General features: G+C 38.6%; 1 protein-coding gene across 2 annotated transcripts; it reads right to left on the bottom strand.

Annotated features, from left to right (window-relative positions):
• Positions 1 to 29,330: 29,330 nt before the first annotated feature.
• LOC119079749 lies at positions 29,331 to 56,247 on the bottom strand. Of its 2 annotated transcripts, none has more exons than XM_037187826.1 (6): positions 55,892 to 56,247; positions 55,164 to 55,596; positions 38,617 to 38,827; positions 38,361 to 38,560; positions 29,458 to 29,890; positions 29,331 to 29,424 (listed from the first exon to the last, which is right to left on the bottom strand). In XM_037187826.1, exons 1-5 carry the CDS (start codon positions 56,141 to 56,143, stop codon positions 29,463 to 29,465), a joined length of 1,524 nt encoding a protein of 507 aa, XP_037043721.1. In that variant the 5' UTR covers positions 56,144 to 56,247; the 3' UTR covers positions 29,331 to 29,424; positions 29,458 to 29,462. The 2 variants fall into 2 exon arrangements, with proteins under 2 accessions (XP_037043721.1, XP_037043719.1); XM_037187824.1 differs by having other exon boundaries at positions 38,617 to 38,842.
• Positions 56,248 to 60,948: the final 4,701 nt, after the last annotated feature.

The raw sequence follows: 60,948 nt of genomic DNA on the forward strand, positions 1-60,948 counted from the left end.
ACCGATTAAAAATACAGAAATACAGATCAAATATAATAAATTACCGATAAATAATAATGAACTACCGATAGAAAATAATGAACTACCGATAAATAATAATAAATAATCGATAGAAAATAATAAATTACAGTTTGTTCATTTCATTTTTACACAGTTTCTAAAGATTGTCGATATGTCAGAGTTTTTAATGTACCCAGTCAATTAAGTTCTTCCCAAATTGCGCAATATTTGAAGTCGCGATAGAAATTTTAAATTTTGCGCCAAAAATAAGAACTTAATTGACCGGATACATTTAAAACTCTGACATATCTAAAACTGTGTAAAAATGACATGAACAAACTGTACCGATAAAAAATTAAAAATGATCGATAAAATTTCGCTATCGGTACTTTATTATTTTTTATCGGTACCGTGTTTATCGGTCATTTATTATTTTTTATCGGTAGTTTTGAATTAATTTATCGGTCGAATATAATATCCCCTTTAGCAACAGTGGGTTTGTCAGAAATGATTCACTCGTGGAGAGTCACAGATGAAGAAACTTACTCCGATCATAAGCTGATAAAATTCAAGCTTAGAGGTAGCTTCCCACAAAGACAACCGTACAGAAACCCGAGAAAAACCGATTGGGAATTTTATAGACGGTTTCTCAGGGAACGACTCAGTGGTCTGACTTATCAGGAAAGGTGTGAGACTGTAGAGAATCTAGAAGATTTAAATGATAAGGTGACCGCTGCCATGGTTGAAGCCTACCGACAGTCCTGTCCATTAGTCCGACCTAAACCTCTGTACAAGAATTCGCTGTGGAGTGATGACCTTGAAGAGAGGAAAAGTAAACTTAGGAAAGCTTGGAACTTGGCGGGTAAAAAAGGGGAAAACCAAGTGAAGAACAAAGAAACGTACAGGAACCTGCTGAAGGAATATAAGCAAGGCAGACTGAACTCAAAAAGAAGTGTAAAGTTAAGTTTTTTGAGGACGCCAAGTCCATCCCAGCTTTCGCCAGAGTCCACAAAATTCTTGCAAAAAACCCGACGATTCAAGTTGGATCTCTGCTGAAACCCGATGGTACCTATACAGAAAATAGTGAGGAGACGGCGGAACACCTTTTGAGAGTACACTTTCCTGGCAGTGTTCAACCCGGAATGGTACCGTCAGTCGAACCCTTTAGAGCTCCCACTCGTAAAGAATGGAGATTTTCGGATAGAATGACGAAAAAAAGGAAAGGTCAGCCCCGTACGAAGTCAGCTTTCATAAATTCCTATTTAAACAGCTATATACCGCTATATTTACCTATATTTTCCTATAAATAAATATTTCACAGATGAATATGCTATTATATAGCTCTATATGCCTGTATATAGCTCAATAAAGGTGAATATAGATATATATAGATGTCCGTCCATATATGGAATGCCTGAAACACCCCACACACATAACAAATTATTTCCATGTTAACAGAAACTCTCTGAGTACCATTTTTCCCAAGATATATCACTTTTATTAAAATCCAATATGACTAGACGTGTGCGCCGATATACGCTCCATCGGCGGCGGCGGCGTGAGTTTTTAGAGGTCAGCGGCGGCGCGCCGATTGAGTAAAATGTCGGTAAAATGATTATGAAGCCGCTGCAGTAGGGGTGGATTAGATTAGGTTGGAAGACTGGGAGGCTTCAAAAATAAAAACAGGAACTCAGATCTTTGATCCTTATTTCCCCTCCCCCGGCTTTGCTTCTTTCATCAGGAAAATTTCCCGATTTTCAATAGAAAGTCAATAAGGCCCTAAGTCACTAAGTCACTAAGAAATGCCAGATCCTCATCTTATTGCAGATCTCGTGAGCTTCAGAAATACATTGCAGTATGGGTAACACATTAACTATTTAAAGTTTCGATCTAGTTTATTTACCACTCTAGTTGATACTAGCAATTCGTGCCTAATTCGTATCTTTACCCTCGGGCATCAACACAACTTTTGGTTTATTTTACACTAATGCGATACGCCGACAGATGACCGGCGGCGGCGGTGGCGTGACCAATTTTTCGTCGGCGGCGGCGAGGCATCGGCGGCGCGCTGACGGCGGCGCACACGTGTAGAGGGGTCACGTACAGACGGACATTTTTTAGCCCCGTACGAAGTACTGGGGGCTTATAAGATTAATATGTCGTTTATAACATGTTGAATTGGAAGCAGACGGTAAGGGCAAAGCATTTGTCTATGTTCATAGATAACGAATCCGCAATAAAAAAAACGTCCGTCTGTCCGTCTGTCCGTGAACCCTCTAGCTTGAGTAAATCACAACCTTTTTTCAAAATTCTTTTTTTCCCCGATTGGTATCGACAAAAGTAAGGTCAAGTTCGAAAATGGGCGTGGTAGGGTCGGCCCTTCCAGAGCTAGGGCCCTATAGGTGTTTTTCAGTCTTTCGACGATATCTACCGAAATACGCACGCAATAGCTGCTTCTGATATATCAAATGAAAGGTATTGACGAGTAGAACAAAGTTGCTGAACATTGTTTTTGGGTAAGATGTAACGCAGGCTTGTTGGGAGGGCTCAAAGGTCGTTACTCGGCCCTAAGTGTTTTTTGCACATAAATCGAGTAAATCTCATCCTATTTTGCTAGATTTAGTTTTTTATGGAAGGTAATTGAATACCGAAAAGAACGTGTCGAAAAAAGTTTCAAATTTGGACCCTTGGACTAAGGCAGGTACTCGGCCCTAAGTATTTTTTGCACATAAATCGAATAAATCTCATCCGATTTTGCTAGTTTTTGTTTCATTTCAGAGATAATTGAATGTTGAATAGAATTATGGCAAAAAAAGTTTCAAATTTGGGCCTTTGGACTAAGGCCACTACTCGGCCCTAAGTGTTTTTTGCACATAAATCGAGTAAATCTCATCCGATTTTGCTAGTTTTGGCTAAATTGCAGTTTAGTGGAACAACTCCGATTTGGTCGAAAGTGGTGGGGATCGACGCGGGGAGGTTCACTGATGACGAAAAACCACTTTTTGGGGCGCGGAAGCCCCTCCCTGAGTCACCAGGGCCCTCCGAAGTTTCCTTTTTTTATTGAATTTTCGGTATTTTTTTTTGAGAATCGACAACCTGATAACGGAATAAGAAAATTTGGGGCGCGAAAGCCCCTTACTTAGCCACCAGGGCCCTCCTTAGTCGGTACAACTAAAAATAAAACTTCATTTTCATTGTACAAAATGACGACTTCTAAAAATTAAACTTCATTGTACGAAATAAAGACGACAACACTGTCCGTAGTAAAAAACTTCATTTTCCTTGTACGAAATGACGACGACTACAAACACATAAGGAACTAAACAAAAACTTCTTTTTACTGGTTAGGAACTCGCTTTCCAAACTTTCGAATGTTGCCGTTCAGGAACATTATTAACTTACGGGCCGTGGTGGCTTAGTAAGGGGCTTCCGCGCTTCAAAAAGTGGTTTTTCGTCATCAGGTGACCTACCGTTGTCGATTCCATAAAAAAAATACCGAAAATTCAATAAAAAAAAGGAAACTTTGGAGGGCCCTGGTGACTCAGGGAGGGGCTTCCGCGCCCTAAAAAGTGGTTTTTCGTCATCAGGGAACCTCCCCGCGTCGATCCCCACCACTTTCGACCAAATCGGAGTTGTTCCACTAAACTGCAATTTTGCCCTAGTTTTTGTTTCGTTTGAGAGATAATTGAATACCGAAAATAACGTGGCGAAAAAAGTTTCAAATTTGGTCCCTTGGACTAAGGCCGCTACTCGGCCCTAAGTGTTTTTTGCACATAAATCGAGTAAATCTCATCCGATTTTGCTAGTTTTTGTTTCGTTTGAGAGATAGAATACCGAAAATAACGTGGCGAAAAAAGTTTCAAATTTGGTCCCTTGGACTAAGGCCGCTACTCGGCCCTAAGTGTTTTTTGCACATAAATCGAGCAAATCTCATCCGATTTAGTTTTTGTTTCATTTGAGAGATAATTGAATGCCGAATAGAATGGTGGCAAAAAAAAGTTTCAAATTTGGTCCCTTGGACTAAGGCCGCTACTCGGCCCTAAGTGTTTTTTGCACATAAATCGAGGAAATCTCATCCGATTTTGCTAGTTTTTGTTTCGTTTGAGAGATAATTGAATACCGAAAATAACGTGGCGAAAAAAGTTTCAAATTTGGTCCCTTGGACTAAGGCCGCTACTCGGCCCTAAGTGTTTTTTGCACATAAATCGAGCAAATCTCATCCGATTTAGTTTTTGTTTCATTTGAGAGATAATTGAATGCCGAATAGAATTGTGGCAAAAAAAGTTTTAAAATTGGGCCCTTGGACTAAGGCCGCTACTCGGCCCTAAGTGTTTTTTGCACATAAATCGAGTAAATCTCATCCGATTTTACTAGTTTTGGTTTCATTTGAGAGATAATTCAATCCCCAATGGAGGTTGGCAAAAAATTTTGGGTTTCTAAAATAATGTCGTAAATTGTTGGTTTTATTAGAGAGGTACTTCGCACGGGCTTTGGTAATTGCACTATGCAGACGAAATATGTTCAAATTTGGCCGACCCACAAGCAAAAACTGCTTGACGCCCTGTGCCTGGTTCACACCAATGGGTCTAACTCACGAGTCGGTCATCCGATTTCCATAAACTTTTTTTTTTATTGTAAATACCTTTTATTTGACGTATCACTTACAAGTGTAACGTTTGAATGTCCGGAGATATCTTCTAAAAACCGTAAAGCACTTATTGGACCCCAGGTCGGGAGGGGTCGATTTAAAATCACTCATCTTCGAACTTAGCCTGTCTTTTGACATTACCAAACGGGAAAAAAAAAAAATTCAAAATCAGTTGCGTTTTACTCAAGTTATCGTGCAGACAGACGCACGGACGGACGTTTTTTCGCTGATTTGGCATCTCTGGACAACCACAATAGGTTTCGAAGTGACTATTCGCCCGCGCGGGCGAATAGCATGTTATATACTATTCGCCCGCGCGGGCGAATAGCATATTATAGACTATTGGCCCGCAAATGATTCTTTTTTTTTACAAAATTCTTCTAAACGTTTTTGTGCTACGTCGTTGGCGCAGTTTTAGCGTTCATTCTATTAACAAAATTTTTGAGTGAAAGAAAGCAAATGGACTTTATGGCAAGGTTCTCCTTTTTGAATGATTTTGTTCTTATGATTTTGTTCTTTCCATTCGTCTTGCATGTATTTCATCACATAAGGGAGCAGATCATCTTTAAATTTCATGAGATGTGACAAGAAAATAAAACTGTTAACTGCAGGACGTCAAACACATAAACAGTTTAGATGATGATTGTACAAAACTTATTTTTAATAACATAATTTGTATGCGAGCAGTCTTTTTTTTCGCTTTGAATAAATAAATAAACTTATTATTTACATAATTTGTATGTAATTCATAATTGCTTTTAGTCAGAAAAGAAATAAAATTCATAAATTTTCGGTGTTTTTTGGTTAAAAAAAATAAAGAAAAAAAATTCAACTAAAGCACACTACATAGTAACGTTTATGCGTTACGTGATGCTTTTTTCATTTCAAAACCTTCTGTTTTCTTCGTGAACTCAAAATGTTAACAGACGAAAATGCTCATTATTATACTGAAAAATAACGTCTACCAGATACGGAAACAATAAAACGTTATCTACACTTCTGATATTGGATCATTACTTGCACGAAGAACAGAAATAATTTACCGTTTCCGCTTTTGCTTTCGACATGTTGAGACATTCGATGTGGAACCAATCCAAGCATCCGTTACACATCAACTGATAGCCAGACAGATTCTTCTTACATTTCGAACAACCCCATCGCTCATCTTCTAATCTATCAACTTCGTTCAACAAGTATTTGTAGCAATTTGAGTCTACAAATTTCTTAACGCATTGCAAATCAACACCATCGTTACGAAGCCGGTTGAAAATATTCGCGTCCTGAATAATGTCACCGATCGTAATCTTCTTCTTCTTGATTTCGTCAATCGATTTGTTTGTCAACCAACCAATAATAGTGTATCCTTGCTCATGTAATTCCAAATCGGCGAACTTCTTCACTTTTCCGTTTACGTCATCAGACTTCACTATTCCGGTAACGTTTTCGGTTCGGTTTTGCTTCGATGGTGGGTTAGTATTTTTGGATTTATTTGTCCGCTTCAGACCGATTAGAGTATTTCCCGAACCTTTCGGGCGTCCGATTGAAGTGACTTTCGGTGGAAGAATGACTTTCTGCAATTCCAATTGTGACTGTTGTCCTGTATAGTTGGTTTCTGTTTCCTTGACCAATTTACTATTCGTTTCGTTTTCTTGACGACTGTGGGCGCTTCCTTCTGAAACTGCGACCGAACTTGTTGCTGCACAATTAGGACGACCAGCGTCACTACTGTAGGCGCTTGCTTTTGGAACTGCGACCAAACTTGTTGCTGTAGAATTGGGACGACCAGCACCTGTTGGAATAAATAGTTTTTCGAAACGATGAATTTAATGAACTTAACTCTGTAAATTATTGCTGAAGTCTAAACTATTAAGGAATTCTAAGCCAATTACCTTCGTAAATCGAGCCAACCTCTTCTGCAGTAGCAGCTGAACTATTTGGTGCTGACTCTCGGTTACCAATTCTCATCGATGAAGATGAAGAGGGTTCTTCCGCATTCGGATTCTGTGCTTCCGCTCTTAATTCTGTCAGTTTACCAAGGAACAAATTGTATTGGGAGTTCGACATGTTCGAAAGTAGATTGTTTATGTCTCTCGTAACAGTTGCGCTTTTTCTGAACTTTTCCATTTCTGATGGAATGTGAGCTTCAACAATGGATAATGGCATGGGTGGTTGCACCTGGTTAGTCGGATTAATTGCTGGGTGAGCGTTGTAGTAATAATCGAGTCTCCATCGTGCAGCACATACTTCAGGTAGAAAAGCTTCTTCTTGATTCGATAACAGAAAATGGAATAAGTGGCGACATGGGATTTGCATTGCTGTAAAGTACAAGCAGGAGCACGAGGTACTTGTAACGTCATGGCCTCTTTCACCGTTGCTGTATGTCACTGCAGCATCTGCTGATAGCGACATAAATGCGACTTCGCTGGACTTCTCATACTCGTACTGAACTTTCTTAAATATAAAAGGTGTCAGTAAAGTCCTATACCTGCAAAATAAATGTAATTTACCTTAGAATTGCTTTCAAAGAAACTAAATAGATCATTATGTCAATCGTAAAAGTTCAGCGAAAGTTACGGGTCCACAAAAAACGCCGGCTTCTATTTTGGTCAGAAGCTCTCACCCATTTAAAAAAAATCGATTTTAGGTGTTAGGGGAAATTCATAATTTTAGCGGCTCTATTGTAAAGGAAAAAAGAAGAAATTTAAACTTACTGCAAAAGACACGGTTCATCGATAGCCACTCTTTTCTTTTTCATTGTAATCCGGATAGTTATTGTTGTGAAGACATTTTCAAAAAATGTTGCCAAATTAGCATGACGATTGCTTATCATCTTAAATTTCTGATTCATGCTTTCGGATCTGTTTTTTGTTGAATTTAAGTAGTTAGAATGTTGGTTTCGACCAAACATCGTCCATTCATTTCTGATACCGTGCCAGTTCTCATTATAATATTTAGTCACTTCATCCAAGTTCAACGCCAGCAAATCAGTATACAATTCATCATAGGCTTCGGCTGATCTACTGTAAACCAATTTTTGTAGTATTACCAGAGCATCCTCGCGTTCCTTTTTCGTAATGCCGCTTTTAGTTGTAGTAATTTCCTTATTGAATGTTTTGAAAACATGCTACAGGCATATCTGCAATTCGGCTTCTGGGAACTTTTCTTTGTAAACTGATCGGTCAGCGAAGTCTTTGTCACCGATAATTACTTTCGTCTGTCGCCAAGCTCCGTTATACTCTTGAAATACGTCGATCATTGATCCAATTGAAACTAAACTTTCGCTGGCACACACGAAAAGGCTAACTATTTCGCTTTCACCATTTCCATCGACGCAAAGTTGTGTAAACAACGGCATATCGTGGTTATTTAACTTTTAGGTCCCATCGAAGAAAATTATTTCCGGAAAATGAGCAAAAAAATTTGCCATTCTGTCGTCCTGGAAAAAAATGCCTGAAATTTCACAATGAATTAGGATCACATATCGACAAATTAACTAAACAGTACCTATCAGTTGGTTGTCTTCGTCAGTAAACACACGTATTATAGCATTCGGCACTTTTTCCATCTGTTCTAGTAAGACTTGAAGCTCATTTTCCTTATTGGGGTGGAACTTCGCTGCATTGATTTTATTTTGAATGTTGTGTAGATGTTTCAATGACACCGTTGTGCCATTCTTCAAAAGGTCAGCCTTTATTTTGTGCTTATTTGCTCCCAGCGCCACGAGCTTCGTCACTTCTTTTTCGTCTTCTGGTTTCAATCGGAGGTTTTCAGGATAATGGTCAAATGTTGACTTGTCAGAATTGTGAAATTGATGGAACAGGTCAATTTTGACCACTTTGAGCTTATCCTTGACCAGTGAAAACTGAACCTACAATTTTCAGGTAACAGGAATAACAAGAACATGCATCAGATCAAAACTAAAAAATAACTTTGAAAGCTCAAATTTCGAATTGATGTCTCACCATCGCCGGGCAGCCCATTTTGTAAGTGCTTGACTCTCGCCATCCTTTACTTTGGTACGGGCGTTCTTTGCCAGCCTTGCAATTGAATTGAAAACGTTCGTAAACCATTTTATCTTTGAAATCTCCGTATCCCTTCAATTTGTGACAATCGCCCATGACCAAAAGATTGTTCGTCGCGGTTTCATATTCTTTTTTTGTTTTCTTTATGGCGTCAAAAGATTCAAATTCTTGATTTAAAATTAAAAAAATCCATTTTTCAGCTAGCAATTTCGTCGGTAAACAATCACATTTAAAAGTACCGTATTTTCATTTCGATTGTATGACAATTGTCAAACGGGTTTACAATACTAGAATTTTCGATAATGCGGTAATAGCTGAACGAAGAAATGTTAGCTACGAGGAAAGTAATTGAACATTAATTGAATGTGGCCAATAGTCACATTATAATACTGTGGCTATTGTCACTTTGTGCCAATAGTCTCTTTGGACAATGAAGTGACTATTTGCATCCAAGTGTAAATAGTCAATATAAACACTATTTGCACCCGAATTATTAAATTTCTCGAAAATCATTGAAAAATCATTGTTCGCAGGCCGTATGAATTATATCGAAAACGCTAGGAGTTTGGTTTGTTCCAACTGAATTCATCCTTGTACAAACTATCTAAGGAAGGAGTTTGGTTTGTTCCTACTGAATTCATCCTTCTACAGATTGTGTTAGGAAGGAGGTTGGTTTGTTTCAACTGCATTCATCCTTCTACAAACTATGTAAGGCAGTAGGTTGGTTTGTTTCAACTGAATCCATCCTTCTACAGATTGTGTTAGGAAGGAGTTTGATTTTTTCCAACAGAATTATTCATCTCAAAAATCTCAAAGCGTCGGAAGTAAAAAATATTGAGTATTTTTGTTCAGATTGTTGTCACGACTCAATTTCAATGTAATTCACTAAATTTACTTTGTGCCAATAGTCTCTTTCTTATACTGTGGCTATTGGCACAAAGTGCCAATAACCACACTATGCTGAAGAGACTATTGACACAAAGTGCCAATAGCCACACTATGATGAAGAGACTATTGGCACTGAGTGCTGAGTCTTAACCAGGAGCGAAAACACGTAGATACAATAAATTTGAAATGCCTCATACAAATGGGAACGAGTCAACTTACGTTTTGATAAAGATTATGATATTCCTTGTACGAATAGGAGCTGCAGAACTGTACCTGCAGAAAGGCTTCGATATTCCTTGTACAAATAGGGAGGATATGAATTCAGTTTAGTTCAGCGCATCAGAATTTAAATATTAAGGGAAGCAAATGAATAAAAAATGAACTGAATTCCTTATAATATGAGAAGCACACTTACGGCTTCAATTGTAAGTACTTACAACGAAAGGAAATAGGCTTAATAAGATGTTGATTCTAGTATCTAGTATTCAGTTGGAAATTCAGTTTATTTTTAAACTTTGGGTATGCGTTTACCAAACTTTCGCACATCGCCATTTAAGAACGTCACCAATTTTGTATGAACATTGTAAGAATAGTATTCTCGTTGGTACCGTAAGTCTTCAAAGCTGTTGTATAAATGTTTCACCTTGTCCTTTTCGGTTTCTTTCGTATCGTGCCAACGATTCAGCGACAACAATTGGACCACACTGATTCCATTTACATAGCCAAACACTGTTGTTATCAATCGATTTTTGTATGTGCACGAACCAAAAAAAGCATCCACTATGAAGTCCGGAACCTCGTCAAAGCGTATCACATCCTCACGGTTTAGTAACCTTTTTCGAGCTGCTACACGGTTCTTTTGGAATGGAAACATTCTGAAAACTTTGACAATTTTACGATATTCACGGCAAGCAAGTCAGATATGGCTCTCGAGTCTGACAATTGGATCACACTTTGACAGTATTACGTTAACGTCAAAAACAAGTGGGATTCGCATATTTCTTTTACATGCTTTTGTTTCCACTAGCGTTGAAAGTAGCTTATTGCACAACTAGGGAAACAAGAAAATTTATTTGGGAGTCAGAAGCATTTAAGATCCATAACTCTGGATATAAACGAAAAGTCGCGGTTTGGAGTGTTTACTAACCTAGGTTTTGTCTCAAACCTACAAAATTCACACGGAACGTCCAGTCATTCTTTTGTCAAGCTATCTAACTATTATCCCTACAAGCATATATATGTTTCTCGAGGGCGAATAGTCCATAATATGCTATTCGCTCGCGCGGGCGATTAGTCTATAAGATGCTATTCGCCCTCGCGGGCGGTTAGTCTATAAGATGCTATTCGCCCTCGCGGGGGTGGAATTCTATCACCTATCCTTTGGTGCATGGTGATAGATTCGTTGCTAGTGGAGCTGAATAACTCAGGGATCTTTACACAAGGTTACTCGGACGACGTCTCCAGCCTGGTCTGCGGCTTCTACCTGGACACAGTGGGTGATGTGATGAGACGAGGAATGAAGATAGTGGAAAGGTGGTGTGGGGAGAAAGGTTTGTAAGTAAACCCTGTGAAAACAAAGCTGGTTCTATTCAGCAAAAGGAGAACTAAAGAGGAGCATCTGCTAGATGATTTTGTTCTCTTTGACAAGACTCTAAGCTTGAGCCAGTCGGTAAAGTATCTGGGAGTCATTTTCGATAACAAGCTGCCGTGGATAGAGCACCTGGACAACAAGCTGAATAAAGCTATAAGCATTTTCTGGATGTGAAGAAATGCTTTTGGAAGAACGTTCCTCTGATGGAGGTCAGTATACCCACGGGATCATACGCTTCGGTTTACCAGACTGAACTCTATGCCATTGCCGAGTTCTGTAGATCCGCCATCGAGATGATCGCACCCGGAGGAAAGACAGTCAGGCAGCGATCGATGCTGTTAGCTCCTCAAGGGTTGACTCTAGAGCAGTCCTCGAATGCAAGACAACCCTGAACGAATTGGGTAAGGAAAATGAGGTGACAGTTGTCTGAGTACCGAGCCACGTAGGCATCCCAGGCAATGAAAGGGCAGACGACCAGTTGGGCAGGCAACTGGTAGAGACTTTATGGGACCTGAACCCTACTTCGGAATATCAAAAGAATCAAGAAAGAAAGAGGTAAAGAATTGGCTTCACAATCAACACTTGAAAAAGTGGAAAGATTGTCAAGTTGCCCAACATACCAAGCTCTTCTGTAAAACTCACTACAAATCCTTCAGCAGAGACCTGGTTAATCTGGATAGGCTAAAGATCAAGAGAGTGGTTGAGGCAATCACAGGACACTGTGGGCTCAACAATTACCTCTTCAATCTGGGCTGCAATGATAATCCTAACTGTCTCTACGGTCATGGTGTGTCCTAGTACAAGCTAGATTCCGTCAGGATGGAAGGCCTTGAACGTACTAGTATGCACCTCAATGTAAATACACAAATTCAATTAAATATGTTCTTAATCCACTTTATTATCAAATTAAAGAAAACTTATATTATTACAAATTTCACTTCAGAGTATCTATTTATGTTTTTCGGAAACTAAAATTCTTACGAAATTAAATTGAATTTACAAACACTGAATTGTTACTTCAAATAAAATTCTTCATCGAAAATGAAATTGTTCATATAAAATAAAATTGATTTTTTAATTCAAATAAAATTCTTCACTGTAAATGAACTTGTTCATATGAAAGAAAATTGATTCTATTTTTAATTCAAATAAAAATTTTCACTGTAAATGGATTTGTTCATATGAAATAAAATTAATTCTACCTTTAATTCAAATAAAAATTTTCACTGTAAATGAATTTGTTCATATGAAATAAAATTAATTCTATTTTTAATTCAAATAAAAATTTTCACTGTAAATGAATTTGTTCATATGAAATAAAATTGATTCTATTTTTAATTCAAATAAAAATTTTCACTGTAAATGAATTTGTTCATATGAAATAAAATTAATTCTATTTTTAATTCAAATAAAAATTTTCACTGTAAATGAATTTGTTCATATGAAATAAAATTGATTCTATTTTTAATTCAAATAAAATTCTCTTTGAAAACAAGAATTTCAATCTTGGTAGAATAACTTGGATTAATAGATTTAATTTATTTTTGTTTTAATTTCACTAAGTCACAAAACACCTTTTCAACGATCCTCGACGACTTATCACTTGCACCTTGATAATTTCTCTTAATTCAGAGGAAAAATAGCCTCCCAAACATTCAAGGAAAAGGGTTTAAATAGGCCTGACGTTGACTGGGGAAGTTCCATCAGAGAGTAGGGAATATTTCTAATCTTGATATATCCTCTGGTGATTGGTTGAATCCTGAATCGTTCTCCCAGAAACTGGGCTGGGACCACATCCTGCAATACCATTGGATTGATTCAGACACGCACCCTTTCATGTGCATTTGGATCTTCCATTCCCAATCGTGGGAATGGAATTTTCCTTATAATGCATCTGCAGGTGCAATATTCTGACCTGAATCTTCAATCCACATTCCCATTCACCTTATATCTTTACACATTCCGATCTTCTGGTGTGGGCTTATAATTTGTGTGAAAATGTAACATTCCTTTCTGGCAGGTGTTCACCCATCCCATGTATCCGAGAGATACACACTCATTTCTAGGTACTCAAAGAAAACATTCCAATCTTCATAACAACATCAAGCCATAGTTGAACGATATATACAGTTTTTGCTCAGTATTTCATAATCGCCTTAGATTAGGCTTCATGACCGTTCTGTATATATCGTTATAGTCCAGTAGTGTGTAGTCGACACGCTACAGGTGAGGAAACAGGAGAGCACGTCATTAGGACATGTCCGAGGTACAGGTGGCATAGGAAACGGCTACTAGGCAAGCCCCAGATAGACCTACGGATTTAGACCTAAAGAAAATTGACGTAGCTAAATTGGCGAGTTTCTTGGACAAGACAAATAGGTTCAACTATTTCAACAACTCGATTCGCAAGACTACCCACGCGACTCTACATGGATTTGATTTGATTTGATTTGGACCCGCGATTTGATTTGATTCGATTTCATTTAAATTTGTTTGGACTCGATTTGTTGACTTTTCTTCTAATAAACGAAGGAAAGAGGTGGTCACTGAAACTAGGGATTCCAATATCCAGGTTCCTGTTAAGCCCATAAAGCTTAACCTGCCTCAAAGTTTCTATCTATCTATCTATCTATATCAAAAATTGAAACAGTTGGCCTCTGCATTTAAAAAAATATGTTCTCAAAATGGGACCACTCAGTTGGTCTCTTTATTTCGAAAAAATATGTTCTTGAAATGGGACCACTCAGTCGGTCTCTGCATTTCGAAAAAATATGTTCTTGAAATGAGACCACTTGGTCAGTCTCATAAAGTCAAACGAAAAAAAATCCAAGTAAGACCAATCGGTCGTTCTCTTGCATTCTCATAAAAAATTCAAAAACGAGACTACTCGACCAGTCTCATAAAGTCCAATGAAAAATAATCCAAGAAAGATCACTCGGTTGGTCTCTTACATTCTCGTAAAATATTCAAAACAAGACTACTCGGCCAGTCTCATAAAATAGTAGTCGTAAAATATTCAAAACGAGACTACTTGGTCAGTCTCCTAAAGTCCAACGAAAAATAATCCAAGGAAGACCACTCGGTCGGTCTCAAAGTTTTTGTAACAACGGTTCGAAATAAGACCTATACGAAGATATATATAATTTAGCAACACGCGTAAGGTGGCTGGCAGTCCAATCCAAAAGTTAAGCAACATTCGGCGCGGTTAGTACTTGGAGTGGTGACCGTAAAATACTTCACGAATTATAAGAAAAAATTAAAAACTGTGCCATCTGTGAATGCGGAAAGAAACTACAGCCTAAAGACAATGAAATACCTCACAGATGGTCTCAGAAGATGTGGAAAAGAAAGTGAGAGTTCTCAGATGGCCTCAAAAGGATCTCGAAAAAAAATTAAAAAGAGACTTCTCAGATAGTCTCAAGAGACGTCGAAAAGAAAATGAGAGTTCTCAGATGGCCTCTAAAAGGATCTAGAAAAAAATGAAATGAGACTTCTCAAAGAGTCTCAAAAATATTTTGAGTTTCAAACATAGTCAAATCTAAAAAAGAGACCAGTCAGTCGGTCTCGTAAACTATTTTGAAAAGAGACCACTCAGTCGGTATCGCAAATTATTTAAAAAGATACCACTCGGTCGGTCTCGTAAAATACAGAAGAAGAGACTACTCGGTCAGTCTCGTAAAATACAGAAGAAAAGACTACTCCGTCGGTCTCGTAAAATACAGAAGAAGAGACCACTCGGTCGGTCTCGTAAAATACAAAGGAAGAGAGCACTCGGCCAGCCTCGTAAAATACAGAAGAAGAGGCCACTCAGTCAGTCTCGTAAAATACAGAAGAAGAGACCACTCGGTCAGTTTCATACAGTCTATTAAAACATTTAAAACGAGACAGTCTCAAAGGTTCGAAAAGAGACGTCTCAGCTCCATACAAAAAACATAGCTAACGCCGACCCGTACGAAACACCTATTCGTATCAAAAGCCTTTAATGTGAAACTCTTCATTTCTCTTACTTCATTTTCTTCTCTGCTGAAAAACTATTCTCCCTTTAAATCACTTACATTATCCACTCTTTGCCTTGTTATCATATACAACTAAATTGCCGGAGGCAATATAGACAGCCCCGTACGAAGACAAATTTCATAAATTCCTATTTAAACAGCTATTATACTGCTATATTTAACTATATTTCACTATAAATAAACATTTCACAGATAAATATATGCTATTATATAGCTCTATATGCCTGTATATAGCTCAATATAGCTGTATATAGGTATATATAGATGTCCGTATATGGAATCCCTGAAACCCCACACACATAACAAATTATTTCCATGTTAACAGAAACTCTCTAAGTATCATTTTTCCCAAGCAGCCATTTTGTTAGGAGACCGGAAATAGTACCGACGCTTTACATTCGTTAATACCTTTCAAACAAAAAACAAGGCATCAGAACAGTCGGAGCGTTTGCTGCGACTTAGCCCCGTACAACCCGTAATCCTATTTCGTCCGCAACCATAATACGTCCGTAGCCCTAATAAGCCCGGAACCCTAATACGTCTACAACCCTCTAATGCGTCTGTTACCAAAATGCAAGTCAAGTTGGGAATTGTCAAATTTACTGAAAGTGTTCATTTTTAAAATTGCGCATAGCGCAATTACGAAAGCCCGTACGAAGTACCTCTCAAATAAAACCAACAATTTACGACATTATTTTAGAAACCCAACTTTGCCAACTTTCCATTGGGTATTCAATTACCTCTCAAATGAAACAAAAACTAGCAAAATCGGTTGAGATTTACTCGATTTATGTGCAAAAAGCACTTAGGGCCGAGTAGCGGCCTTAGTGCAAGGGCCCAAATTTGAAACTTTTTTTGCCATCATTCTATTCGGCATTCAATTATCTCTCAAATGAAACAAAAACTAGCAAAATCGGATGAGATTTACTCGATTTATGTGCAAAAAACACTTAGGGCCGAGTAGCGGCCTTAGTCCAAGGGCCCAAATTTGAAACTTTTTTCGCCACGTTCTTTTCGGTATTCAATTACCTTCCATAAAAAACTAAATCTAGCAAAATCGGATGAGATTTACTCGATTTATGTGCAAAAAACACTTAGGGCCGAGTAGCGGCCTTAGTCCAAGGGCCCTAATTTAAAAAAATTTTCGTCACGTTCTTTTCGGTATTCAATTAACTTCCATAAAAAACTAAATCTAGAAAAATCGGATGAGATTTACTCGATTTATGTGCAAAAAACACTTAGGGCCGAGTAACGACCTTTGAGCCCTCCCAACAAGCCCACGTTACATCTTACCCAAAAACAATGTTCAGCAACTTTGTTCTACTCGTCAATACCTTTCATTTGATATATCACAAGCAGCTATTGGGTGCGTATTTCGGTAGATATCGTCGAAAGACTGAAAAACACCTATAGGGCCCTAGCTCTGGAGGGGCCGACCCTAACATGCCCATTTTCGAACTTGACCTTACTTTTGTCGATACCAATCGGGGAAAAAAAGAATTTTGAAAAAAGGTTGTGATTTACTCTAGCTAGAGGGGTCACGGACGGACGGACGGACGGACGGACATTTTTTTTATTGCGGATTCGTCATCTATGAACATAACCAAATGCTTTGCCCTTACTGTCTGCTTCCAATTCGACGTGTTACAAACGGCATATTAATCTTATAAGCCCCCAGTACTTCGTACGGGGCTAAAAATTCATGAAATTCGGTCAAAATTTACTCGAGATATTGTCAAAATACACCACGTTCACAGTACTTCCGAGTAGCCAGATAACATAATTTCATTAAAAAAAAATTCCCTGATTGGTACGGTCAATACCTATCTAATAAAGCTAAAACAGACGAAATATGTTCAAATTTGGCCGACCTACAAGCAAAAACTGCTTGCCGCCCTGTGCCTGTTTCACACCAAGGGGTCTAACTCACAAGTCGGTCATCCGATTTCTATAAACTCGATCGGTATTGTAAATATCTTTCATTCGATGTATCATTTACGAGTATAGCGTTTTAATGTCCGGAGATATCTTTGAAAAACCGTAAAGCACTTATTGGGCCCCAGCTCAGGAGGGGTCGATCCAAAATCACTCATCTTCGAACTTAGCCTGTCTGTTGACATTATCAAACGGAAAAAAAAAGAATTTTCAAAATCGGATGCGTTTTACTCAAGTTATCGTGCAGACAGACAGACGGACAGACAGACGGACATTTTTTTTTCGCGGATTTGGCATCTCTAGACAACCACAAAAGGTTTCCCCTTACTCAGGGAGTCCAATTCGACGTGTTACAAACGTATGCGTAAGCCTATAACCCCAGTACTTCGTACGGGTCTAAAAATACGGTCTCAAAAGGATTCTCACATTCACTTTTTTTTACCGGGTTGTACCTCGCCGCAGAGTTGGCGGGTTAGCTGTCGTTCTAAAATCTTGTTTGTCCAGTGGCTTATTTTTCCTACAAAATACAGGAAGCAGTCTTGTGTAAATATTTGGCTTAGCCGACATGAAATTCTAATCAAAGTACATTGAAATCAGGCTTCCTTCTGCCACCCCCTCTAGTATGCGCTGCATTGCTTCCTTTTTTTATCCAATACACGTACAATCTATACATCTATACATATAAAACCGAACGTCGGTGCACTACGACGCCGCTCGGTGGATCTCGGAGCATCTCGGAGCACCACGGATCATCTCGGAGCACTACGGAGCACCCAGCCTCCAACTGGTTATCTGCAAAGTCCTTCGAGGCCGTTTTTCAAAATCGACGTCCGGCGGACCAGTTGGTGAGCCCTACGAGACCGTTTTTCAAAATCGACATCCCGCGGATCAGCTGGTCAGCCCTTGTAGACTTTTTTTTTCAAAATCAGCTTCCGAGAAGTCAACTTCAGCCCTCCAAAGCTATTTTTTAAATCAACATGTGATGGGTCAGCATGTTAGGTCGGTTGACAGTATATAAAGCAACAGGTGTAACGAAGTGCGAGATATTTTAAATCGAAAATTCTTTGGGAAAATCGGTTTGTGGTACCGCGGAAAGTGCACAGAAGTGTGAATAAGTGTGCAGCGAACACGAATTTAGTAAAATTTAGCCGGAACACTCGTGCAAGGGGAAAAAATTTCAGTCATAAAGGGAAAATTTTTCGTTTTGTGAGGCTAAGTTTCTTTCGGTTAAAGACGGCCAGTTTGACAAGGCGCTGACAGCTGATCAGTGTTGCTGTAAAATTGAAGAGATCAGTGTTGTCAGTTAAACTGGAAACGTTGCGCGCGGAGTTTGAATCGGGATTGATTTAGAAACTTTTTCTGAGTAAAGTATTTTTCGGTTCGGGACTTCGAGCGTGTTCCTTCTACATCAGTGGAATGGACATCAGGTGGAAATGGCTATACACAAAATAAGATTTAGTCAGATCAACCTGCAACATTGCAGAGCGGCGACAGCAAACCTTTGTCGTAGCATCGCGATGGGGCACACTGACGCTGTGTTAATCCAAGAGCCATGGGTAAATAAGCAGAAGATAATGGGATTTGCTATTTACAGGTATCGGATTTTCAGTGCCGACTGTGTAGGCCAGAAAAGGTCGGCCATCTACGTTATACCTGGTATAAAGGCTACGCTACTACGCCAATTCTCTGATGAGGACACGACGGTGATAAGGATTTTTAGGCCGTTAGCTCTAGGAGGAGACTTGCTAGTGGCGTCATGCTATATGCTAGGAACAACAGTAGTACCATACTCAGATCTGCTAACTGAGGCGGTGAAATTCTCTAGGGAGAAAGGTGTCCCAATTATTCTAGGCTGTAATGCGAACTCTCATCATACGGTCTGGGGTAGCACAGACATCAACCCTAGAGGAACTTTACTGCTACAGTTTATAGTGGATGCTGAATTGGACGTCGTGAACAGGGGTAATGTATCGACGTTTGTGACCAAAAATAGAAAAGAGGTTTTAGACGTTACCTTAGCTTCAAAGAGTATATCGGATCAAATTGATTCATGGAAGGTATCTCTCGAGCCGATCACAGATGTATAAATTTCACTCTGAGAGGCTATGCGCCAAGGCTAGTCAGGTTTCGGAATCCTAGGAGGACTAACTGGGAACAATACAGAAATTTCCTCAGGCAGCACGTTGAAGACAAGCTGGAGTGGGTGTTACCAAGGTACTTCGCGTGAGCTAAATGAGGCAGTTGATGAAATCACCTCGTTGTTGACCAGAGCCTATGAAGGCTCATGTCCAGAGACGAAGTCACCCCGGAAAAAAGGAGGTAAGGTGTGGAACGCTGAAGTGGTAAAGCCAGGAAGCCGTGGAATAAAGCGATGAGGATGGCCCAGGACACTGACTCGGCTCTCTACAGAGCGTGCCAGAAGGCTTTTAAAAGGGCAGTCGTTTGGAGGGCCAAGGAAACGTGGAGGAAATTCTGTGCAGAATTGGAGCACGTTCCAGATTATGCCAGAATCCACAAAATCCTAGCTAATGATTCTAGGCTCCTCCCGGGCTCCCTTCGAAAGCCTGATGGAACTTTCACTGACTGTGGCGAAAACACAGCGAGACATCTCCTGGAAACACACGTTCCTGACTGCAGTGAAGTGAAACATGAGGTGAGACCACCGGATCCGACTCCACCACTGGAAGAGGACTGGGAGTTAGCCAAACGTATATTAACTGTAGACAGGTTAAGGTGGGCTATCGGGAAGTTTGAATCCTTCAAATCAGCTGGCGACGACGGAGTTTTTCCGGCTCTTCTAAAAGAGAGAGGAGAGATTCTTCTGGAGCCGTTGTGTGAAATACCGGCGAAGTGGGAGAAGGTAAAAGTAACTTTCATACCGAAGCCAGGAAAGCCTTCGCATGCCACAGCTAAGGATTTCAGACCGATTAGTCATTATGAAAGCATTAGAGAGATTAATAGAGGTCTATATCAGAGAGGGTGCTCTGATCGATTTTCCACTGCATGCTAACCAGCATGCCTACCAAGTGGGTAAATCTACAGATCTGCACTGCATTGCCAAGTGTCTAAGATTGAGAAGTCCCTCGAGTTTAAAGATGTTTCATGGACATCGAGGACGCTTTTGACAACACGGGCTTTGAAATTATGCTTGTAGAGAGAGGAGTAGAGCCAATGGTAGTAAGGTTGATTTGCAGTATGCTCAGGAGTAGAGCTGTGGAAGCTGATGTAAGCGACCACAAAACTAATCTATGGGTAGCGAAGGGCTGTCCTCAGGGCGGAATTCTTTCTCCGCTGCTTTGGAGCTTAGTAGTGGGCTCACTTATACGTGACTTGAACGGCAGGGGCTTCTTCGCTCAAGGTTACTCCGACGATCTGACCATTATGATCAGAGGTAAGTTTGAGAGTACGCTTGGCGACCGGATGAGGACCGCCGTGAAAGTTGTCGAGGACTGGTGCCAGGAAAACGGCCTCAGTGTAAATCCTAAGAAGACAGAGCTCGTATTATTCAGCAGAAGACATACGGTATCAAATCTTGTGGGAAAACTGAGGCTGTTCGATAAAGAAATTGAGCTTAGCTGCAAAGTCAAGTACCTAGGCGTTATACTTGATAGTAAGCTCAATTGGATAGCGCACGTCAGCAACAAAGCGCAGAAAGCGATAACGGCTTTCTGGATTTGCAGGAACTCCTTCGGGAGGAACTGGGGTTTACCATATAAAGCTATTCTGTGGATCTATGAGACAGTGATTAGGCCAATGATGAGCCATGGATGTGTGGTGTGGTGGCCTCGGCTGGACATAGAAAGTACTAGAAAAGTTATGATGGAAGTACAGAGGCTAGTGTGCATCTGTGTTACTGGCGCGATGAAGACGACGGCTACGGCAGCAATGGAAACACTGCTAAGTGTACCGCCTGTCGACCTGATTGTGAAGGCGAAAGCCTTTGTAACGGCAGATAGGCTGGTACAAAACGGGCTGTGGACTCCAAATTTTCGATCTGGACATGGTAGAATTTCTGATTTAATATCAGACCCCATCTTTGCCATGCCAAGAGATCGAATTAAGCCAGAACTTAATTTGATGCCTTGTTTTATTAAAAAAATTCATTCATACGCAGTGCAGTTTGGAAATTAAAGAACAAATTACAACAAGAAATACACTTCGTTAAGTTTCTCCGAATCTAGCAACGAGCCCATGATACAAGCTGCATTTGACCTCTGGATAGTAATGCTGATCTTTTGCATTAAAAACGTTTTAGACCTCGGTTCACCAGAAGTCTGTCTGATCAATGAACCCAGGCTATTCACCAGATCAATCGCCTCATCACACCAGGGACTAATCGTTTCGCACGCGAAAGGAACAAATAAATAATTCTGTTCGATGATGTCGGAATAAGTTGACCTTTTCCGCGTTGCAGCCATCTTTGCGACGGACCCAGCCGCCGCAGCGGAACTTTTAACGTACGAAGGAGCCAATGTGTCCCAACAAGTGGCATCCCACACCAAAATCTGTCCATGCGACCACGGGACTAGCGTCATTCCGTCCGGGCGCTTTCCGTCATTTCTACACAAACCTTCCGGTTCCAATTTAGCTGGAATTTCTGCCGAGTTACATCCCTCTTAAGAATGTGATTCAAATGCCGATGACGATACAGGCGGCCAACACTTTTAATACATGAAAGCCCATGAGTTCCGGTGGAATCTACAAAGTCACCACACAAACATCTGTGAGGAACACAAATATCACATCCAAGTCGCAAAGCAGTTGCGATTCTAAATGCATTGTTATCCAGCAACGTTGCAAGATTCTTGCTCGGTAACACAGTAAGCCAAGAACTAGCTTCTTTGCTCAACGATGCCTTGTACCTCGCCTTGTCTGGGTCTGAACGAAATGACAAATCATTGATGATTCGGTTGACGTTGATGCTATCCCACTGATGTTGGGATGATTGTTGCGATGGTGGCAAAGTATCGGGACACAAAGAAGTCCAGGCATCCAATGTCTCGTCACGACCTGAGGTATCGGAAAAATCTGTTTGTAAACAAGGTAGTATCGTACAGATTAATTCCGAGGAACCGATTAGAGATGATAAGAACGATGGAATAGCAATGTCCTGTACTCGGCGAACACCAACACCACCATTGCGAATTGGTAACGAAGCAAGGATCCATTTCTCCTGACCCAAATTAACATTCAAAATTCCTTGTAATGTCTGATAGATGAGGGTGTCGAACTTGTGAACCAAATCCGGAAACTTCCATATAGGAAAAGTACGTAACAAGAACGCCAATTTTGGAATAGCAAAACAATGTTTGAGCAAAAAATACGCAATGTGGTGATTCAGATCTGTCAGTCGTGAAAACATCAACTCTAGCTCAGCAAATTTCTTTTCAAAAATCAACTTACTTGCAGAATCCGTTAATGGCGCGCCAAGCAAATGCAAATCTGACTCAACCGTCTGTATACCAGGTGATAATTCAGCGAATTTGTCATAAGCCGTTTGATCGAATGACGAACAGAAAAACAATTCGCATTTTGCTGTGTTTATCTCTAAGCCGACTAGTTTACCAGATTCAATAATTCGTGCGAAGCACGGAATCGATCTCCCCAGCCAAAGTACCATCGTGGAGGTACCACACATTCAGTTCCGAAGAAAGCGAGTCAATCAACGGCTGTATTACCAAACAAAATAGTAAAGGACCGCACGGATCTCCTTGCTGGGCTCCTGTTTGGCTGGCAATAATGTCATCTGCATAAAATAAATGCGAGGGCGATGCATAACATTGCCATAAGAAAGGGAATAACCCTGGGACCATATCCTTGATTGCTTGAAGCATACTGTCACGATTGATCATGTTAAACGCATTCCTGAAGTCAATTTTGAGAATAATCTTAGACTTTCCACGATTTTTCCTCAAGAAAGACCTTGAAGCATGAATGGCTGCCTCACATCCTCCAGGCGTAGCAAAACCCATCTGATGTGGGCGTAAGTATTCGCCAGTAGGTTCACGAATGGAACAACAGGCAATTTTGGCTATCAATCTCCGAAAAGTTACTCCAATTGCTATGGGCCTCAGGCCGCCGTCATCCTTATTCAGCGCACACAACGATGCACCATTAGAGATGAGTGGGCCGCCCGCAAAAGCGGGCTGCCCGCAGCCCATGCCTCATGCCCATGGGCATGGGCGTTATGGGCTTCAAAATTCGCGGGCAGTGGGCAGGGCATGGGCACTTTCATAAAAATTTTTGTGCCCACATGCCCGCTATGCCCATCATTTGAGAAAAAAAACCCAATGCCCGGCCCAATGCCCGCAAGTCAAATGCCCATGGGCACTGGCCCAGCCCGCAAACTATGTGTACAGAAATTGGCCGAATTGTAAAGTTTTGAACGTTTACTTTATTTTTTTCACCGTAAAAATTAATTAGAAAGGCAAGTCTACACTTGTTTATATGTAGAAAAGATCTCCTAAAGATAGTCCTGTCAACTGTCATCTGGACTCAGAATGATTGCAGCGTCTGCAAAGTTTCGTTCATCAGTTGTTTCTGCTGCCGGAATCGCCAAATATTTTCTTGCAGTAATACTCATTACTGGTCTAATACTGGTGAATCATTGAAACCGAGAATGTTTTTCCTTACGATGGCAGTCAGCTTGTTCTTTTCAGAAGACACTTGTAAGGCTATATAAGAAAAGCATAGTCGACCCAAGACACAAGGTCATTTGATGAAACACATTCAGAAGCAGATGTAAGACCAATAGCGGTTGGTCTTATTTGGAGGCGTATGGCGGGAAAGATATCGAATTTTAAGGTTAGGGAATCTTTGGTTGAGAAGCTGAAACCAATTCAATTTGGTTACGGTATTCAGGGAGGAGCGGAGGCTTTAGTTCATTCAGTGCGTAAGTTTTGTAAAGCTGATCATGATAGGCCGATGGCTCTTGTTAAGCTTGATTTTGAGAATGCGTTCAATATGCTGTTTAGGAAGTTTATGTTAGGTGAAGTGCGGGATGTTTGCCCTGAGCTGTTACCTTTGCTGCAACAAGCGTATAGGCTGGTGTCGAATCTGTACTTTGTTGGTGCTCCTCTATTGTCTCAGAGAGGATTTCAGCAGGGAGATCTGTTAGGTCCGCCAGGTTTTTGTATAGGTATCATGAAGATGACGCATGCTCTTTTGTCTCGGTTTAATGGTTGGTATTTGGATGACGGTACTATAGGTGATGAGTTGTCTGTAGTGTTAGATGATATTCAGAGAGTTTTGTCTTTTTGTGAGGTGTCAGGTTTGCGGCTTAATGCTAAGAAGTGCGAGGTTTTCTTTATCAATGCGACTGATGATGAAGAAGCTCGTATGTATGCTGAGATATCAGCTTTGTTGCCGGGTATTAAGAAGGTGGATGAGTCTACCCTTGAGTTGTTAGGCTCGCCGGTGTTTGAGACAGGTTTAGAGAGGATGTTTTCGTCTAAGGTTGAATCAATCAAATTGATGTGTGATCGATTGAAGTTAATGGACGTACATCCTGCTTTGTGTGTTTTTAGGAAATCTTTGAGCGGTTGTAGGTTCAATTATTTGATGCGCGCTTCTAGAGCTTACTTGCTTCCGGATAAGCTGAGGTCTGTTGACGAAGTTTTTAGGTCAGATTTGGAGTCGATTACTAATAATAGGGTAGAAGGCCTTTCTTGGGATCAAGCGTCGCTTCCATTGTCTTTCGGAGGTATGGGTATTAGGAAAGTTGAGGATTTAGCAATACCGGCCTACTTGTCGTCAGTCTTTTCTTCATCAGATTTGTGTGGCGTGATTCTTCAAAGATTTGATTTACGAGTAATTGATGAACAGATTGTACAATTAATTAATGAAATTCCTCAAGAATTTGTTCCAGGAAACGATACTCTTAAAAAGGAACAAAAGAATTGGGACATCCCGAAGATCAAAAATCAATTTAATGAATTGTTTGAAAATGGTGACCTGAAAACTCGTGCCAGACTACTTGCATCATCGACTAAAGAATCTTCAAAGTGGTTGCAAGTGATCCCATCGAGTCAATTAGGATTACTACTGGATAACAATTCTGCTAGAATTGCTGTTGGTCTTCGATTAGGCACTCAAATATGTGAGGAACATAAATGTCTTTGCGGTAAAACAGTCGAAAAAGATGGATTGCATGGTTTATCTTGTGTGAAATGCGCAGAAGGAAAATACGTTAGACATGATATTATGAATAACATATTCGCTTATGCTTTCTCTAGTGCAGGTGTTCCAAATATAGTACAGCCTCCAGGTATTTCAAGAGATGATGGTAAAAGACCTGACGGTATGACTTTGATACCATGGAGTCATGGGAGATCACTCTTGTGGGATGTTACCGTCCGGGATACCATGGCTGCATCATATATTAATGATTCATCAAAGAAAGCACGGTCCATTGCTGAAAAAGCAGAGAGACATAAGCATAATCATTACGTTTCTTTGAAACAAAACTATTTGCTAACCATACTTGCTTTCGAGACTTTAGGTTGCATGGGTCCGGAAACGAAGAAATTTATTGATAAATTGGGCTCTTTAATGAAAAAGGCAACGGGTGAGGTAAAATCAAAAGAATACCTTCTGCAAAGAATTTCCATCGCAATTCAACGTGGTAACGCTGCTTGTATTTTGGGAACATTAGGGAAGAAGAAGATCGATGATATTTATTTACTGTAGTTTTTAATTTTTGAGAAAAGATCGATGTTTTACCGGCTGCGCCATAATTGTGAGCAGTCTTTTTTGTCGCATTTAAAATAAATAAACATTCAGAAACCAATTCTTTTAGCTTCTTAGCTCTGACTCTGACTCCTTTAGGAACACGTGTTAAGACCCTGATGGTCTGTCGGTACACAAGCAACTTATCAATCAATGAAGAAATTGAATTGACACTAGCATGAGGTGCAATTCTAGTCGTCTGTGACAGTTCAGCTAAATATTCTTTGTGTGCGATGCCATAGTGTATTCTCAAACCGCGTATACCTTTGTAGAATTTGTTGTTGTTCGTGCAGCGGTGACAAACCAAATCGTTTGGGTCCTGATATGAAACTGAGAGCGTAGCATTTTGGGAGCTCATCGATTGCAAATGATCTGGATCGTCAAAGTCTGACAGGAATTCTTTGTGTAAATACGAATAATGTTGCTTAAGGCCACGTAAACCTTTAAAGGACTTCGAAGATCCAACACAGCGGGAACACCTCAAATTCACACCGCATTGTGATGGATGGGTTGTAGGTGATGAGACCGGAACATCGGCTTGGATTTGAACAGCCTCTGGTATCTCGTTCATTATTCACAACATTTGTGAGGTTATGTGTCAGCAAAGAAAACTGAATTCGACGAAGCTTTCGAACAGAAGGTACTTTCAAACAAAACCTTCATATGCGTGATGAAACACGCTTAACAAACAGCAACTACTAGCGTTCAAACTCTAAATTAGGCAAGAACTTAATTTTATGATGAATTTTAAGGTGAACTTTCCGGAAAGGCAGGCCTGGCTACGTGGGTGGGATAGGTATCAGTGAATTCATGATATTCACGGACGGATCGAAAACTGCTGAGGGCTCTAGTGCTGGTGTGTACACATCATGGACCGAAACAGGCAGTTGGCGCAGTCTAGGAAAACTTGCCAGTGTGTTTCAGGCGGAGACTTTTGCAGTGCTCCTTGGAGCCAGTGAATCACTGCCGAGAGATACTGCAGGGCAAGAAGAAGGGACAGCGAATCTATGTCGCCGGTCACTACCTCCAAGTTAATAAAAGTGTGTAAGCAATACCTAAACGAGATTGGTCAGAGAAATCGCATCACACTTGTTTGGGTACCTGGTCACTCTGGAGTGGAAGGAAATGTACTAGCTGATGAGATGGCTAGAGCTGGCTCCTCCTCATTGGCGTGTGGACTTGATCCACAAATCCCTATACCTCAATCGCTTTGCGTGAGAGCTCTGAAGGATAAGGTGAAGGTCAAACATGCTGAACGGTGGCGAGAATATGAAGGAGGAAGACATACGAAATTCTTCCTTTCTGAACCGAACGGTCAATGGTTCAAGGAACTGGTCAGCATGGACCGAAATCGCATTGCGAGGGTGGTACGAGCGATTACCGGGCACTGTGGTCTGAACAGGCACCTTAGGAAGATGAGGCTCTCGGATACATCTGAGTGCACCTGCGGGTTGGAAGATGAGACGGGCATAAATGTCTTATGTGACTGTCTTATGTGACCCAAATTCTTCCAACTAAGACGCGAGGTCTTAAGGCTAGGACCTGTCACATTGGACAGGTTCCTGGTAAGACAGGAAGGTTTACGTGATTTATATGATGAAACGGGAAGGAAACAAAGGATCATTAGATCTGTGTTTCATGATCGAGCTCGCTCGATCGCCCAAACTGATAAATCTACAAAAAAAAATCTAGGTCGGCGAAGGCGACTTTGAAAAACGGTCTTCAATGCTATATTTCGAAAATCTGAGGCCGATTTTGAAAAACCGTATGAGATGTACATGCAGTTTTAGAAATATGGCATTGAATAACGTTTCGTATAAAGCTTCAATTAAAACAATTTCTACAGATCTAGGCAGGGCGCAAATATCGAATAAATAGGTATGCCTTTTAAACTGTTCGATATTTAATAACATTTTCATAAAAAGAAAGTAAGAATTGATCACAAAAAATAAAGAATTGATCTCTAAAATGCATCAAAAGTAATCGCTATGACACTCACCGATCACTTATGTTACAGCGATCAACTCTTGAATTTTTGCTAATAATTCTTATTTTAGAATTATCGGCTTTAATTTTTCGCTATTGAATACAATTAATACTCAAATATCGATTTTGTTTCATTTCACAATGAAAAATTGTCACACACGTTTTAAGAGGAGGGAAAGGGACCTTAATCAGGTGATTGACGACACAATAAAATGGCTCGACGAATTGAACATTTTTATTTGCGAACATAAAAATTCTTGAGATTCACTTGTCATAGTTTCTTTCTGGTGAACTTTGGACTAAGAATTTTTAGTATTGTATCTTTTAGTATTTAGTATCTTTTTACAAAAACCCTATTTCTAAAATGTAAATAGCGCTTAGAAGAGCCTGCAGGTTATGAAAATTTCGGATACGTGTTGTAATTTCAGGTTACTTTTGTTGATATTTTTCCACGAGAATCCTTTCTCAAAAATATACGAGGCAGAAGACAGGTACCAGTGCTGATCTATCTATCTTGTATCCTTACATATAAAATCCAAGCGCCCAGCAGTAACGTAGCTGACCTTTCGGACGAGAGGTTAGCCATGAGACCAACGGAAACTTTTTTCGTCCATAAAATAAGTGGATTTCTGGCTGGGTGGCGAGACATTTATGCACGTTCAATATCGTCTGAAAACGATACTATTGTCTAAAAAATTTAAATTATCGTTCAAAAATTTTTCATTCAGGACGATAATATCGTTTTTTGGACGATATTATCGTTTTGTGCATGATAATTCTGTCCTAAACGATGATATCGTTCAGTGCTTCATATTATCATCAAAGAAAACGAAATTATCGTCCGAGTTTTTTTCCTTTCAAGAATTGTTTGGAAATTTAAAATTTTTATTCAAATCAGAGTCATTTTCATTTTAAGAATCGTCCTTTTGAACGATATTATCGTTCCTGTCGATATTGACAGTGTAGAAAAGTCGCCTCACCTGTAAAAACCGCTAAAACTTTCTTTGTAATGCTAAACAAGGCGTGTTCATCATTTCGTTCGATTAATAAAATATCGATTATCGCCTTAGAATCGGTTATCGATATTTTCAAAAAGTCAAGCAATCGAACGTTTTTCGTAAATCGATAAAAATCGACTGACAATCGGTAAAGAATGACTGTTAATAAGTAAATGTCGACTATCTGTCGATACATATCGATTATCGATAAAACATTATATTGTACCGATTATTTGGAGATTTTATAGTCGCCTGATGCCTACGTCAAACACTCCTGGGGCCAGTACGACCCGGCCGAAGGCCGCGACACAGTGCTAGTGAATAAATATGTATCAGTTCCACCATAGAAACACTGTGAGGTATTGGAACTCTGCTGGTTCAGTGTCAACCGAGAGAGTGACTAAGCGAGCTTCGAGGACAACGTCAAACATAAAAAAGAAAAGAAAATTGGCTTCCTGCCGTCAAATATTTTCCAATCTTCTCTCCGCTAACACTATACAATACAACCAACCTCTCATTCACATGTGTCTTCTACCTCGAATCTGATTCTCGACGCAGCTTTGGTTTTGGTTTACTTACTTTGATAGGGCTTGCCTTATCCTCTCTCTGTTAAAAAAATGTGAATGTTTGGCGTTTTTTTCTTTAATTTAGTTAAAAGTCAATGGGACTGTATTTCATGGTCTTCAGATACGGTACAATCAATCCGGCATAGCTGTCATCGTTGGTGTAGTGCATCAATCCGATGCCCGACAGTGGCACCATCGGTTCGAAATGAATGTCTGATCCGTCAAAGAATGGCTTCATGAACGGATGCTGAGCTTTCGGACCATTTTCCTTTGACCACATCTTGTTAAAATTTTTTAGTGTCACATACATTCGTGTCTCCTCGCCGGAAACTTTGAAATTGTCGGTGTCTTCTTTGAGGTATGATATACGACGACTACCAGCCTCGAGTCGTTCACAGTTCGTTTCGATGGCGTGCAATAGTAGATCGTTGTGTTTTTGTCTGAGCTGGGTTTGTAGCTTTCGCCGGTAAAATTGTAGGCAAACAAATTCTCCGATCGCAGTAAATTTTACTCCTGAAAGTATGTAAAAACCATACTCTTTTAGTGTACCAGGTTACCAGAAATAATATACACATTCAATCTAGTACTCTACACAACATAAAGGCGTTCGAAGTAAATATCATTTTGTCTGAACCCGTGGCTTTAGCGCTAGAGCTCTCGACTCATAGTCGAGAGGTCCGGTGTTCAAATCCGCTGCTGGGCAAGATTTCCTTCTTTCGCTTTCTATGTAACACTTACTCGTAGATATTCTAATAGTCCGTTGCCAATTCGCAACGTTAAAAATATCGAATGTCCGATTTTTAACGTTGCGAATTGGCAACGGACTATTAGAATATCTACGAGTAAGTATTACATAGAAAGCGAAAGAAGGAAAAATTATCTTGCCCAGCCATAACTCGGAAAATACGGCAGATAGAAACCTCGTGTAAAAGACAAAGTTATAGAGTTTTAGATTCTAGTCGATACGTATTTTATGTTTTCCCTAAAAAGTCGCTTATTTGGTAGCTATGAGCATTTTAAGTGCGAGCTATGTCAGCCATAACTCGGAAAATACTGCATATAGAAACATCATTTGAAAGACAAATTTATAGAGTTTCTATAAGAATGTTTGTCAGAATAATTGTTCAGATTCAATCATGTCAATTTTCTAATTCATATTGCGATAAACATGTCATGTTTACAGCAACCATGTTATTTCGAATCGGAGAATTATTGTGTCAACAATTGTAGTATGTTTCCGGACTTATCTATCTACACGTTCGTCACAAATACCTAATGCTTGTGGTAACCATAGCTGACATCTATCACGAAAAAATAGCTTGAAGCTGCTAATATTCGAAGATTTGAGATACACGTTATTCACGTTCCAGGGGCTATGGATCAAATGAATTAGTCGGGTCGGGAAACTGACAATATTTTATAATTTACTTACATTCTTTATACAAAATAGAACAATTCTACGTTTACGATAATTAAAATATATTTAAAAAGCTTTTTAATAATTTTGTAATACAGTGAGGGACATTCAATTTTGTGCACTATTTTAATTCAGCTGTTCGACCAGCTGGTCCATGAAAACAAAGTAAGTTAATTTTATAATCAATAGTAGATAAAAATGGCAACAGTGGTTTGTTTATTATCGTCAACAATACAACTAAAGAGAGGCTCGAATGTATCACTAACATCGTGCGAACATTTGTTTCAATCCGAATTTGATACATTAATTATATAATGCAAATCTTTAGATTATTTAGAAACTAAATTATATGTTTTATAGAAAAACAAACTTTGCGCCGCATCGACGTTATTTTCTACTCTTTTGTATCCATGACATGAAATGTCAACCGACGCACACATTTGCATTAAACAAGGCATCAGAACAGTCGGAGCGTTTGCTTCGACTGAGGCCCATACTCTATCTCAATCTATTTCATCCGTTACCACAATACGTCCTCAGCCCTAATACGCCTTAACCCTAATATTTCTTTGACCCTTATGCGTCCCTTTCCAAAATGCTTCCGTAAGCCTATTGAGTACTTGACATTATTGCTCGCCTGGCCCAAGTGCGGCACGTGCAAATTTACTGAAAGTGTTCATCTTTAAAATTGCCCGTACGAAGTACCTCTCAAGTAAAACAAAAATTTACAACGCAATTTTAGGAACCCAAATTTGTTTGCCAATTTCTTATTTGGTATTCAATTACCTCTCAAATCATGCGCGCATGTTAGTGAGCGGGCGTGACGCAAGTCCACTACCAAAAATGTTTTACCAATTTTTTTTGAGGACGGTGGAGCATATTTTCAGCGACTTTTTGACTTCTCACTCTTAACTCTAACGACCCCCAAACCAGGGTATCTGGAATCTAGGAATCCATACGAGTTCAACGAGCTATCACACATTACTGCAGCTTCAAAATTGGCCGAGATATTGAACTTCGAAATATTGATGTTTGTATGAAAATAAGCAAAATTTCGTTTTTTCAGATAACTGAAATCGCCTACTTTAGTCAGTTAGTTACTTAGTTAGTTCCTATGGAAAAGTGGATCCAGCAACTTCTAAACGTTTCCATAGATTTTCCTGAAATTTTGGTTGTAGGCCAATATTGGCCCAAAAATAAGAATGGACTTTTCAAAAGTTGGAAAAAAATCATATGTTGGGAGCTGGAGCTCCCCAAAGCCTCCATACAAATGCCATATAAAAGCCAATTTGTATGTGTGTGTGTGCGTGTGAGTTGTATATTTTGTTGCATGATATGGATCCGTCCAAGGGAAAGAATCAAAACTCAGCAGAGAAACATTAGACCTGATCGCAAGCAGAGCAGAGTTGGTAAAAAACGGAGGGCGAGATTCGGTGGAATACCGGAACTTGGCTAAAAGTATCAACAAAGCAAGGAGATCAGATGAAAGAAAATATAATGTCCAATTGGCTCAAAACATAATTGAAGCTAACTGCAATATGAAAGTCCTACGGAGAAAAATGACAAACGCCAAAAAAGAAATCTTCAAATTACGAGACAAAACAGGAACGATCCAAACGGATCGAAATGCGATATTAAACATTGCAACAGAATTTTATGAGAATTTGTTTTCTTCAGCAAGACAGAGTCCAACGGAAGAAACCGAAGATAGACCAATAATAAGAAACGTGGGATCGGAGGATATGCCCGACATAACTGTTGATGAAGTCAAGGCCGCAGTAGCCGAGATGAAAAACAAAAAGTCTCCCGGAGAAGATGGTGTTCCAGTGGAAGCCATTAAACTGGGTGGAGACTCCTTATTAAAGGCAAGCCGTGCTTTGTTTAATCAATGTCTCCAATGGAAAGAAGTACCAGAAGCCTGGGAAAATGCGATAATCACATTGCTGCATAAAAAAGGAGACATAACAAAGCTGGAAAATTACCGGCCCATAAGCCTATTGTCAACACTCTACAAGTTGTTTATGAAAATCATTACGAAGAGGAACACTAACAAGTTCGACTTCTACCAACCTGTTGAACAAGCTGCTTTCAGATCTGGTTTCAGCACAAACGACCATTTGCAGGTGATGAGAACGCTTATTGAGAAGTGTCGTGAATACAACATCGACATAGTCTTGCTATTCATAGACTTCGAAAAAGCTTTCGATTCAGTGGAAACATGGTCGATATTGGACGCATTAGACGAATGTAGAGTAGACTCAAGGTACTCCAACACAATTCGATATGTGTACAAAAATGCTACTTCATGTATAAAACTTCATAAGAGCACGGAGAAATTCAGAATTGGCCGAGGTTTAAGGCAGGGTGACACTATTTCACCGAAATTATTCACGGCGATTCTGCAGAGTATTTTTAAGAAGTTAAACTGGAGTAAAATGGGAATAAAGATAAATGGAGAGTAGCGAATCTAGGTCAGGCTCAGCTTATGCTACAACAGTTAAGTGAAGAGGCAAGCAAAGTTGGCCTCAAGATGAACTTATCGAAAACAAAAGTCATGACCAACATCGGGGACAATAGAGAAATCAAAATTGGTGACACTGTCATTGAACGAGTCGACAGCTATGTATATCTAGGACATAAACTGAAGTTAGGTCTGGACAACCAAACTGCAGAAATAAGACGTAGGATTGGTCTTGCATGGGCAGCGTTCGGAAAACTCAGACTAATTTTCAAAAACAAAATGAATAATAGTCTGAAACGCAAAGTTTTCGACACTTGTGTCCTTCCAGTGCTCACTTATGGAGCGGAAACGTTAACTTTAACGAAAGCATCCGAAGATAAATTGAGAGTGACACAAAGAGCCATGGAACGAATGACGAATAATGGATTCGATAACAAACCAGGGCCGTTGATGTCATGGAAAGAATAGCATCTCTGAAATGGAGCTGGGCGGGACATATTGCAAGAAGGACAGACGAACATTGGACCAAAAAGATCATGAACTGGCGACCATATAAAAGACGAGCTATAGGTAGACCACCAGAGAGATGGACAAACGGAATTAAGAATATTGCAGGTACAAACTGGCAGCAAATGGCAATGGATCGTAGAAAGTTGGAAAGGCCTACATCCAGCAGTGGATAGAAACAGGCTGAAAAAGAAGAAGAAGAAGAAGATGATATGGATGGTAATGTGGTGAATGGTATGTGTTGTTTTGGGATGTATTTTTTGTTGGGAATTGTTGGGATCCACTAGGTCCGTTCCTAAATTTTGGGAACTTCCATCGGATTTTTCGATGGATTTGGGTTATTTTCGACACGAGTGAGCTGTTCCAAAGTTGGTTCCTAAATTTTGGGATGACATATGATTCCTCTGGAACTACCTAACTTCCATCGGATTTTTTGATGGATTTGGGCACTTCCTAACGTCCATCGGATTTTTTGATGGATTTGGGTTATTTTCGACATGAGTGAGATGTTCCAAGGTTGGTTCCTAATTTTGTGCTGACAGAAGATTCCTCTGGCACTTCCTAACTTCCATCGGATTTTTTGATGGAATTGTGTTTTTTTCGACATGAGGGAGGTTGCTTCCTAAATTCTATGATGACAGATGATTCCTGTGGCACTTCCTAACTTCCATCGGATTTTTTGATGGATTTGAGTTATATTCGACATTAGTGAAGTGTTTCAAGGTTGGATCTATAAATTTGGTAATGACAGATGATTCCTCTGGGTTATTTTCGACATGATTGAGGTGTTCCAAGGTTGGTTCCTAAATTTTGGGAAAAATGGCGGCCGACGGCGATTTTGTTAGGAGGTGGAAAGTAGTAGGGCTGCTTTACATTCGTTAGTACCTTTCAAACAAAAAAAAAATTATGAAATTCGGTCAAATTGATCAGTGGGCAGTGATTGGTTATGTGTGTGTGGTGTTTCAAGGATCCCAAATATGGATATCTATATATAAATATATATAGCTATATTGAGCTATATAACGGTATAGATAGTTATTTTGAGCTATATACTAGCATATTTATCAGTAAATTGTTTATTTATAGGTAAATATGGGTTAATATAGGACTGAGGAAATTGTAGGTAAATTTGAAATTTGTGTTACGTTTGAAAGGAACATCGTACGGGGCTTCGTAATTGCGCTATGCGCAATTTTTAAGACGTACAAATTTCATAAGAATTTTACTTTACCGACGGGAAGAGTAGGGCTACGGACGAACTAGGGTCACGTGCGCAATAGATGTACGGGTTCGTACGGGGTTTAGTCGCAGCAAAGGCTCCGACTGTTCTGACGGCTCGTTTTTATTTAAAGTATAGTCCAAAAAACACACAGAATATGAAAAGACCTGTCACAATGTAAAAACAAAGCCAAATCGGTAGATTTGAGTCTTCTTCTTCTTCTTCTTCTTAGGATAGATTTGAGTGATGATCAAAAATTAAATTAGATGTTATGATCTTAAGATCTTACTGAACCTTCATAAAATTTTAATCCTTTTTAGCCCCGTACGAAGTACAAAGGGGCTTATAGGATTACGATGCCGTGTGTAATTGATGGAATTCGAAGCAGACGGTAAGGGCAAAGTGTTTGCATATGTTCATAGATGACGAATCCGCAATAAAAATCTTGTCTGTCCGTCTGTCCATCACGTCGATATCTTGAGTAAATCAAATCCGATTTCAAAAATTTTTTTCCCTGAAAGATAGTCGAAATAGTGAGGCTAAGTTCGAAGATGGACATATTCGGGTCGGCCCTTCGTGAGTTAGGGCCACCTAAGTGATTTAAGGTCTTTTGGTGATATTTATGGCACAACAAACGATTAAAATGTAAATGAAATGGCAAATGATAGGTTTTGTCAATACCAGTCCAGGAAAAAAAAGTTTTTTAAAATCGGGTGAGTGGACCGTGAGTTAGGGCCTTAGAAGTGAAATGTATTTTACATAGAACTCGAGTAAATTTCATTCGTTTTTCATAATTTTTGTTTGATTTGGAAGATAATCGAAGGCCGAATAGAATGTTGTTGAAAAAAAATTAAATTTGGGTCCTCGGACTAAGGCCGATACTAGGGCCCTATGTGTATTTATACTCAATAAATTAAAATTTTAGGGCGATTTGAAATTTTTGTTTTATTTGAAAGGAACGTCGTACGGGGCTTCGTAATTGCGCTATGCACAATTTCTAAGATGTACACATTCCATAATAATTTTACTTTAACTACATTAACCGGCGCAATAGGCTTACGGTCAAAGTAGGGTGACAGACGCACTAGGGTCACGTACGCAATAGATATACGGGTTTGTACGGGGCTCAGTCGCAGCAAACGCTCCGAATGTTCTGATGGCTCGTTTTGAAATAGTTCATCACTTCTATTGATTTCAAATTTCTCGTAAAACTCTGGAAGGAAGCGAGATAATGCTTGCGTAAGTCGGAAGTATGAAAACACTTTTCACAAGATAGAAATTCGTGATTTCGTGCTACTTACACTACTTAATTTAATAAAAAAAGATTCACAACTGAACAATTGAAAGTTGTACGATAACACAACAAAATTTAAATAACTTTGAAATAATTTAAATGCACCAAAAGCATTACTTTGGAAGCATCACTAGAGAATAGAAAAATTTCTAAACTATGATACGAATGTCAAAATGTCAACAAAAAAAACAATGTATTGAATGCATTCCTCAATTTTCAGAGTGCTAATCATGGAGGGTATAGTACATTTCACGTTACAATTGTAACTCTTACAATTGAACGTATTTGAAATGAAACGAAACAAATCTTGGTGAAAGTTATTTAATTATTTTAACGAATGTAAAAAGAATTGATTTGCATTTTCTGCTTGCGATTTTATTTGAACTAGAAGATTTACAAAAATGTTACCATAAAAATTGATGGCACAGTTATAAAAAGGAATCCAAAATTCAAACACCGAAAATTTTCTTTCAAAGACTACACGATTGATTGACAATTGCACGATAAATAGATCAAATGAAAGAAATTATGAAGAAAAAAACAACATTCACGTCATGCATCAAGGTGTTGTACATTGATTTGTAAGGGTAGCGCAGGAATCACTTTCCATATTTTAATTGAAGTGTGTTAACAACACAACTTTTGATGATTTATAATTATTTCGACATTTTGTCTATCAAAATATTAACCAATTAGTTGTAGTCACAGTCATCAAAACAATTTACTTCATATCGAAGCCACATTCTGTTACTTTAGTTTAGTAGAAAAATACTATAAATACAAACATGCACGAGTATGTGCAATTTTTACATTGACACTGCCTTGTACATTTTGTAACTTTTCAGACATGTCAAATGATTAAATGGTCATTGTTACATTTTTAGCGTCCATGTGTTGATGTCGAAAAAATCGAAAATATTATTTTCAATTTTCCTCAATTAGAGATACGTCTGTGAGTAATAGAAACTTACAGTAAGGTTTGATTGCTCCGAAACAAATTTTCTTCTTTGATTTTATCGATTTCATGCTATTTATTGGTTTAAAAAAAATTGTCAAGAAATTTTGAATTTGGTGCGGAATCGTTGTGGACATGAAGTTCTGTTTCGGTGTATCAGCGTCGAACAGATGACGCTAGTATTAAGTTCAAAATGTGTGGAAAAGTTGGAACTCAAAAATATAAGGAATCACATAATTTCTTTCTAATCATTCTGGCTGTACGACAAAAAATTTTTTTTTAATTTTTTCTAGTAATAGAACTTGCGTCACGGTGCTAACGCGCCCATGGTAAATTTATAAAGGGTTGCTGTTTCCCGACTAATTGCAGTTTCGATCACGTCTTCCTTAATTTTAAACTCTTACTTCTGTTTGTAACTGCTATGCTTTTCTGGTTATATGTTAGTTACTATTTCGTCATGTTATTTACAAACATTTTATGTTTACAGAAAACATAAAAATCACATTGGCCCATTTTTTCGGCAAATATTTAATTGGTAAAAGCTTAAAGCGGGAATCACACTACACTCCGTTTATTAACGGCGACCAAAACGGAATGCATGCGAATCGGGGGCTTTAATTCGGCCTCACAGTCATCCGTTCTCATTCCGTGTACGTGACAGTTGTCTTGTCATTCCAAACAATATGCTTTATTGTTAGAAATACCAACTGTCATGTACACGGAGGCAAAACGGAATGAAAACGGATGTTTGTGAATTCAGGGATAAGCATGGATGTTACTACATTCCGTTCAGGAGTCGGTTCACCCGTTCACATGACAACTATGTTCAAAAGTGGACTGTGCGACTCCACGTGTGGAAATTCACGCTATCCGCAGTATCCTGGATACCGGGAAGTTTTCAGAAAAATTCTTTAGACACCGTGAAATCGAAAAAATCTGGAAAAATATGTGGTGAAAAATCAAATTTACGATTTTAGATTCCCTGGAAATTTGATTCGAATACCGGGAAGAAAACAAAATTTCCACACGCGTGCGACTCTTGCTTTAAAACGAATTCACAGTCGTCCATTTCCAGATGGACAGAGATGTTAATTACGGCGAATGGGACTGGTGATGTTAGATAAACTTACCCATTACAATCGCGTCATCAAAAGAGCAACCAGACAAAATGACCTTAATATTCGTTGTGTGTTCATTGCCGACGTTCTTTGGTAACTCTTGCCAGTACACTGAGTCTTGATCGATCATACCCATTGGCAGCATTTTGCCAACTTGAATTTGTAAGTAAATCATGTCGTACATTTCGCGAATTCGCACACCAGTCACAACACTGAAATGATTTATATGTGAAATTGAGCGTCTATTGTATGACATGATCACACTTACTATCCATCACGTTCCACTTGCACCGGTCCAGTGAAAAATCTTCGTTGTGAATCACCGTTTACCGCATAAATGGGTTTGTCGTTATACGTGGCGGTCAAGCTAAGGTATCCAGTTAAATATTTCGGCTCATCAAACGGTGCAAGAGCGTTCTTCATAGAATCTCGCAATTTAATCAGAACAGATGCTTTTCGATTCTTCAAGTACAGCATATCTTCATCACGAACAACTTAGAATATCAGTTTTGTTAAATTTCGCGTTCAACTAGACGTGTGCGTGTCGTTGACTCGTAATCGTGAGATTTAAAATTTATTTTGGGATATATCAAAGCACCTAGCAGGGTAATAGAGGTTTTTACACGTCAAATAGAGGAGTTTTTTGATACCAATAATACCATTAGCAGCCTTAATGGTAATTTTGCAATGACATTATGAAAAATTTATTATTTTTAGCCCCGTACGAAGTACTGGGGGCTTATAAGATTAATATGCCGTTTGTAACACGTCGAATTGGAAGCAGACAGTAAGGGCAAAGCATTTGGTTATGACGAATCCGCAATAAAAACAAGGCATCAGAACAGTCGGAGCGTTTGCTGCGACTTAGCCCCGTACGACCCGTAATCCTATTTCGTCCGTAACCATAATACGTCCGTAGCCGTAATACGCCCGGAACCCTAATACGTCTACAACCCTCTAATGCGTCTGTTACCAAAATGCAAGTCAAGTTGGGCATGGTCAAATTTACTGAAAGTGTTCATTTTTAAAATTGCGCATAGCGCAATTACGAAAGCCCGTACGAAGTACCTCTCAAATAAAACCAACAATTTACGACATCCTGTCTGGAGCGATAGCGGAGGACTTGACGCAGTCTAACTTCCAAAAAACGAACGAAGAAATTTTTTTGAGACGCGGCAACTATATATGGGTAATTCCAGCTAATTTGTGACTGTTCGAAATATTTTCACCAATTGAAATGCGATTTCGGCAACTTTTTTTTCCTTGAAAGCTGTTGACCAGACGCGTCGTTTAAGCCCCATATTAGTTTGGTGGCCAAAAATCTCGGGGAGATACCACCATAAAAATGTATGCTTGTTTTCAGCAAATTTTTGAAATATCTAGTTTATTTCACGAAACCTGAACCGATTTCACTAAACTTTTTTTTGCTGAAAGCAATTCACAAGACGCGTAGTTTGACACCAATATGAGGTCATTGTAAAATGTGGTCTCGGGGAGATATGACTAAAAAGTGTTTGTTTGTATTCGACATTCCGAGATATTCTCAATAAATCTCAAATGATTTTTGTAAATTTGCTTTCCTGTAGATGTGAACGCTATAATTCCACAATTGCTCCAAATGACACGAAATTAAATTTTTTTGAAGTTTTTTGGTTCATTCTGCTTTAAAGTAAGGTAAAATCACTTCAACCCAAGCGTTGCCGAAATTACATTTTTAGACCCGTACGAAGTACTGGGGTCTTATAGGTTTACGCATACGTTTGTAACACGTCGAATTGGACTCCCTGAGTAAGGGGAAACCTATTGTGGTTGTCTAGAGATGCCAAATCCGCGAAAAAAAATGTCCGTCTGTCCGTCTGTCCGTCTGTCAGTCTGTCTGTCTGCACGATAACTTGAGTAAAACGCATCCGATTTTGAAAATTCTTTTTTTTCCCGTTTGGTAATGTCAAAAGACAGGCTAAGTTCGAAGATGAGTGATTTTGGATCGACCCCTCCCGAGCTGTGGCCCAATAAGTGCTTTACGGTTTTTCGAAGATATCTCCGGACATTTAAACGTTAAACTTGTAAGTGATACGTCAAATAAAAGGTATTTACAATACCGATCGACAAAAAAAAAAGTTTATGGAAATCGGATGACCGACTCGTGAGTTAGACCCCTTGGTGTGGAACAGGCACAGGGCGGCAAGCAGCGGTCTGTTTTAGCTTTATTAGATAGGTATTGACCGTACCAATCAGGGAAAAAAAAATTATGAAATTATGTTCTCCGGAGCGTGAGCTAGGTCTCTTGGAGTGAGCTCTTATCTGGCTACTCGGCCGTACAGTGAACGTGGAGTATTTTGTCAATATCTCGAGTAAATTTTGACCGAATTTCATGATTTTTTTTTTGTTTGAAAGGTATTAACGAATGTAAAGCGTCGGTACTATTTCCGGTCTCCTAACAAATGGCTGCCGGCGGCCATATTGGATTTTAGTAAAAGTGAAACATCTTGGGAAAAATGATACTTAGAGAGTTTCTGTTAACATGGAAATAATTTGTTATGTGTGTGGGGTTTCAGGGATTCCATATACGGACATCTATATATACCTATATACAGCTATATTGAGCTATATACAGGCATATAGAGCTATATAATAGCATATATTTATCTGTGAAATGTTTATTTATAGTGAAATATAGTTAAATATAGCGGTATATAGCTGTTTAAATAGGAATTTATGAAATTTGTCTTCGTACGGGGCTGTCTATATTGCCTCCGGCAATTTAGTTGTATATGATAACAAGGCAAAGAGTGGATAATGTAAGTGATTTTAAAGGGAGAATAGTTTTTCAGCAGAGAAGAAAATGAAGTAAGAGAAATGAAGAGTTTCACATTAAAGGCTTTTGATACGAATAGGTGTTTCGTACGGGTCGGCGTTAGCTATGTTTTCAAATAAAAACTGAAAATCGGTGTCATTCGAAAGCTACAGCATATGACTTCACGAGAAAAATAACTTTGAGTCAATCAGGTTAGTTGGGTGACTAAAGTAGGTGAAAACAGCTTTCCAGCGGTGATAAAAGTCATCCTCGAATTAGTTACTTAAATTAGTTTTTATTTGGTGAAAATATTTCGAAAAGTCACAAACGTGTAACGCAACTAACCGCCGACTTTTGCGATCACACAAGTCACACTTCGCAGGCTAAAAATTCCAATTATTGTTGGTATGAAAGCCCTATGTCTCCTGAGTATTAGAAAATTTATAGACTGCTTTGTTACCGCAAAACATAGCCAACACAATTACCTTTATGACTCACAGATAACGAAATTTGTAACGCAACTAACCATGGAATTACCCATATAGGCGAGAATTTAAGTTTCTTTCCTTTGGCCTGTATCACCACAAATCCTATTCTATCTTATTCGCGCTTCAAATACGAACAAAACGAGCTATCACTCGACTATGTAACTTTAAAATTGCCGCAGATACATCGTTTTGAAGTTGGTCATTTTGATAGAAAATGCACCAAATTAACGTTTTCCAAACAATCAAAATCTTTCAACTTACTCTGTATGTTTCTATCTATCTATCTATCTATCTATCTATCTATCTATCTATCTATCTGTCTATCTATCGACGGTCGATCTCGGAAACTAGTCAGCCAATCTCCATGAAATTTTGCAGGAACCTCAGGGTGGGCATAAAAATGATAATGTGATACGCCATTACCACAGGAAAAACCAGAATTTTGTTTTATTGGCCTCGAAGTGGTTTCTGAGTGTGGTTTTCGAGGGTCGGGAACGCGTTTTCGGCTATAGCTTAGCTGTATTGAAACCTACAGAGGCGTGCGACCCATCAAATAAAAGGTATTCGTAACACGATTCGAACAAAAAAATAATTTAAAAAATCGGGGCAGATTCGTTTGAGCTAGAGTGATTAGCGTGACCAAATTTTGAGCTACTCGAGCGTAGGATGAAAGGACTAATATTTTTTTGGGTTATGAGAGATAGAGAATTACTTTCTTCGGCAAAGTCTCAGAGTTTTACAAGTAAAACAGAGGGGTATATGTGAAAAATGTCGAAAGTTGGAAATGGGTGTGTCAATTGGGGTTTTGGAGATATTTCTTGAATGGTGGCAGATAGAGAATTACTTTCGTCAAATTTTCGATTTTCGTCAAATTTTCTGAATTTCGTCAGATTTTGGAATTTCGTCAAATTTTCGATTTTCGTAAAATTTTCGAATTTCATCAAATTTTCCAATTTCGTCAAATTTTCGAATTTCATCAAATTTTCAAATTTCGTCAAATTTTCGAATTTCGTCTAATTTAGACAAATTTTCGAATTTCGTCAAATTTAGACAAATTTTCGAAATATTGAGGTTAAGTTCGAAGATGGGCATATTATGGTCGGCCCTTCGTGAGTTAAGGCCGCCTAAAAGGTTAAAGGTCTTCTGGGGATAGTAACGAAATAACCGATGGAAATGTAAATGACACGGCAAAAGACAGGTATTGTCGATACTGATTTAGGAAAAAAAAAGTTTAGTAAAATCGGGTGAGTGTACCATGAGTTAGGGCTCTAGAAGTGAAAGGCTTCTCGCTCGGCCCTAAGTGTATTTTGCATATAACTCGAATAAATTTCATCCTAATTTTTGTTTCATTTGACGTTAATCGAAGGCCGAATAGAATGTGGCGAAGAACGTTTCAAATTTAGGTCCTTGGACTGAGCCCGCTCCTCGACCCTAAGTGTATTTTGAATATAAATCGAGAAAATCTCATCCAATTTTGCTAGTTTGCTAGGTAATTGAAAACCGAATAGAATATGTTGAGAAAAACGTTTCAAAATTGCATATAACTTAGTATAATATAATTTTTGGTTTACAGTGAACGACATCTCAAAAGTCTCATATCTTATGATTTCCACGAATGAGCGAAAAACGATTTATTCATGAAAGCCGAGAAGATCAGTTAAGTTAAGTGTATTCGTTCTACTTTAAAAATTATACATTAAACCGACACGATTACGAACCACAGCACACTTCTACGTTCAACTATAATATACGCTCATAAAGGCGGGATCTTACACAATTACTTCAACTTATGAGTGATATCGCCAAAACTTGAACCAATTTGAAAACAATGAGTCAGCCATCCGGCAGCCGCACATCTCTAGAGTTAACAATGAAAGTATGGCCAATTTTCGCACAGTACTGCTGGCCTGCAACAGAACTTATCCGTGAAACCGACTATAGGGTGTTGTAGCTGGACACACTCACTATCATCCCATATAAACGAAACCTCAGATAAAATGCGTTGCAAGCCAGGAAGTTGCACGAAGCAAAAAGGTCACCAAATTAGAGATGTGCGGGCCGACCTATTTTCAAAAACCCAACCAAGCCCGGCCCAAACTAATTTTTAAAACCCGACCCGACCCGACCCGACACGAGAAATTTGTATTCAAACCCGGACCGGCCCGATATTTCTTAAAGACGAATAAAGTTGGGCCAGCCCGAATCTTTGTTTTTGAAACCCGAGCCCGCCCGAGCCCGACTAATTTTTGAAGCCCGGTCGGGTCGGGCTAGGCCGTGTCGGGTAGGTCAATTTCGGGCGGCCCGCACATCTCTACACCAAACAGATCAAATTTATTTCATAATTTCGAGTTCAATGGACGACGTAAACGTCTGAGTGTGATCAAAAATTATCCTAAAGCTATGCTACTCGCTTTTAGTGATCATATAATGAGTCCGGGAACGAACAATGCTATTATTTTTTGTGTACACATTACAAATGATGGGCTGAAAAAATCATTTAAGGCGAAATTGTTGAGTTTTTGAAGAAAATGCTCTATTTTCAGACTATTCATCGCTTTTCAAGTGTTTTTTAGCGTATTCGATTCCAGACCTCGCCTTCGGCTCTGTCTGTGAAAATCGAGAGCTACTCAACTGTTATTTATTCGCTTCTGAAAGCCCGAGCCTAAAAAGAATTTCAATGCGGACGCTTTCTAATATGTGTCTTGAAAATAAAACGAAAGAAAAACATGAAATCGACGATTTTATGGAAAAATAAGATTATTTGAAGAAGATCAATTTTTTAGAACCACCAAACTTTTAGGACTTCTAGGACTTTCCAAAACATTTTGATTTTTTCTTTCGCGTTCAGAATTTAAAGATATACATCTCCTAACTAATATATATTCTTCAAACATTTGAAAAGCGAAGAATTGTCTCAACAACTCAACAATTTAGCCTTTACAGACGAAGAAATTTAGTTTCCAAAGGTATTAATCTTATTTAACCCACACTTTATCCCACAACAATGAAATTCACAAATTTAAATTTAGTTAACACAGCGGTCACAATGACGGCGCTGCAGTCACCATTTCAAAATGTGATATAAACTAAATTTTGGTTTTGGCTATATTTTCGCTTGGTTTTTAATTATTACATTAGGCTTCTAAATTAAGAGTATCTTTATGCAATATAAACCGTTTGAGTTTGAAAAAAGATGTTTTGTATCAGTGAACGATATAGGAAAGCGTTCCGTACGTCTCAACAAACAAAAGAACGTAAAACATATGTGTACATTTTGCTACCCTACGTCCGTCATCGCTTCTATTGTCTTCAAAAAAATATTGTGTGCTTGATATGCATCAGAAGTTTGTTTATTTATGTGTCTCATCTAAAATTTCCAGCAAAATTTTGATCATATTTAACGGCAAAATTGATCTAAATGTTAAAATAATTGTGTATAACGGTGAAGTTAATGTGGTTTTGTTTTCTCCTCATAAAAGAATTTGCATCAGTTCGCTGTAAAGTGCGGAGCACCATTAGAAAAGAAAAAACAAGGCATCAGAACAAAATGCTAGTCAAGTTGGGTATGATCAAATTTACTGAAAGTGTTCATTTTTAAAATTGCGCATAGCGCAATTACGAAAGCCCGTACGAAGTTACTCTCAAATAAAACCAACAATTTACGGCATTATTTTAGAAACCCAAAATTTTTTGTTAACTTTCCATTCGGTATTCAATTATCTCTCAAATGAAACAAAAACTAGCAAAATCGGGTGAGATTTACTCGATTTACTCGACCTAATTCTAGAAATTTTTCCACAACACGCTATTTAGTGTGCAAGTATGTACATATCAGAAAACGGATGAATTTCACTTAATTTTTACCGATTTATATCGTTTTTAATAAAATCCAATATGGCCTCCGGTAGCCATTTTGTTAGGAGAGCCGAAGTAGTTCTGACGATCTACATTCGTTAATACCTTTCAAACAAAAAAAAAATCATGAAATTCACTCAAAATTTACTCGAGATATTGTCAAAACACACCACGTTCACTGTACTGCCGAGTAGCCGGATAAGAGCTCACTTTAAGGGACCTAGCTCACGCTCCGGTCTATTTGAAATCTTTACAATCATCATTTCAACTAAAGGGTTTTTTTTTAAACGAAACGGAAGTTCTTTCGCAGATTCGGAACATTCTTTTTCGCCAAATTACAATTTGGCATAGTAAATAAATTCAATTCTTTGTATAAGTGAAGCTCATGATTGAGCTAAATCACGAAAACAGAATCTGGTCAGGAATAAGATAAGAATATGAATATATGACGAACTTCAAACTTCCTGATTTATAAATGCCTGCTCATGCAGTTAATATCAAATTTTAGACAAAAAAAACAATTTCCAAATCTGTTTTCTATTCAATTTATTGTATTTCCGACCTCGTTCTAGGGTAATAAAATTTTCTGTGGATTATTTGTAACTTCATGAAAATATTAAGATGAAAAACCTCAGAAACATTCACATAAAAATTATGCTTTCCTAACTAATGTTGAAATAGCCTTTTTGCACTCATTAGGAACTTAGGAAAATAACTACTGGGCAGTCGAGACCAGATATGAGCCGGTTATTCGAAAAACCGGAATTTTCGGTTTGAAACAAACAAAACTGAATATTTCGGTTCGGTTCAAACCACACACACTTTGGCGATTTTTCTTGGCAATTCATCATATTTAGTTAAATCAACAAGAAAAGTCTCAGAAGTGTGAAAAACGCCATAAAGACAAATTTTCAATTCTCTATAATCGTTGGAGTTTCTTTACTCTTTGGCAATATTTCTTGGTTTTTCTTCACATTATGGCGATTTTTCTTGTTGATTTAACCAACCATAATGATGAATTGCCAAGAAAAATCGCCAGAGTGTGAGGAAACGCCAAAGTGTAAAAATACGTCAATCGTTGCAAATTATATGGAATGCTTATCTAAGTGGTCATGTATGAATGAGAGTAATCTCCCAGAAAACGAAGAAAATCAGAAAGCTTGGGATCTCATTATCATCAACAAAACAGTCAATTCTCTACAACTTTCAACCGAAGAACAAAAGGCACGCTACAATGCATCTCTTGCAAAAGAATCTAATGGATGGCTCACTGTCTTACCATCACGACATATCGGAACTTTACTTGATGATACCACTTTCCGAATCTCGGTTGCATTACGTTTGGGCTTAGACATATGTATCAATGCAAATGTGGACGCCAAGTGGAGAAAAATGGAATACACGGATTGTCTTGTATATATAGTGCCGGTCGTCATGCTTGTCATAGCGATTTCAACAACATCATACACAGAGGTCTTCAATCTGCTTATTTTCCATCGAAATTAGAGCCGCCACTGTTTCGAGACAACGGAAAGAGAGCAGACGGAGTCACTTTAATACCATGGAGTCATGGCAAAATGCTCGTATGGGACGCAACTATCCGTGATACACTTGCTCCTTCATATCTTCATTCTTCTTCGTTAAAGACAGGCAGTTTGGCAAATAGAGCAGCGACGGAAAAAAGAAATGATTATAAACGAGCCATCAGAACAGTCGGAACGTTTGCTGCGACTGAGCCCCGTACAAACCCGTATATCTATTGCGTACGTGACCCTAGTGCGTCTGTCACCCTACTTTGACCGTAAGCCTATTGCGCCGGTTAATGTAGTTAAAGTAAAATTATTATGAAATGTGTACAACTTACAAATTGCGCATAGCGCAATTACGAAGCCCCGTACGACGTTCCTTTCAAATGAAACAAAAATTTCAAATCGCCCTAAAAATTTATTTTTTTGAAGGGCCTAGTATCGGCCTCAGTTCGAGGACCCAAATTTAAAATTTTTTTCAACTAACTTCTCTTCGTCCTTTGATGACCTTCCAAATGAAACAAAAATTACGAAAAACGGATGAAATTTGCTCGAGTTATATGTAAAATACACATAGGGCCTTAGTATCGGCCTCAGTCCGAGGACCCAAATTTAAATTTTTTTTCAACTACATTCTATTCGGCCTTTGATTACCTCCCAAATGAAACAAAAATTACGAAAAACGGATGAAATGTGCTCGAGTTATATGTAAAATACACATAGGGCCCTAGTAGTGGCCTTAGTCCAAGGACCCAAATTTAATTTTTTTTCAACAACAATCTCTTTCGGCCTTTGATTACCTTCCAAATAAAACAAAAATTACGAAAAACGGATGAAATTTACTCGAGTTATATGTGAAATACACATAGGGCCCTAGTAGCGGCCTTAGGCCAAGGACCCAAATTTAATTTTTTTTCAACAACATTCTATTCGGCATTCGATTACCTTCCAAATCAAACAAAAATTACGAAAAACGAATGAAATTTACTCGAGTTCTATGTAAAATACACATAGGGCCCTAGTAGCATTTCACTTCTAAGGCCCTAAATCACGGTCCACTCACCCGATTTAAAAAATCTTTTTTTTCCTGGATTGGTATTGACAATACCTATCATTTGCCGTGTCATTTACATCGTTTATTTTGCCATAAATATCACCAAAAGACCTTAAATCACTTAGGTGGCCCTAACTCACGAAGGGCCGACCCGAATATGCCCATCTTCGAACTTAGCCTCACTATTTCGACTTTCAGGGGAAACAAAATTTTTGAAATCGGATTTGATTTACGCAAGATATCGACGTGACGGACAGACGGACAGAAGGACAGACGGACAGACAAAATTTTTATTGTAGATTCGTCATCTATGAATATAGGCAAACACTTTGCCCTTACCGTCTGCTTCGAATTCCATCAATTACACACGGCATCGTAATCCTATAAGCCCCTTTGTACGGGGCTAAAAACTATTTTTTTTTGAAAAAACTCGATTTTACATACATTTTTTATAGTTGGGAACGGTTGTGACCTCTTGGGAAGTACAAAGTACATCTTCAGTGATCATTTATTGACTGCAAATGAATGGCGAACGGCCATAAAGTCAATTTAATGAGGCATGAGTCCAAGGCTGACATCTGGTAGCTCTGGAACAAAGTCCTTTGTATGGAATAAAAATTCTAGAAGCTATATCTCGGGCCAGGAGGCTTGGACTCATACAATTTTTTGTCAGTATTTTCCTAGCACTAGTAGCTATCGATTGAGTATAGTGAGACATGAGTCCAAGGCTGACTTCTGGTGGCTCTGGAACAAAATCCTTTGTATGGGATGAAAAATTCTAGAAGCTATATCTCGGGCCAGGAGGCTTGGACTCATACAATTTTTTGTCAGTATTTACCTAGTACTAGTAGCTATCGATTGATTATAGTGAAACATGAGTCCAAGGCTGACATCTGGTAGCTCTGGAACAAAATCCTTTGTATGGGATGAAAAATTCTAGAAGCTATATCTCGGGCCAGGAGGCTTGGACTCATACAATTTTTTGTCAGTATTTACCTAGTACTAGTAGCTATCGATTGATTATAGTGAAACATGAGTCCAAGGCTGACATCTGGTAGCTCTGGAACAAAATCCTTTGTATGGGATGAAAAATTCTAGAAGCTATATCTCGGGCCAGGAGGCTTGGACTCATACAATTTTTTCTCAGTATTTACCTAGTACTAGTAGCTATCGATTGATTATAGTGAGACATGAGTCCAAGGCTGACATCTGGTGGCTCTGGAACAAAATCCTTTGTATGGGATGAAAAATTCTAGAAGCTATATCTCGGGCCAGGAGGCTTGGACTCATACAATTTTTTGTCAGTATTTACCTAGTACTAGTAGCTATCGATTGATTATAGTGAGACATGAGTCCAAGGCTGACATCTGGTATAGCTCTGGAACAAAATCCTTTGTATGGAATGAAAAATTCTAGAAGCTATATCTCGGGCCAGGAGGCTTGGACTCATACAATTTTTTGTCAGTATTTGCCTAGCACTAGTAGCTATCGATTGACTATAGTGAGACATGAGTCCAAGGCTGACTTCTGGTGGCTCTGGAACGAAATCCTTTGTATGGGATGAAAAATTCTAGAAGCTATATCTCGGGCCAGGAGGCTTGGACTCATACAATTTTTTGTCAGTATTTACCTAGTACTAGTAGCTATCGATTGATTATAGTGAGACATGAGTCCAAGGCTGACATCTGGTAGCTTTGGAACAACGTCCTTCGTATGGAATGAAAATAATGAAAATTCTAGAAGCTATATCTCGGGCCAGGAGTCTTGGACTCATACAATTTTTTGTCAGCATTTACCTAGCACTAGTAGCTATCGATTGAGTTTAGTGAGACATGAGTCCAAGGCTGACATCTGGTAGCTCTGGACCTAAGTCCTTTGTATGGTATGAAAAATTCTAGAAGCTATATCTCGGGCCAGGAGTGTTGGACTCATATAATTTTTTGTCGGCATTTACCAAGTACTAGTAGCTATTGATTGAGCATAGTGAGACATGGGTCCAAGGCTGACATCTGGTAGCTTTGAAACAAAGTCCTTCGTATGGAATGAAAATAATGAAAGTTCTAGAAGCTATATCTCGGGCCAGGAGTCTTGGACACATGAGGTATTTTGGATTTTGAAGTCTTAATTTAAAAGCTTTCAAAATATTATAAAAAGACGTCGATCCGAGGCTTCCTTCTCATCCAAAACCAATAAAAGAAAGTGGTACAATCAATGAGCCCAGATAAATACTATTCGACAATTACCGTACTTCATGTAAGAACGATTTAGCTCACATGAATTGTCATGAGCTGATGTGTGAGAGGGCCCGTGTTCCCAGAGATGTGCGGTTTTTTATTTCAGAAATTCAGCTCTCTCTCAAGAGAGAGCTTAGGATGCGTTCACTTTTCATGTGCTGGTTTCTCTCATGTGCTGGCGTACCAGTAATATTTCAAAGATCACAACAAGTTCAAAAAAGTGAAAGGATTGACGTACAACGGCTTTACACACAAAATGAAGAATTTGCTACGAAAATGACTGCCGAATTAGACAACGTCAACAATCAACGCGATGTTAAATATTGCAACAGAATTTTATGAGAATTTGTTTTCTTCAGCAAGACAGAGTCCAACGGAAGAAACCGAAGATAGACCAATAATAAGAAACGTGGGATCGGAGGATATGCCCGATAAAACTGTTGATGAAGTCAAGGCCGCAGTAGCCGAGATGAAAAACAAAAAGTCTTCCGGAGAAGATGGTGTTCCAGTGGAAGCCATTACACTAGATGGAGACTCCTTATTAAAGGCAGTCACAGCTTTGTTTAATCAATGTCTCCAATGGGAAGAAGTACCAGAAGCCTGGGAAAATGCGGTAATTACATTGCTGCATAAAAAAGGAGACATAACAAAGCTGGAAAATTACCAACTCATAAGCCTATTGTCAACACTCTACAAGTTGTTTATGAAAATCATTACGAAGAGGAACACTAACAAGTTCGACTTCTACCAACCTGTTGAACAAGTTGCTTTCAGATCTGGTTTCAGCACAAACGACCATTTGCAGGTGATGAGAACGCTTAATGAGAAGTGTCGTGAATACAACATCGACATAGCCTTGCTATTCATAGACTTCAAAAAAGCTTTCGATTCAGTGGAAACATGGTCGATATTGGACGCATTAGACTCAAGGTACTCCAACACAATTCGATATGTGTACAAAAATGCTACTTCATAAGAGCACGGAGAAATTCAGAATCGGTAAGGCAGGGTGACAACATTTCACCGAAATTATTCACGGCGATTCTGCAGAGTGTTTTTAGGAAGTTAAACTGGAGTAAAATGGGAATAAAGATAAATGGAGAGTACCTGAGCAATCTCCGCTTCGCTGATGACATTGTACCGATAGCAGCGAATCTTGGTCAGGCTCAGCTTATGCTACAACAGTTAAGTGAAGAGGCAAACAAAGTTATCGAAAACAAAAGTCATGACCAACATGGGGGATGATAGAGAAATCAAAATTGGTGACACTGTCATTGAACGAGTCGACAGCTACGTATATCTAGGACATAAACTGAAGTTAGGTCTGGACAACCAGACTGCAGAAATCAGACGTAGGATTGGTCTTGCATGGGCAGCGTTCGGAAAACTCAGACTCATTTTCAAAAGCAAAATGAATAATAGTCTGAAACGCAAAGTTTTCGATACTTGTGTCCTTCCAGTGCTCACTTATGGAGCGGAAACGTTAACTTTAACGAAAGCATCCGAAGATAAATTGAGAGTGACACAAAGAGCCATGGAACGGAGTATGCTTGGAATAACACTCAGAGACAGAATGACGAATCAATGGATTCGACAACAAACCAGGGTCGTTGATGTCTTGGAAAGAATAGCATCTCTGAAATGGAGCTGGGCGGGACATATTGTAAGAAGGACAGACGAACGTTGAACCAAAAAGATCATGAACTGGCGACCATATAAAAGACGAGCTATAGGTAGACCACCAGAGAGATGGACAAACGGAATTAAGAATATTGCAGGTACAAACTGGCAGCAAATGGCAATGGATCGTACGAAATGGAAAGAAGTTGGAGAGGCCTACATCCAGCAGTGGATAGAAACAGGCTGAAAAAGAAGAAGAAGAAGCTCTTATAACATTAGTGACAGTTCTCACAACTTCTCCCACATCGCTGCCATGGGTAGAAAAGTTCAATGTCGGAAAACCTTGGAAAAGTTAACTCTCAGTGATACTTGACAGCTCTCACCTGACGATTAACTGAACGAAATATAATTACTGTATTTTCCAGTCTAATTATTGACTCATTGTTCGATACTGAAAATTTCGTTAAAGAAATTCGGTCAATTTGAAAATCGACATCGGTAAACGGTGATTCTGACGAATCACAAGTTTTTCCATTTCTTCTTGGAATTTGCTGTCACAGAAACGCTGAAATTGAAAAGTCTCGTTTTTTTCTGCATTTCTGGTCGACTTTTGAACGATTTTTGAGCTTTCAAAAACCCGAAATTCGTGCGCCCTTTTAGTGTTTTTTTTTGAAAAACGTGCAAAGACGTGCAAGGGGGGACTCAAATATCGCAACTAAACAGCGTGCGCACTATTTGAATGGCCCCTAACGCCTTTTAGATAAATTTTGTAAAAAGATAAATTTCCAAGGATTTGTATAATCACCACGAAGAATCGCCTTAGTGTGAATAAACGCAACAAAGACAAATTTATCATTCTTTGTTTAGACCCGTACGAAGTACTGGGGTCTTATAGGTTTACGCATACGTTTGTAACACGTTGAAATATCTTGGGAAAAATGGTACTTAGAGAGTTTCTGTTAACAGGGAAGATATTGGTTATGTGTGGGGGGTTTTAGGAATCCCATATGTGGACTTCTATATATATCTATATACAGCTATATTGAGCAATATACAGGCATGTAGAGCTATATAATATCAAATTCATTTGTGGAATGTTTATTTATAGGAAAATATAGGTAAATATAGCGGTATACAGCCTCCGGCAATTTATTTGTTGATGATAGCAAGGCAAAGAGCGGATAATGCAAGTGATTTTAAAGCTTTTCAGCAGAGAAGAAAATGAAGTAAGAGAAATGAAGAGTTTCACAATAAAGGCTTTTGATACGAATAGGTGTTTCGTACGGGTCGGCGTTAGCTATGTTTTTGTCGGCGTTTCTTCACACCTTGCCGATTTTTTATTTTTGGCGATTTAACTTTGGCGAATCTTCACGGGAATCTTGATTCATGACGGCACGAGCTTTATGCTCAAAACAAACGAGGCATTGAAAACGTGTTTTGGTCCTATTTTTCATGACGAAATTTTCGAAACTGTCAAATGAAGTTAGAACTTTTTCTATTCAAAATCGCAACTGCTGCAATTGTCAATGAAAACTAGGACCAAAACACGTTTTCAATGCCTCGTTTGTTTTGTGCATTAGCGAAAACGAATGAGTTGTTCCGATCCGCATCTGCGAGCGAACTTCCGTTTCGTTTAAAAAACCCTTTATTTGAAATGATGATTGTGAAGTTTACAAATGGACGGCTCTTGGTGTTTCTCTAATTTTTATTCTATATCCTGGAAAGCAGCTGCGTCCAGCAACTTTTTGATCATTCTTAAGCACCAAGTTTTTTTTCTTTTCTAATGGTGCTCCGCACTTTACAGCGAACTGATTAGAGATGTGCGGGCCGACCTATTTTCAAAACCCGACCCAGCCCGGCCCAGACTAATTTTTAATGCGCGAGCCCGACCCGACCCGAGAATTTTGTAGTGAAACCCGGCCCGTCCCGACTCGGCCCGTATATTTTTTATTGAGCGAAAAAACCTAAAATTGGCGCGCCTAACAAGTGGAAATCGTTCGGTTAGCTATCGTTATAATAATGTAGTCTCACAAATCTATCGAACACTTGAAAGGAAGCTTACTCTCGGACTGTACTACAAATTTTCTTTAAATTTTTCTTCAAGTTTTCACATTTTTTTAAAAGACGAACAAAGTCGGGCCGGTCCGAATCTTTGTTTTTGAAATCCGAACCCGCCCGAGCCCGACTAATTTTTGAAACCCGGACCCAAGCCCGGTCGGGCCGGATCGGGTAAGTGAATTTCGGGCGGCCCGCACATCTCTAGAACTGATGCAAATTCCTTTTTGAAGAGAAAACAAAACCACATTAACTTCATTATTATACAGAATTATTTTAACATTTAGATCAATTTTGCCGTTGAATTTAATAATCAAAATTTTGCTGGCGAGAATTTTAGATGAGACACATAATAAATATTATGCACGTATGACAAAGCGGTCGAGGCTTGCCGAAAATGTAGCTAAAACCAAAATTTAGTTTATCCACCCTATATCACATTTTGAAATCGTGACTGCAGCGCTGTGTTAACTAAATTTAAATTTGTGGATTCCATTGTTGTGGGATAAAGTGTGGGTTAAATAAGTTTAATACCTTTGGAAAACCCGAAAACTAAATTTCTTCGACTGTAATGATTTTTTCATCCCATCATTTGTAATGTGTTATTTATTACCCCCATAATTGGTTCAAGTTTTGGCGATATCACTCTTAAACGAGTTGAAACTAAAGTATACACGCACTAAACCAAAGCCTTGTGCCAATGCACCTAGCAGGGTAATAGAAAAAAATAAAGTAGTACTTTAATCGAATGTGAATTATTTCCATACCTTTCTTAATGCCATTGAAAAATTACAATTAAGGCTGCTAATGGTATTATTGGTATCAAAATACTACTCTATTTGTCGTGTAAAAACCTCTATTACCCTGCTAGCTGCTTTGCTTGTGCTGAATAAGCAACAGCTGAACAAACACAATTTACAGTGTTAAAAGAGCGTAAAAACAGGGGAAAAAAACTGTTAATTTAACTGAGCTCGATGTGTCAAAATTTGTATGTAAAAAGGGGAAGAAACCAGTTAATTCAACTGATCTCGATGGGTGAGATGTCAAAATTTCGACTCTCTTTTAATACTGTATTGATAAATTCAGCGTGGCACTATAAAAAACGAACTGTAACGCTGCGCTGCCCGATTCGTGTGGACTTTACTATGTACAAATTTAATGCTACACTGACTCTGTGTGGGTATTTTACCTTGGTTTGTCAATCCTTCCTTCAATGAATAACACAGAGCCAACAAATTGCTAGCCTCATAGATTTTCATTGCTACAAGAATGTAAAAATCGTGAATAAACTTGACTGGTGAACTATTGATGTCACAGCAATTGTCGTTTCGCATCATCTTCACTTTTTCAATAAAAACATGTATGAAAGGCTCCGATCCGGGCAGTGACGAATCCAAATAATTAACGATTTTGTACTCAATGTTTTTCGACTTGTAATTGTCGATGAATTTGTCCAGTTCCCGTAGGAATGTCGGTTTGTGTCCGCCATAGCTGGCAAAAATAACTTGAAATTCATTGATCGATGATTCGATTTCTCCGAAAAACTTAAACAGTGGCTGATATTTGATTTCGCTGACGATTTTCGATAGTGACGATGCGAGATTAGCGTCCAACATTGTTAACTGTGCGAGGAAAGATAAGATAAGCAGTTTTGTGTTATTCATCTAAAATCTCTTGAAAGTAAAGCGGTCGAGAAATCCACTGGTATAGAAATGGTTTTTGATTTATTCCGGCGTCGCGTCGCAGCGCACATCGTCAGACGTGACATCAATTTTTCGGAAAAGAACACTCTAAAATTTGAATTATTTGAAATACGCAGCGCATGAAATGCATAATCGATTCACGGCTGACACGTTAGCTTCCACGTACACCTCCACTTTTAACACATTGTATGAATGAGCTGTGTCTTTTCTTTACCTGATCAACGACTTTGTTCAACGTATCTTTGATTTCTTGAAGGTCTGCCGACATGTTGAAGACTTCACAAATTTGATTTTCAAGCTTTTTGTTATTTGCTTGGCCGAAAAGTATCAGTATTCCATGTAAGGATGCTTTGAGGATCGGTTCGGTGATTATTGTAATCTTGTGATTCACTAAATTTATCAGTCTCGCAGTTCCCACTTGTTCTAATATCGTCTGTGCCATGGCTATAGCTACAATAGTTTCCATTCAAATTGTTACTGTTATGGACGGATTGCAATTCACGTAAAACACGAAAAAATTAAAATTGAATTCGACTGAGGTAATTTCACAAGCGACACTGAATTAAGTAACACTTGAAAAATGTTTAAGACGAAGATAGTCGAAATCGAAACTAATGGAATAGATTAACATACAATTCAACTACAACGTTTTCTGGGAAAGTACTGAAATGTTTTAGACCAGTACGAAACGAGGCTATAAAAATTAGGAAAATCACACAGATCTAAGTATGCCACCGAAGTAGTCCAATAGCCTTGAGCTGTGGGTGAGTTCTAGTGTTGCATTTAGTCCGTTGCCAAATCGCAACGTTAAAAAACTTGGCAATAAATGCCCTTTCAAATGGTGGTGCAAGTGCATATGATTTAACTTACAAAATGTAAAAGCGAAAGCTTCACAAATTTAATGAATTTCTAGATTCTTAATAATCTAATAAATCCAGAATTAAAAGGCATGGAATTGTGAGATCCAACTCACCACCAAACTACTACCTAAAAAAGTGATAGAACTCTAAAAATTCTAGAATTACCCAAGGGCTGGAAAACTTTTTTCGCCACTTTTCCTTATTTGTCCTGACGAATGCACTTCCTGCAAGAAATCTCCCAAATACCAACATTTTTTGTCACTTCAAATTCTATTACCAGTCTGAAAAGTCTTCTTCGTGAGTCGTCAAAGTTCGCGCACTATGAAGTATTGAGTCGATCTTGAACTTGAAAATTAGTAACTTCATCCTGAAAATGATTCAATTTTTGCTCAAGTGGGCTTAAATTCTTGGGAATGTTGTAAGCTACCAGAACAGCAAAGTTTTTGAAAATCATCTGTGAAATTTTTGTGGCGTGAGTGTTTGTTTGGTTTAAAATTGGGGTAAAATAGCCCAATTGAGAAAATCGAATTGATTCTGTTGCATTGAACTCCAATTAGTAGAATAGGACTGACACAGCTAACAAAAATTTCAAATAATTTTTTTGGTAGATGTCGAAATAGGAGGGAGGCCGAAAACTCGAAAATTTAGCTTTTATGATTTGCCGCAAGTTGTAAATGTGGACTACTATTTTTTGTGAACTACGCCACTCTCCATCCTTTATCCATCGTACACCCCTAATCAACACTTTTCATAGCATTTTGTAGAAAGAAGAATCAACCCTTTTCCATATAGAAGAAACAATATGAGCAACATCTAAGCATAAATAGGATACCGCACCGCACACATACAAAATCAGTATCTCCAACAGATGAGCTGATCTTGATATTTACTTAGAACATTCGAACAGTTCAAATGGATGTTGAGATTATGTAGAACTTTCGAATACCGTACATTGATGTTGAGATTCAGGTGGAACATCCCAATACATGCATGCATTTTGAGATAATCTTGAAATGATAACTTGAAACTTGACAACATGTAAGGGGCGGAAAGATCTTAAGATATTTTTTGAGATTTCATTGAGGTCTCAACCTTTTGGAAAATCTTGATTTGAGCTAAATAAGTCCCATTCCACCGATCACATACGTAAACTTTTTAAAAACGTTATCAGTATTCGATTCATGTTTTGTGTGCTTTTCTTAGGTGTGATTATGTCGTCATTTCTATTCACACAACGTTTAGCATTGTTTTCATCCATAGTTTTGGCCTTTTTCATGTATTTTGAGTTATTTACTGTTCATCGATTCATATAGGGTAGATAAGTAATGTCAAAACAACTTTATATGCGGAAAGATCGCATGGATGTATGTGTAACGTAACTTACGTTTTGAGAAAGCGCGCGAAATAATGTCATACAAATATTTGAAAATAATTGAAAATGCATTTCTCAATTTCCTTTTTCTCTTCGTTTCGTATTGTGATTCGTGAAAATTCGTTCTTCGTGTCTCATTATCTACAGTATATTATATCGATGTTACTGTTGAGTAAACGAACGTTAATTAGTCGCATATGTTGCTCGAATCGTTGACTCATTTTGGACGTTATCGTGATGTGATACTTATAATATCGAATATGAAAGCACCACTTTATAAGAAAATAAAATCGAATCTTCATTCGAGACATAGCTTACAAATAAAATGAAAAATTAGATGCGCGTGAACGTTCAAGTAAATATGAAATGAAATACATTTTATTCAGAATGCAAGCAATTTAGTATTATATATACTAAAGAGCTGGTGTTTGTTTGTTTATCGTTATCAATTTATTTGTTAAGAGCATTGAAGTTCGCGAAAGTTTTGACTAACTTGTTTGAAGACCAATTATATCTCCGATTCCTAATCTATAAATATTTCGGTATTCTTCTTGATTGGACCCGAATCATTGCTAATCTAATATTTATGACTCCTTCCTCCTTTGAATGCTTCGGTTTTGCTTATTTCCGTTGTTGTGACTACCTGAGGGCGTATCAGACATAAAGTCTATGGACTCAAACTCTAACTCTAAAGGCGCAAAACGAGCGCTATGCATAGATATATTGCATCGCTTAGGTACTGTCATCAGCTGTTGATTGGTGCAAAAAAAAGTATTCGCCGACCGATCAGACATGGCAGTTAGTGAGAAAAAGAAGGTACGAAATTTTCTAATGATCCGAAACAAAAAAACACTCGACTTTTCCACCGGAAACGACCACTGTACGTTATATTTCGGCCGGATATGCATAGTGCATCGCTTAGGTAGTGTCATCAGCTGTTGATTGGTGCAAAAAAAAAGTATTCGTCGACCGATCAGACGTGAGATGTGAGAAAAAGAAGGTACGAAATTTTCCCATCATCCGAAACAAAAAAAACACTCGACTTTTCCACAGGAAACGACCACTGGTGTGTTAGTGCATTCAGAGATCTATCGTTAGAAACCATAAAAACGATTGTCTACTACTTCTCTTGTTGAAAAAATGAAAAAAAATGATAAAAAATGGGAAAAAATGGGAAAATTGGCAATATTTGTATTGTGGCTCCAATGCTGCAATAACCGAAACTGTGCGAAACGAATATGGAAAAACTGCAATTGTACTTTATTTGAATGAAACACAATGTTCATGGTTTATCTTTTTGTTTTTAATTTCTAATTACTTTATTCATCAATAGTTCATAATTTTGATAAAATCATTTATGATAGATGCGATATGAATATTTTGAAAATTATGCACAAAATTTGCTGAATGTAAACACACATCGTGAAATTATTTTTTGTTTCCTAATTACTTAGATTAGACAAGACGTTCCATGGTAAATGTGACGCAAGTCCTTTATATTACATACAAAGTAACTGGTATCTTTGAGGGTGATGCATTGTGCGCCTTACGCAAATATTTTATCAAGAAAAAATTGACCCAAAAAAAATTGTGAAAGAAAATTTTATAAAAAGAAATTTGCATCACAAGTGGCAGATGTCGACAACAGCTCAAATACAAGAAAAAATCCGATGGAAGTTAGGAAGTGCCAGAGTAATCATCTGTCATCCCAAAATCTAGGAACCAACCTCGGAACAACTCACTTTTATCGAAAATAGCAAAAATCCATCGAAAAATCCAATGGAAGTTAGGAAGTGCCTGAGGAATCATATCTCAACTTAAAAGTTAGGAAACAACATTGGAACACCTCGCTTATATCGAAAATAACACAAATCCATCGAAAAATCCGATGGAAGTTAGGAAGTGCCATAGAAATCATCTGTCATCCCAAAATTTAGGAATCAACATCGAAACACTTCACTTATATCGAAAATAACCAAAATCCGTCGAAAAATCCAGCTGCACTCCTGGATTCGCTCGAAAAGAGCAAGCAAATTTTGATTAGAGATGTGCGGGCCGAGGTTTTCTCAATACCCGACCGGACCGGACCCGACCTGAATCGCTGGTTTTCAAACCCGAACCCGATAACTTTTTAAGGCCCGATCCGACCCGACCCGACAATTTTTCGGCAAAACCCGACCCAACCCGCAATTATTATATTGAAGGGAAAATACTAAATATATTTGATTCATTTAGTGAATGTGTACATTGTAACATTTTACAATAACCGAAAACGGCCTCAAGGTGTGGTTGAATGGAGTTTAATTAAACATGTCGTCGCAAATTTGATATTTTTGGATATTCTCAGTGTGCTTGTGACCCTTAACAACGTTCCACAAAAATTTTTGATTTTCATCCGTGCAGTCCGGAGCACCCGGACCAAGGCCCCCTAGAGTGCTCTGTGGGTGCGATAGAGCTGATTTGGGTTGCAATCGATAGGGTATGGAATTCTAATGGTCATAATACTAAAAATTTGTCGCATGGATGCAAGGTGGACAGGTGGCGACTCATTGAAGTTGACGATCTTTGAAAGGTTCTACAGGCGTGGATACTTGAGTCACAGAGGTGGTAATTAGTTGTACAAGTAGATTCCAAAAAATTACTTTTCCAAATTTTCTACATAGCAACTTTGGGGTCATTCATAAATGACGTCCATCACTTTTGGCCATTTTGACACCCCCCCTACCCCCTCGTCCAATTGCGTCTGATTTCAGTAACCCCCCTTTATGACGTCCGTTTCTGATAACCCCCCCCCCTCTTCATTATTTAAAAAACTGCGTTTGAGCTAAAGCTAAAGCGGCTTGGATGGGTTATCATTCATTTTCTGATTTAGGGGTCATTCATAAATGACGTCCGGTGCTGAAGGGGGTAGTCAAAATTGAACAAATCCTTTGGTTAAAAAGTATTCACTCCAGTACATTCGAATAAGCAACAGAGAAAAGCAGCTTTCACTAAAAATGCAAACGTTCACGATACATGGATAAGTATTCACTATCATTA

This window comes from Bradysia coprophila, unplaced genomic scaffold (assembly GCF_014529535.1).
Source record: "Bradysia coprophila strain Holo2 unplaced genomic scaffold, BU_Bcop_v1 contig_333, whole genome shotgun sequence".
In the NCBI taxonomy this organism is placed as follows: domain Eukaryota; kingdom Metazoa; phylum Arthropoda; class Insecta; order Diptera; family Sciaridae; genus Bradysia; species Bradysia coprophila.

Bases quoted from the DNA above. Each gene is read 5' to 3' on its own strand.
- LOC119079749 (XM_037187824.1), bottom strand. From the start codon at position 56,143: ATGGAAACTATTGTAGCTATAGCCATGGCACAGACGATATTAGAACAA. The intron at 55,597-55,891 runs GTAAAGAAAAGA...TTCCTCGCACAG, and splicing joins TGAACAAAGTCGTTGATCAG to TTAACAATGTTGGACGCTAA. The intron at 38,843-55,163 runs GTAAAATACCCA...TGATATTCTAAG, and splicing joins GGAAGGATTGACAAACCAAG to TTGTTCGTGATGAAGATATG.